This window comes from Diabrotica virgifera, chromosome 9 (assembly GCF_917563875.1).
Source record: "Diabrotica virgifera virgifera chromosome 9, PGI_DIABVI_V3a".
Taxonomy (NCBI): domain Eukaryota; kingdom Metazoa; phylum Arthropoda; class Insecta; order Coleoptera; family Chrysomelidae; genus Diabrotica; species Diabrotica virgifera.
In genome coordinates, this window is record NC_065451.1 from 83,408,190 (window position 1) to 83,480,278 (window position 72,089).

General features: G+C 33.6%; 4 protein-coding genes across 4 annotated transcripts in view; 1 reads left to right on the forward strand and 3 right to left on the reverse strand.

Moving 5' to 3' along the window:
* Positions 1-19,155: 19,155 nt before the first annotated feature.
* LOC126892144 (uncharacterized) lies at positions 19,156-21,569 on the reverse strand. Its single transcript, XM_050661606.1, has 3 exons — positions 21,448-21,569; positions 21,152-21,382; positions 19,156-20,155 (listed from the first exon to the last, which is right to left on the reverse strand). Exons 1-3 carry the CDS (start codon positions 21,510-21,512, stop codon positions 19,282-19,284), a joined length of 1,170 nt encoding a protein of 389 aa, XP_050517563.1. The 5' UTR covers positions 21,513-21,569; the 3' UTR covers positions 19,156-19,281.
* A 3,813-nt stretch (positions 21,570-25,382) lies between these two features.
* Positions 25,383-26,699, forward strand: LOC126891061 (uncharacterized). Its single transcript, XM_050660239.1, has one exon. It carries the CDS (start codon positions 25,383-25,385, stop codon positions 26,697-26,699), a length of 1,317 nt encoding a protein of 438 aa, XP_050516196.1.
* Positions 26,700-46,686: 19,987 nt separating this feature from the next.
* Positions 46,687-48,988, reverse strand: LOC126892145 (putative nuclease HARBI1). Its single transcript, XM_050661607.1, has 3 exons — positions 48,684-48,988; positions 48,089-48,625; positions 46,687-47,251 (listed from the first exon to the last, which is right to left on the reverse strand). Exons 2-3 carry the CDS (start codon positions 48,623-48,625, stop codon positions 46,733-46,735), a joined length of 1,056 nt encoding a protein of 351 aa, XP_050517564.1. The 5' UTR covers positions 48,684-48,988; the 3' UTR covers positions 46,687-46,732.
* A 13,243-nt stretch (positions 48,989-62,231) lies between these two features.
* The window catches only part of LOC126892146 (uncharacterized), a 21,088-nt gene continuing 11,230 nt past the window's right edge, over positions 62,232-72,089 (reverse strand). The window contains exon 2 of the mRNA XM_050661608.1: positions 62,232-62,549. Within this exon, the coding sequence (XP_050517565.1) occupies positions 62,442-62,549 (108 nt within the window). The 3' untranslated portion in view covers positions 62,232-62,441. The remainder of the gene's footprint in view (positions 62,550-72,089) is intronic.

Genomic DNA, 72,089 nt, shown 5'->3' on the forward strand with positions numbered 1-72,089 from the left:
TATATATATATATATATATATATATATATATATATATATATATATATATATATATATATATATATATATATCAATGTCAAAGGTAAAGTTCATTGGGTGTCCAGCTGGAAATGAAAGCCAAAGTACTCTTTTTAACGAGCTAGCAATATTTCGTTTAATTTCTTAAACATCATCAGGCCAGTTGTTGGATGAGCTTGTTAGCCTCGATATAAAAAAAGTTCCATGAAGAACGCCAAAGTGAAAAACCAACATTGGATTTAGTGTACAGTGAAGGAATAATAACTCACACAACCAAGTGTATCATTTTCCGTGTGTGCCGGAGTAGTCAAAATTACTATTAACATTTAGGACAAACAATTTTACGAATATATAGACGAAACGCTTAATAATTCAACATTTTGGTGTTGCCATGTTGAGAGGAGGGCGTGAAATCTTTCACTCCTTTGTACAAATATAAAATAGGACTGGATGAAAACACATATTGTCGGGTATGGGATGGATGCGCCTATTTTACCTGGTATAATCCAGTCTCGATAAATGGTTCTTTAAGCTGTGGGCAAGAGTGCGCCAGTGGCAGTTTTAATCCCCGGGTGTAAGACGAAAGCACGATCATTATTTACTTACTGGAATTTCTCATAATTTAGGAAAATATGTAAGTTGGGTACAGAAGGAAGTCGGTTTTATTATTATAAGTACTAAGAAGAAAGGTAGGGTGTATATTATATAGTACCTAACAGAAATTTAATTTTTCAAAAACATGCCGGATGGTTAGATTTAGTCATTATTAGCACGATTATTGTTTGGTACTTACTGGAATTTCGGCTCATCTAGGAAAATACGTAAATTAGGTAAAGAAGGTCTGTTTATTATTATAGGTAATAAGAAGAAAGGTTTTGAGAGGTAGGATGTTTATTAGTACCTTACAGAAATTAAATATTTCAAAACAAGCCAGTTGCTTAGATTCTGTCGTCTGATCTGCATTATGGAGAAAATTACAAGTCAACGAGGCAAAACTCTTGTGCTTTATCAAAACTTTAAATTTCGAAATTGCGGTCTCATTAGTAAGGGTATCAGGTGGAGGTGCACTAATAAAAAGTGTCAATCTAAGTTATACACAGATGAAGCTATAACTGTTGTTTTGGGTAAGTAACAATTCTTATAAATATTGTATGCCATTTTTTTCAATATAACAGCGGTCAATCTGGGAAAAAATCATCAAATCAGATGTGTGTAAGGTTCTAAATGTTATATCAGGTGTAGCTGATGAAGTATCCGTCAAGACGTACAGCTGATTTTGCTTTGTGTTTTTAACAATGTTAAAAAGTAAAAAAAAAAATTTTTTACTATAAAAAATTTTGTATACATTTTAGCGAAAATGGTATATCTACAAATAAAAAGTTCTTTAATTTTGAGGGTTTCCAAATTAAAATACATAAGCAATCAACCGAGATAATTACAAAAAAACCGTATTTTTCAGTAATTTATAAATGCTTATAACTTTGGTTTTTGCAAAACGACATACAATATAGCTAATCATAATTGTGGCAGTTAATGAGTTATTAAAGTGTAATAAATTGCAAACAGATCGAACTAATAGTTTGTAAGTTATTTCGTTTGTTTTTCCCAGAGAGCGATTATTTAAACAACTATACCCACCCAAATAGTCACTCTAGTCTACGGGGTATTTTGTAAATAGCAATCGATTCTTTGAGACTTCATTTTTAAGGTGCATTACAAAAATCTTAAACATTTTATTAAATATGTTATTAAAAAACAGGTTGAAATAGAGCTGAAATTTTAGCTTATAAACAGTTATAATAACTTTGACATCTTTTACGTCACACGCTTATGAGTAGTCTCGATGAGAAACTCGAGAAAAAACACACTTTCCAAAAAAAAGAGAAGTTTTTTTGGACCAAAAGGAAAGATAGAGTTTTTTTTAAATCATATAGCTGAAAATTAAGCAGATTCTAAATAAAGATCTAGAATTTATGGTCCAACTTATAGATGGCATATTATTATGTATTATAGTGAAGGAGTAAAAAGTAATAAGCCATTAAAGTGAGGGTATGTATTTGTTAATATCGCCACGGAAAGTGGAACGGATAACTGTCGGCTGCGATATCTCGGCTTGTTTCTATAACTATAATTGTAGTTTCTATAACACTATAACTAATAGTTTCTAGAACTATAACATACTTATTGGTCATAGAAGATACCGTTGTTTTGGAAATTATTTTTCACCAGCTTTTCATTGAGTCTACTTATAAGCTTGTAACATAAAAAATATCAAAGTTATTATAAATGTTTGTACGCTAAAAAGTCGGCCTTTTTTAAAACTATTTTTTAATAGCAATTTAAAAAAAAATGAAGTTTGTTTTAATCTACCTTAAAATTAAAAAGCGTATTGCGATTTACAAAATAGAGTAACTGTTTGGGCAAGTACGGTTAAAATGTTCTAACCGGTGAGGTGCCATATTAAAGTCGCAGAAATAGTACATTTGACATATCAATCAAAGCGTATTGGAAAGTCGAGCTTGAATCTTTAGTAGGTAAGTTTCAGAAAGTTTAGTAAAAATGACTCAAAATCATTGAAATCGTATTATAACAATCGACGCAAAGTTACACGAAGACTTCAAATAGATAACAACTTCCAGTTCTACTTTCGGTCATTTTGGGTGAAAACCTAGGACTTACGAAGTCCAATTATGTACTTGTTTTTAACTAATTATCTTCCTCCATTTTTGGTTGTTATGTATGTTCCATGTAAAAAACAAAGTTATGAAGCATTTGCCCGAATAGTCTTCTTCTTTTTCTCAAAATATCATTTATAAATTACTGCAAAAATAATGATGTTTTTGCAATTATTTCGGTCAATTATACATATATGCATTTTAATTTGAAACCTTTCAAAATTAGAAGATTTTATAATTTACAATATTTATTTGAATTATTTTTTCCCTAAAATGTATGGGTGATTCCATTTCAAACCACTCAAATTTGAATCCAAAAAACATTTGGATCTTCGATGTATCTAAAACTTGGTTTAAAGCTTCTGCGGAACGTAAAAATAAGCTTGAGCTGAAGCATTTAACCCCGAATGGTGTTTCTTCTTTTTCTCAAAATATCATTATTAACGATTTTACAGTAATTTGGTATTTATTTAAAAAAAGTGTGTGTTATAGTATAAAGTATCAATGAAAAATAAATTTTTTTAATAGAAGGGACTCACAAATGTGATTATAAGGCATTATAACAAGTTATTTTGGTTCAAAAACAAGTTTTTGATCAAATTTTAGTGTAGAAAACGTTAAAAAATCGTGTTATTAATTTTCCCTTATTCCCAAAATACATTATCTTAGATTTGACTGAAAATTTGGAAACATATTATAGTTAAAACACACCACAAGTGGTTAAAAGGATTTTTATAGTTTTACAATACAAAATAATATATGCAATAATATCAGAGTTAAAAATATATGCGCATACTCTAAGTACAATTAATTCGGAAAATATCGACCTCAGGACAAAAACTGTTAAAACGAAAATGTAACAACTGTAAATACGATTTATTTGGAACAATTTTAGTTCCTACCATTTTTGTAGAAAAGTTGAAAATGACGGAGATATTGAGCCAAATCAATTCTCCTTTAACATCAAGATGGCGGTTAACGTAACGGCGGAATTAATTCACGATTTTAAATTTAGACTACTACTGACCCACCTAAAGATCAGAAGAATAAAATTTTGGTCGGCTGGGAATGCAAGGTCAAATGTAATTCCGACTGGACTATATACTTTCGAGTCTGATATTATTGCATGTAACATTTTTTTTGTATTATAAAACAATTAAAAATCCTTTTAACCACTACAGTCCTATGTTTTGGTTATAATATGGTAAATTTTTAGCCAAATCGAAGATGGAAATGCAGGAAATTGTAAAACAACGGCAATTTAACGTTTTCTGTCATAAATTTGATAAAAAACTTGTTTGTGCATTAAAATAACTTGTTATAATGCCTTATAATGGCATTTGTGAGTCACTTGTATTAAAAAATTATTGTTTCATTGATAGTTTGTGATGTAACACACAAATTTGTTTAAATAAATAGATACCAAATCACCGTAAAGTCACTAAAAATTATATTTTGAGAAAAAAAGACTGTTCGTGCTTAATTGCTTCAGTTTGAGCTTATTTTTGCGTTCCGCAGGAGCTATAAACCAAGTTTCAGACAAATAGGAGATCCAAAAGTTTTTGTCTGAGTGATTTGACATGGAATGTACCGTACATAATAAACGTTTTTTAGGCGAAAAGATGATTGTTTCAGTCTTTACCATTGTTTAAAAAAAATCAAAGCAAAATTAGCTGTATGTCTTCTCGTAATTGTCATCAGCAACCCCCAAATTCCTTTTAAAACCTTGAATTACATGTATAAGATTTTTTTATGTTTTTACCTATTGACTGGCATATACCAAAGACACCAGAAATTATAAATAATTCACGCAAACGTGCATAAAAATTAATAATAAATATTGTTACAGACAAGCTGATAGATCATAACCACGCAGAAGACCCACTCATACCAATTCATGCTGTGCGAAATAGCCATCAAATTTAATTATTCAAGAAATCGCCCAGTCTCCTGATATTATGGACAAGATTAACTCGAAGGACTTGTACAACATGCGCAAGTGTATATATCGAAAACGCAGGTCCCTTTTTCCAAAGTTACCAGTCGACATTTCTGAAACCCAAGACACTCTGGACACGCTTACAATAATTAAAACATGCAAGAATGAAAATTTTTTGATGGCTAATTGCCACGAAACCAATATTGTAATATTTTCGTGTGCAAAAAATTTACAATTTTTGAGTTCTTGGTCAACATTGTACGTTGATGGTACATTTGAGTATGCACCCAAATACTTTTTGCAAATGTTTACTTTACATGGTTTAAAAAATAATCAGTACATTCCTCTGGTTTTCTGTTTGTTGCCAAACAAATGTAAAAGTAGCTATAGTCGGTTCGCTAAACTCAGACGCAACTGGCTAGATATTTTAGTCGATAATTTTTTTGCTTTTAGCCAATTTTGCAAAAATTGGCAAAATTACTAACTATTTAGTGATGATTAACTATTTAGTAATTATTTTTTGCCAATTTTACTAAAATTGGCATCCTCCCCTCGTTTCCAACATTCCAACCCCGCCTATCCTGCGTCTCTCTCATCCAGCTTTTATTTAGCTTTCTTAAGTCGTCAGTTTATCTTGTCGGCGGTCGACCGACGCTTCTCTTGTCTTCTCTTGGCCTCCATTCCAATAACCTCTTTGTCCATCGCCCATCTATCACTCTGGCTATGTGTCCTGCCCATCTCCACTTCAACCTGGCTATGCTTTCGATGACGTCAGTCACCTTTGTTCTTCTCCTGATTTCTTCGTTTTTGATCTTGTCTCGCAGAATTATTCCTAACATTGACCGCTCCATTATTCTCTGCGTGGCTCTTAGTTTAGTTAAGGTAAGTGTTTCTGATCCGTACGTCAAGACTGGGAGGACGCACTGGTCAAATACCTTTCTCTTTAGGCATGTGAGCAACTCACTTTTAAGTTTCTCTCAGTTTTCCAAATGCTGCCCACCCAAGACTCAAAACAAAAATAAATGTACATAAGACCAAATACTTATCATGTCGGGGTAGTATCTTAAGTTTTTTTCCTGGTTTTTTCCTCGTGATTTGCTATGGGATCACTAACACGAGAATTTTACTGTCATCATTGAGGAATATTCTTAATGCATGAGGATTTTTCCGGGTGAATTACTATGGAATCTCTAACACGAGAATTTTACCGTCACCGTTGCATGTGGTTGTCTTTTTAAAGACAGATCACATGCTATAATTTTTTGTGTGACGGATATTCTTGAGTTGGGGTTGATTTCATGTAATCGAATGAACTATATTTCAGTAAAGTCGTCCCAGGAACGCAACTCATAAATATTGGCAATATCATTTTAAAGTCTTCTACTTTAAAATGTATAATATATGTCTGAATTGTCGATATGAATAGTCAAAGCCCGAATTTCAGGCACTCCTAGGTTTGACTAGGCAATCCTCAGGTCTGACTGACGGTCTTAGTCAAAGCCCGAAATAAATTACAGTTTCGGCCTTTGACTAGTCAAACCTAGGAGTGACTAAGTTGGTCAGGCAAAGGCCGAAATTTAATTTTATGAAATCGGGGTTTGACTAGTCAAACCCCGATCATCTATTATAATGTTGTAATTTGTTAGAATGTTAATTATTTTTATATTGTCGTAATTAAATAAAAAAAAATAGTGTTTATTCTCACATGTTGATGCATTATGGCATTTAGAGAGTTGCACACTACGTTAGACCTTTTACACTTACATAATTTTGAAGAGCTATTTTTATTGCAGTTTTTTAGCATTTTATAAAGCCTTGTCCTCCTAATTTATAATCTTTTGTACCTACTAATTTCTCTTAGAGACAGTTTAACGTCTGGAGCATCTTCGAAATTAAGAAAATTCTCTTTGCATTCCCTTATTTGATTTCTTGAAAAAAGTGTGTTTATTGTTTCGTATTTCGTATCAACTCTATAATATAAACCGTCAATAATTATTTTATCTTGTATGATACCCAAAATATTTCGAGCATCTCCTTTGGCTCTATCAAAGCTGGGGATAAGTAGGTATTGTTACAGTTTTTCCGATCGAAATTGGAGGAAACTTTTTTCACTTAATTGTTTCATAGCATTAGCCTGGGCATGAAGATCTTCAATCGCCTTTCCTTTATTTATTTAGGTAGAACCAAAGGAGATGCTTGAAATATTGTGGGTATTTTGGGTACAAGATAAAACAATTGACGGTTTATTTAGAGTTAATACGAAATACGGAACAATACATACAACTTTTTTCAAGAAATCAAATAAGAGAATGCAAAGAAAAATTTCTTAATTTCGAAGATGTTCCAGACGTTAAGCTGTCTCTAAGAGAAATTAGTACAAAAGATCCTAAATTTCGAGGTCAAGGTTTTATAAAACGCTACTGCAATAAGAAATGCTCTTTAATATTATGTAAGTGTAAAAGGTCTAACGTATTGAGCAACTCTAAATGCCATAATGCCTCAACATGTGAGAATAAACACTAATTTTTTAATTTTAATTACAACAACATAAAAATAATAACCACTAAAATTAAAAAATGACGTTTAATTAAACCTAATCTAACAAATTACGACATTTTAATAGCTAATCGGGGTTTGACTAGTCAAACCCCGATTTCATAAAATTAAATTTCGACCTTTGCCTGACCAACTTAGTATCTCCTAGGTTTGACTAGTCAAAGGCCGAAACTGTAATTTATTTCGGGCTTTTACTAAGACCGTCAGTCAAACCTGAGGATTGCCTAGTCAAACCTAGGAGTGCCTGAAATTCGGGCTTTGACTATAACAGATATAAATGAGTCAGAATAAATTATCTATTAGAAGAATTTTTTACTAAGCAACAACATTTTTGTTTAATTTATTCATATTTTGTATTTTGACAACGACATACGATCAGGACGTCGAATCGAAACGTTAATAAAATCATTTTTTTTTTTTTAGTTAAATTGTGGCTTATTTCCAATTTAGAATAGTTGATTATAAAAATGCCACAAGGAAATAGCTTCAGAACAACAATAAGAATATTCTTAAGTTACAGTTAATTTCATATAATCGAATGAACGATCTTTCAATAATGTTCCAGGAACTCAACACGTAAATATTGGCAATATCATTTTAAAGTCATATACTTTAAAATATATATGTGCTATATTGTCTGAATAATTCTCAATATGAATGAGTCAGATAAAATTAAATTTTAGAAGATTATTTTTACCAAGCAACAAAAACACAAATTGTTTAATTTATTATTTTTTTTATTGTGATAACGTCAATAGTTTTAAACTTAAATTGTAGCCTATTCCCACCTAAAATAGTAAATTATATAAAAAATAAAAGGAAGACATTAAGATATTACAACATGACGGGTGGCGGCGCAGTCATACCCAGGGATTAGCGACTCTCTGAGTTTGTTCGGCGCACTCAGGCCCCCAGCTTAACGTAGCTCAGGTAAAATTGGCGCATTCCTCCCCTGCCCATATTGTCTATGCGGAGAAGTTGGTGATATGAACCATGTAATCCTAGAATGTTCAAGAGATAAGAAGAGCATTGAATCATTTTTCGAAGATATGGTAAATCTCAAATTCTGTTTGCCAACCAATCTAAATTGTATAATTTGTAGTAATAATATTAACTTATATCATTGTTTGTATAATCATTTAATTCGTTGCAAAATGAAATTGTAAAAAACCAACACCATTGGAAACAATTCTGCGATACAAAATATTATTGTGTGTTCACGAAAAAATTAACATAAAAAAATAAAAATAAAAAAAAGTTTAAAAAAAAGTAAAATAATGAACAAATAAAAAAACAAAAAAAATACAATAAAAAAGGAATTAAAAACTAAACAAAAGACTACATAAATAAAGAATTAAAAAAACAAAAAATATAATTAAAAAAAATTCAAAAATATACATATAAAAAATGCACTAAACAGTAACACACACATTTTACTAACATAATAACATTTATCCTACGGTGTGAGAATTTAAACAATTAATTTATTTATATTGGATCATAGAAAAATGCTCTTTTTATATTTTATAAATAAAAAATAAGTCTGGCTAATTATTTTATGCCAAAGCCAATTATAAATAAAAAAAATTATATAAGTGTACTTATAATACTATACATTAATAAAAATATTAGAACACATTTCAATCTGTTTTGTTTTTAATCCAGTTTGACACACGTAATATCATACCTTTTAAAATTTCATATAGGGTAGCAGCACCATTTTTGGCCACTTCACCGTTAGTGGCCACCTAAACCAATAATCTAATATAATAAGGTCCGAGTTTACCGCCTTTACGGAAATCGGAAGAATTTCGACTATATTCGTTGCTCTACAATTTGCGACTTATTCTGATTTACAGGTTAGTTTGTACTTATTCTTGAAGTAGGTGACACTGTGTATTAGATCTTCTGTCAACAATATACGTAAGAAAACAGGTAAGTTTATTTAAGCTGTATTTAAGCCAAATATTAAAATTTTGTGATCAACGTATGATTTTAAGTTTTGGGTATGATTTCTTTACGATTTCATCTGTTTTTAAACTCCTTATTTTATCTCGATACATTATTAAATTGGGTGGCCACAAATGGAACACTTATTTTTGTATTCACACCATTAATGGCCATTTGCTGGCTACTATTAGAACACTTCTGACCTATTTGTGGCCACAGCAACTGTTTAATAGTGGCTACTAATGGAACAGTTAAATCCAATTTTGGTCATATGACATAATTTACTGACTACTTTAAAAACACGTGTGTTCCCATAGTAGCCAGTTATACTCTACAGGGTGTTTTACTCGCAACGAACCGTTCGTTAACAAAATGATTTAAAAATATTTTGTAATAATCAAGGTATCCCAAAATGGGGTTGTAAAACAAAAATATAATTTTTTTATGGAGAACCCTGGAGTATGCATTTACTATACATTGACATTTATTTAAAACAAATAAGAAACCATACCGTTACCGGTAAAACATCATGTACATAAAAATATAACTAATAATTTATTTATAAATGTTTGTTATTATTACAGATAATGGCACGGAGTAAAAAGAAAATTGAAATCAAGAAAAAAAATAATAATGTACGACAACGACCAAAACGAACATTTTTTTCAATACGAACCTCAGCAAGTAAAGAATGCATTGGAAGCTATTCGAGGTGGAATGAAAGTAAGTACAGCATGTAATTTGTATGAAGTACCCCGTTCCACAATACGCAATAAGTTAAGTGGAAGAGCTCCAGAAACATCAGGCAAAGTCGGAAGAAGTCCAGTTTTAGGGAAGATCATAGAAGATCGGCTGGTACACTGGATCAAAACTACAGCTAAAATGGGTTTTCCTATTTGTCGAGAAGGCCTTTATTTTTCAATAAACAAATTGGTAGAAGACAGTCAACTAAAAACCCCTTTTAAAGCAAATACTCCTGGGAGGAAGTGGTTTCATCTATTTATGCGTAGATTTCCAGAACTCTCATTAAAGCAGTCTGAATACATAAATAGAGCCAGATCATTAATTACTGAAGAAAAAATCCGAAACTGGTTCAAAGAAACTTTGGATTTACTTGGAGATGATAAGCATGTTTTGGATGATCCGGCAAGAATCTGGAATATGGATGAGACGTCTTTCTATTTATGTCCAAAAGGCGGTTTAATTTTAGCGGAGAAAGGTCTTCCAGTTTACAATACTTCATCCTCCTCGGACAAAGAAAATATAACCACTTTAATAACAGCAAATGCTTTAGGGAAAATGGCACCACCCCTTACACTTTTTAAATATGATCGGCTTCCTGAGAAGATCTGCAAAAATATTCCAAGAGACTGGGGAGTTGGAAAATCACCCAAAGGATGGATGACATCAAAGTGTTTTTACGAATACTTTTCAAATGTGTTTATTCCTTTTATTCACGAAAGTAATATTGCGTTGCCGATTATAGTTTTTTTGGACGGACATTCCTCGCATTTAAGTTTGCCTTTAAGTCGATTGTGCATTGAGAATAAAATTATAGTTGTGTGTTTACATCCAAATACGACACACATCCTTCAGCCGTTGGATGTCAGTTTCTTTTTTCCGTTAAAAAGTAAGTGGAAAACTGAAGTAAAAATGTACAGATTTCACAACGGCAGAGATGTCAAAAAACATGACATTCCACAACTCCTTCAAAAAATTATGGATGAAACTGATTTTACTAAATCTCTACAAAATGGGTTTAAAACATGTGGACTTTTTCCGTTTTCTGCTAATAACGTAGATTATTCTAAAATCACATTAAAGAAAGAACCCATAGTAGTCTCTAGCAAAACGAAAACTTGTCTGACACATTTAAAATATTTGGAGTCTAAAATTCATCCCGACGTTTTAAAACAATTCAAACAGTCCAAATACGATGCTTTTGATGAATCATTGTACAATATATGGGTACAGTTTAAAAACGAAGAAGATTTATTACATGACCCTATTGAGAGTGTCAGCAAATTGTCGGCTGAGGAAATTCCTAACCATTATATGGTAGACAATTCCATTGTAATTGAAGTGGAAGATAATAATGTACTAACATCAACTCCAACAGTCTCTAATATTGTAGAATTTGACTTTCCAGAGTATAATAATCCTTCCTTTAAAGAAAGCAGTTTCATAGACAATGCTACAGAAATGTTAATAGATAAAGAGTTAGCAAAAAATTCTGATGTGGTTATGGACAATGAATCGATTGGAAGCGATTCATGGAAAAATAGCAGTGTTATTAATAAATTGACGGACTCGCCTATACCTTCAAATGTTGACTTAATGACTTCATCTGTTGGTACTACCATTGTCTATACTCCGAAAAGAAGGCCTGTAGACCTATTAAGTAACATTCTAATTTATCCCAGTGACGAAAACATTTCCAAGAAAACCAGAAAGCGTGAAATCTTACCTTCTGTGCTAACATGTAATACATGGTTGGAACTTGCGGTGGCTAAAGAAAAAGAAAAAGAACTTGAAATGGAAAAAAAAGAAAAAAAGAAGCAAGACAAAGAGGCGAAAAGAGCCTGTAAAGAAGAGAATCTAAAAAAAACTTCTAGGATAAATGGAATTAAGATAAAATCTAAAGAGACTAAAAAAAACGAACTAATAAACAAAACAGTTTCCGTGAGTAATGTAAAGGCCCCTGAAGATGTAAAACAAGTAATTGGAAACGGGTTAGAAAAGACCAATCTCACACAAGAATCAGGGGAGGAACCTGTATGTGAGGAGGCCAAAAATATACAGAATGTAGTTGAAGAGAACCCTCTTGACATATGTACTGCGGATAAAGTATCTACATACGTAATTGTACAGTACGAAAGTAAGTTTTTCCCAGGAATAATTACTGACGAAAAAAATGGCAAGGTTTTAATCAGCACAATGGAAAACTATGGGAATGATTGGAAGTGGCCACAAAAAAAGGATGAAATTTGGTATGAAAAGGATGAGGTAATGGAAGAAATTCAACCACCTTTAAAAAAAAATTCAAGGGGTTACTTTTTTGTTGAAGAGATCAATAAATATTATAAATTTTAGTAATTCGTGTTGATTAAAACTGTTGTAATAACAATTTTTTTTATTAAAACTACTATCCTTTTCATGTAATTTTATTAACATTTCTAGTAATTAAATATAATTTTTCTACCTTTAGTAAAAAAATGTGTTAACTAAAAATACTAGAAACTATCATCCTTATCTATGTAGAATTAAACAAATGGTTTCTGAATAAACCACATTAGGAGCAAAGTGGTCACAAATGGTACAAAGTTAGTTTTTATATGCTTTCTGAATTAAAAATACCTAACAAAATGTCCTTATAATTTAACTTCAAACGTAAGTGGCTATTAAATCAAACAAAGTTAACGTCATACGTTTGCTCAATTACAAGTCCGCAGCTCTAATTTTTGATTTTTAATGATTTATTAAGGCCAAGAAATTCCTTAAGATGGCCAAAAATGGTGCTGCTACCCTAATCATTCGTTTTGACAGATGAATAAACGGCCGTGATAAACCTGGTTTTCCATCACGCATGAAGGAACATATTGGTTTTTCCTTGCTGTATGTTGGAAACGACATTAGATATCAGATATATCATTTATAAGATTTTGTATGTATCAAAACAATTTTCCACTAATTTCAATTCCAATGCCAGAACCACAACCACGCACCTCAAGGAAAGCTACACGAAGCTTTTCAATTATTTTGGCTTTTTTAGTTTAGTGTTTTTGGGAACAAATTTATGGGCACTAGTATTCGATGAGGTTTTTAAAAAACGTAATTTATTGAGGATCTGTGTGCATCCATAAAAAACTTTTAAATTTATCCAAAAATTAAACCAGACATAGCTGCACAGAGAGAAACCAGATGGGAGAAGGTCTGTAGGAAGGTGTAGAAAGAGGTGGAAAGATGTAGTCAGAGAAGATTTGGAGAGAATGGGAGTAAAAAAATGGGAAATGGTGGCACAGGACCGACAAACATGGAAGGTAATAGTAAACGCGGCAAAGACTCTTGAAGAGTTATACCGCCATTGATAATGATGATGACTAAATACTTTTGACGTTAAATTTACAAAAATGAACAGGTTTTTTTGCATTATAATCAAGATTATCGTTTTCAGGACCAGCATTTATCATCACAAATAGGAAATGTTTTGAACAGGGTTATTCAAAACAGAGTGAGCAAAAGATTTAAGCGAATAATTACATGATTCCCAGAGCCTTAGCTCATTCCCCATGTTGCACGATTTTTTAAAGAACTCACAATTTTAATTCGATATTTGGTAATCGAAATTACATGTCATGCTTAATTTTAATTGCTAATCATTATTTTCGTACCGAAAAGCGGTTTAATGGCGATTGCTATAATAGCCCTATACATCTATACACTAATGGAACGCAGATAGAGCGCGTAAACAGTCTTGCTACCTAGGAACTATTATAAATGAGCAGTGGAGCAGAAAAGTTGAAAATGGTGGAAGTACTAAGCAACAACGGTTCTCCTTTGTCGAAAGACTTCCATTGAAGTCTTAAACAAGTCTTTGTCTGAAACAAGATTAAATTCAATAATTATGCTCCCTGTCCTGGAATAAGAGAGATAAAGATTTTCATAAGTATTACAATAGGTAGAAAATATCCAATATCGAACTGGGTCAAGATTGTGTAATATCGACTAACATTTACCTTGATTGTTTATTTAAATATTTAGTGTACGAATCTTTGAGCCACGGGTGCTGAATAAGCAACCCGTGTATTTGTAAAAATAACAGTTCGATTGTCAAATAATACAATGAAAAGATTAGAATAAACTTGGTGTTCGTCGAGGTAAGATGTTTCATTCTCCCTTAACTACTTAACATTGAAAAGAACCCTTAGCCACGACCTTAGTTACAAGTTATATTACATGGCGGTCCAGAAGGTCTTTGTTAAGTAGTTATTGTACTTAGGTAAGTGTAAATTTTAAGAAGAAGTTAATTAAGAAATAAGAAGATGGAAAATAAAAGAAAATTAAAATAAGGGAAACTTAAGTTAGAAAAAGTTAAGTAAATCTAAACTAAAACAATGGGAGCGACGAGAAACTGGAAGAGAAAAAGAAAATTGGGGTAAAGTATCTATCCCCCATAGATATTATTAGCTGATAGATGGAATTTGCGATGCCCACCAGACTAGACATTGGAGACACGTCGACATGGACGAAAATTGGGAATTCTGGAACCATGGAACCAGCCGACGCGGCGTCAGGAGGACGCACATCCACGAAATGGACAATGGTGGACAAGGACAAAAGTACGTGATGTGTGAGTAATTTGACTATATTGTATTTATTGCTTTAATAAATAATATATAATATATAATATATTTATTGCTTTAATAAATAATATATAATACTAAAAATACAGGAGTAAAGAAACAAACGCTCATATGGTATTCATTGATCTTGAGAAAGCATATGATAGAGTTCCTCGAGAGATTCTGTGGTGGGCACTCAATAAGAAAGGAGTCCCTGGTGAATATGTAAAGATTGTGAGGGATATGTATGAGGGAGTAACGACTAGTGTTAGGACAGGTGTGGGAGAGACTGATAAATTTCATGTGAAAGTAGGATTGCACCAAGGCTCTGTGCTTAGTCCGTATTTATTCTCATTAGTTTTGGACCAGATAACAGCGAAACTACAGGGTAACATTCCATGGTGCTTAATGTATGCTGATGATGTCGTGTTAGTAGGAAATAGTGAAAGAGACTTAGAACAAAAACTGGAACAGTGGAGACAAGCTCTGGAGGAAAAAGGTTTAAAACTTAGTAGGACAAAAACAGAGTATTTGGAATGTTCATTTAAAGATGGAGCTACTACAAATAAAATGGTATCTTTGGATGGTGAAATGATTGTGAAAAGCAATAGTTTTAAGTACCTAGGATCGGTATTACAGAGTAATGGAGAAATAGATGGAGATGCATGCAGTAGAATTAGGGCTGGATGGATGAAGTGGAAAGAAGCGAGTGGTGTGTTGTGTGACAGAAAAATTCCAATGAAGCTGAAGGGAAAATTCTATAAAACAGCCATAAGACCGGCTATGATGTACGGGACTGAATGTTGGGCAGTGAAAAAGAAAGAGGAACAACGAATGCATGTAGCGGAAATGAGAATGCTTAGATGGATGAGTGGAGTGACAAAGAAGGATAAAATTAGAAATGAGTATATTAGGGGAAGTCTAGGTGTGGCACCAATTGATGCCAAAATGAGAGAGCATAGGTTAAGATGGTTCGGTCATGTTCAACGTCGAGACGTTAATCACCCAATACGAAGAATAGCTGAAGTGCAGATTCCTGGAAGGAGTAGGAGAGGAAGACCAAAGAAGACCTGGGGGGAGGCGATAAGGCAGGACATGTTGGTAAAGGGGATTAACATTGATATGACCCAAGACAGAATTGTGTGGAGAAATGCAATTAGGGAAGCCGACCCCGCATAGGGATAAGGCAAAGAGAATGATGATGATGTATTTATTGCTTTAATATTTCTCATATATTGCATATAGCCTAACATAAGAATAATTTTTATTTTGGAATCCAATAATTATTATTAAATTAGGTCATCAATTAAATTTTCGAGTTTTTACTAAGTACATATATAAATATATTCAATAATTTAGATTTAGATGGTTTTTGATCAACTACATTGATACTTGATATTAAGTTTTATTGTTAACGAAAATAAAAGGTTATTTTGCAATTCTTTTAATAGAAAGAATGCAACTATTTGATGATACTATGATACGTAAAAATAATGATTTAATTTTCAATTTTTTTTCTATCAAGCAAAATATGCCATTTAAAGATTTTTATTTGTGCGAAGGTATATTTATATTTACATATTTTCAAATGTTGACGTTATTTGACCGTGAAAACACGGATAAAGAAATACTATGATAAGGAATTTTGCTGACAGAAGATATATACACGATTTAAAATTACGAATTGTATTATTATACACTAGAAAAAGGTGTAGAAACAGTTTTATAATAAAACAAGATACCTATTGAGAGTATAATCGAAAGAATTATTATTTGGATTATTTATAAGAAAAGGAAAGAAAATATTTTTAAGAAGTTGGAACAAAATGGAAAATCCAACATAATGGACAAGAATAATTTCGACGGAATATTGAGTTCCCGAATAAACTCAAGGATTAAGAAGCAAGATTTAGAGATTTTTTTTATTTACCGATGATATGACAAAGAAATAAAACCTAGAAAGGAAAAAATATAGCAAAGAAACTATGAAAAATTATGTAAGACTGAAATGATCGACAATTGATATGATTTTAAATGAATCGATTTTATAATTACAAAGAATATTATCCCATACAGTGACTAACGAAGATTCAAACAGCATTCATAGATGCAATCGGAATAAACTATGAATATTTTGACAAAACGAAAATTTAAGGACAAGTTAGTAAGATGTTACAAAAAAAAAATGAAATACTGAATGACAAAAGTTATTGATAAAATAATGAAGTACCTATCTAAGGAGACATTATTCTGAGACATATGCATATTATATGTAAATATACTTTAAGTTTTTATATTAGAAATATATTTAAATATTTGAATGAATAATATAATTTATGTAAGGCTTTATAACAGGTATAACTAGAGAAATAGAGATAAGACTATTGTGTTGTGACGGTATAATATAAAGTGACTAATTGCGCGAATAAGTGAGAAAAAACTATTATTTAGTAGATAGCACCAACTCATATTATTTATTTAGCGTATATTTACAAGTTTTCGTTCCTAATCCTTTTTAAGTAAATATTTTATGGGTCCGCGGCCCAGACACAGAAACATTAGGATTTAAATTTTTTAGCCCAGAACCAGACTTAGGTATTAGGTAGAACCAGTATTAGGTATTCAGCGATGGTAGCTGAGCATTTCTGGTGAATTTTTTTAACAGAATATAGTCTATTTTTATTACCACTTTCTTTCGAATTTTTTTCATTAATGAATACTGAAGTTTTTAGATACCGATAACAATCCTTTTTGTTTTGATTTAGTTTTAAAAATTTTTAGATTTCGATTTTTTAATATCGGTCGAATTTTAGTACAAATATGATGTTTAATGTTTTATGATAAATTATTGAGATAACTGATTTTTTTAATATATTAAAAGCATAATTAATTTAAGGCAATCTAGACAAACAAAAAAAAACACACTCTTGTCAAGAAAAAGGTACAAAATGAAGATCAGAAGATTTTAGCATACCCAGTTTTTGTTTTGAAGTAATCCTATTCTCAACTAAGGGGGAGCACTAGGTTCAGACAGGAATTTGGGGATGCGAGAAGTAGAAAAAGATTTTTTAAGCGCACAACTATCCATTTTGTCTTTTTGGAACTAACCTTCTCACGACTAAGGACGTGTAAAAGGACCGGAAGCAAAGTCAAGGGTATAAAGTTGCGGAAAAATACCCACCAAGTAGGTAAGGGTTAGAAAATGAAGAATTTTTAAAGTAAATGATATATAAATATATAATTATGAAAAATGATATGAATATGTATGAAGGAAGATATTATATGAAATATGAAGTAAATGATAATAAAGAAGAAATATGAATAAGAAGAAGAAGAATAGTACACTATGAAGAAAGTACTAAGTATAAAGAAAATAAAGAAAAATGTAATTAGTGTGAAGTATGTACCTGACAAGAAGAAAAAGAAGAAGTAGAAGAAAAAAGAGAGAATTTTTAAAAGAAGAATATATAAAAATTTGAGAACATCAAAAGAATTGTCTTATAAAAGTCTAGTAACAGAATAAGAATTAAGAGAGTAAATTAAATTTTAAGAGTTTAAGCTGTAATTTCTTTCTAAATCTTTGAGTTAAAGTAAAGTATAAAATATAATTTCTGAGTGTAGAATTTCGCGAGTAATAAGAACAGAAATATGTAAGAATAGACAATATTTTACATTATCGAAGTTTGTGTTTGTAAATTATGTATATGTATTTATGTTTAGGTTTAATTTTTCAAGGTAATGTTTGTGTTTTATTGGCGTATAGAAGTGAAAGTGTAAAATAAGCAAACTTGTACATAGTTTCACTTTCATTTGGATAGGTCAGTATAATATGACACAATTTTGACGAAGTATAAAATAAATTTGTTAGTAAACACACCGTAAAATTTATCCTTATACCAATTAAGATTTTTTTTCATTTCGTAAATCAGATAATAAAAAAAATCTTAAAGAGAGGAAGGATGGTGTCCTGGAATAAGAGAGATAAAGATTTTCATAAGTATTACAATAGGTAGAAAATATCCAATATCGAACTGGGTCAAGATTGTGTAATATCGACTAACATTTACCTTGATTGTTTATTTAAATATTTAGTGTACGAATCTTTGAGCCACGGGTGCTGAATAAGCAACCCGTGTATTTGTAAAAATAACATAGTTCGATTGTCAAATAATACAATGAAAAGATTAGAATAAACTTGGTGTTCGTCGAGGTAAGATGTTTCATTCTCCCTTAACTACTTAACATTGAAAAGAACCTGAAGATTAGAACCACTTTAGTTACCAGAGTATCCACGTATATTACACCACCCCTTTTTAATATATTCCCGCTTAAAGGCTCCCCCAAACCAACGCGGAAAATTCGCATTACCTGCGGAATTCCGTACCGCATACGATTCGCATTGAATTGTTTCCACTGTGGTAAGTATACAAGTTCAGACAAGTACGATTTTCGTCGTTCGGGCATGCGTTTTGTCTGCGTATTTATTCTTCCGGAATCTTAGTTCGCACTCGACAGCGTTTTTATCGGTTTCGCATGTGAAAAAATTGAAAATGGAGAGAATTATTGAGTTGGTTCGAAAGTATCCTATTCTCTATGACCTTTCTCATGAAGATTATAAAAATGTAAGGAAAAAGGACAAGATTTGGACTAGAATAGGAGAAGAAATGGGCGAAAATGGTGAGTAGTTTTACGATTTGTATTGGTTTATTTTTCTACATCTAAGACTAAAGAAAAGCAGAGGCCTAAACAATACTATATTTACTGCAAGAAGAGTCCATTATTTTCATCGTGAACAATTTATTCATAGTCCTGAATTAAAATACGTGGCAAATTTTTCTCGAACAGAAAATGCCAGTCTTGCAGCTCTCCTTGGGTCATTGTCCAAATTTTGAAATGCTCCAAGTTCAGGCTCTGGTGGATCTAAAAGTTCTATGAATCTATCATCACATTTTTTTGTCCTTAGAAAATTATGCAAAATACATGCAGTTTTCACAATGAGAATACTAGTATCAATTTTTGTTTCCATTGGTCTGTAGAATATACGCCATTTTTGTGCCAATATTCCGAAAGCGTTTTCTACTACTCTTCTCGCTTTACAGAGCCTCACATTATAATTTTCCTTGAAAATATCTGTTCTGCTTTGACTGTATGGAAAGGGCCTCAACAAGTATGGTTTTAGTGCAAAGGCTTCGTCTACAATTAAGACATGGGGGGAAAGTTCATTCTGGCCTGAGAGATTTTTCGGCTCAGGTACACCCATCTGATTTGTTTCAAATCTTCTTCCCATGTTGGAAGCTTCGAATATTCCACCGTCGCTGTTTTTACCAAAACCGCCAATATCAACTGAAATGAATCTATAATCTGGGCCAACAATAGCCATTAATACTGTAGAAAACTTATTCAAATAACACCAATAATTAGATCCTGTTTTGTCTGGACACTTGATAGTAACATGCTTGCCATAGATGCTACCAATACAATTTGGGAATCGCCAGGTATTTCTAAAACCTTCTTCAGATTTTTTCCATATTTCTGTAGTTGGTTCGGGCAAGTAAATATGTTGCAAATTTCTACATAAAGCTTCACAAACTTCTACAACTATGGCACTTACAGTCGAAAACCCGACTCTAAAACTATGGCCTATTGTATAAAATGTATCTCCGGTAGCCAGATACCTAAAAAAGAGTATTTTGTTTCAGGGGATGAGATTTAAAAAAAATGGAGGAATCTGCGCGATACGTACGCTAAGTACATAAGAACTAATAAAACTAGAACTGGACAAGCGGCAAGCGATAAAAAAAAATGGATATGGGCAGATCATATGGAATCGTTCAAACCGTTCCTAAATTTTGCTAAGACTGCATCCAATGTCACAGATGTTGATACACAAGAATCTGAAGCATTCCCAAATATAGAATCACCCGAAAATATATTAACGGATGAAAATTCCGCAGTACAGAAACCAACGTGTAGTAAAAATCTACTAACAACTCAGACAGATGATTCCCAGAATAAGATTCAACCCTCCTCATCGAAACCTACTCGAAATGAAGCTCCTAGGGTTACTCTTTCAAATGAAACTCCTTCTACAGGCAGAACAAACAGAAAACGCAATTCTGAGCCATCCACAACTGTGAAAGATATGATAAGTTATTTTGAGAGCAAAAAGAGAGTAGTGCATGATGCTACCGATCAACTGTTTTTGGCTCATGCTTCTACGGTAAAATCTTTCTCTCCTAGAAGGCAAATTGAAACAAAAATGAAGATTGCGCAAGTTATCATGGAGCAGGAGTTGCTTCAATTGGAGGAAAGTTCTTTGAATAGCCATCAATCTAGAGCTGAAAGTACAGACACCTATCAAAACCCCTCTTCCGTCGGAAGTATTTCGGTTGTATCCCTACCTTCACCAAATGACACTGCATTACATAAACAATCGAATACTTCTGGGTTCTATGAAGTGAATTGTGAAAATAATTATATTACACTACACAACTTGGCGCAGAGTTGCAACCAAGCAGCTTCTCATAATCCATCAGTTTCCAACTATGTCAATTCCTTTGACCCTTACAATACATAAAGTATATTTTAGAGTTATTTTGATCCTTATTCTCTTTTACTGTAGTAAATTAATGATATAAATAATGCCTGCAGTTTTTTTTTCATTTTCTTACCTTAATGTTATGGCCAACCGTTCTTCGGGAGAAATAGCTTCTCGGTAATTCGTGTCTGATTTTCTAATATTATTTTCTACAAGGTGCAACAGTTCATCGAAACAATCTATTGTCATTCTAAAATAAATGTAGCATCTTTTATCGTCTTTTCGTAATTGAGGCATCAGCGTGTGATATTCCCCACATTTCAGTCTTTCTAGATTGATATCATGAACCCATTTTCTTCTTTTCCTAAGATTAAATTCATAATATAGTCCATATTGTTGTTTTAGGATAACTATAGATAACAATTTTACCTTGAATTGTCGTCCTCCATTGCTAACATTACAAGAGCTTCTTCTTCATCTGATGATGTATACATTTTTGTGAAGAATTGAGATCACTGAGTAGTATTCTTTGTTTTTCGTTGTCACCAACTCTTCTCAAACTAGACACATACGAGTATAACGCGAATATATTCGCTTCAATATGAAGTTCTTTACGAATTCCGTCAGGAATTCGACTGCGAACTTTCCGTCACGAATCCGCTGCGAATAATTCGCGTTGGTTTGGGGGAGCCTTAACTCGGAAAATATTAACCGCACGAAAAAAATTGTCAAAAAGAAATTCTAGGAAATCATATTTGAAACAATTTTAAATATTCGTAAAAAAAATGAAAAGATCAAAATTATGTAAAAGTTAATTCTCTCTATTTTTGTATAGGTACCTACATTTTTGTCGTAAAACTAATAATTAACGAGATAATTCAATAGTTATGCTCTAACTGTCACTGTTTTCCCCCATAACTCGGAAAATATCGACCTCATAAAAAATTATAATATACAAAATTATAGAAAATTGCATTACATATCAACAATTTTAGTTCTCATACTTTTTTTTGTCGAAAAGTTGAAAATGGCGGATACATTGAGCAAAACCGGTTCTCGTTTAAAATCAAGCGGCGGCTAGTGCAACAGCGGAATTCAGTCGATATTTTAAATTTACACTACTATTGAACCCCCCTCAAAATTAGAAAAATTAAGTTTGGGGCACGGAAAAAACTTTTACGAGAGCTATTCCGCAGCAACTATTTCTTGGGGATTTTTTGTGGGGATATTTTCATCATCATCATCATCATCATCATCATCATCATCATCAATGGCGTTACAACTCTTCGTGAGTCTTTGCAGTGTTTACTATTGCCTTCCATGTTTGACGGTCCTGTGCCACTAATACCGATTGTCGGACTTCCATTTTCTCTAGACCTTCTTTGACTGCATCTTTCCACCTTTTTCTAGGCCGCCCTACAGACCTTCTTCCATCTGGCCTTTCCCAGAACACATTGTTTATAAAGCGAGTGTCGATACTGCGTATCACATGCCCTGTCCATCTGAGTCTATTGGCCTTTATACAGGGTATCCAGAAACTCTACCGACAAATGAAAACAGGAGATTCCTCAGATAATTTTAAGACAATTTAACCCAATTCGCCTAGTCCGAACATGCTTCCTAAGGGAGCTAGAGCTCTTTGAAGATGGCGTCATGTAATTAGTTTTTCTTAAATACCTCCAGAACGCTTCTATTTAGAAAAACAAAAATTGGTATACACATTTACTTTTCAGAGATGGATCGATTCCATCCATTGCGAATTTCTAGTACCGGTCATAGGCGTCCGTTTTGGGTAGGGCAACGGTTATTTTATCGCATAACTTTTTTGTCTTTAACTTTTAAGCATCTTTGACTCTAGATTATTAAACTATCAGGTATTCTAGTACTAAAAGGTACTCTTGCTTTAAGTCGGTATGATACACCGTTTTCTAGAAAAATCGATTTGAAAGTTTTTTGTTTTTGGAATTTGAAAAAAAAAATTGAAATAACTTTAAAAAAAGACGATGTATTTTACCAACATAAAGTAAGAGTAACTTTTAGTACTCGAATACCCCATAATTTAATAATTTAGTGTCAAAAATGCTCAAAAATTAAAGACAAAAAAGTTATGTTATTAAATAACTGTTGACCTACCCAAAACGGACGCCTATGACCAGTACTAGAAATTCGCAATTAATGAAATCGAGTTATCTCTGGAATATAAATAAATGTACCAGTTTTCGTCTTTCTAAACAGTTTTTTTTAATTTTTTTTTTTAATTCAAAAAGCAAAAAATTTTCAAATCAATTTTTCTAGAAAACGGTGTTTTCTACCTGCTTAAAGCAAGAGTACCTTTTTGTACTAGAATACCTCACAATTTAATAATCCAATGTCAAAAATGCATAAAAGTTAAAGATAAAAAAGTTATGCGATAAAATATCCGTTGCCATACCCAAAACGGACGCCTATGATCGGTACTAGAAATTCGCAATAGATGGATTAGATTTATAGCTGGAAGATAGATAAGCGTACCAATTTTTGTTTTTCTAAATAGAAGCGTTCTGGAGGTATTTAAGAAGAACTATTTACAAGACGCCATCTTCAAAGAGCTCTAGCTCCCGTAGGAAGCATTTTCGGACTAAGTGAATTGAGTTAAATTGTCTTAAAATTATCTGAAGAATCTCCTGTCTTCGGTTGTCGGTAGAGTTTCTGGACACCCTGTATATCTGACTAGATTTTCCTTTCCGAATAAACTCTAGCTCGTTATTGTATCTGCGTCTCCATTCGATTGTCACGCTGCCTCTGCAAGGGCCATATATCATTCGAAGGATTTTACGTTCCCACACCAGCAATTAATTTACTTCTCTTTTGTCTAGGTCAAATTTCTTATCTTTAGTACTATCCTTGGATTATAAGCTTTCATCTGACACCTCATGTGTCATTCTGGCAGGCATAGTGACGGAGGAGTTATAGTCGCCACCTTGGATTACCATCCTTGGATTATAAGCTTTCATTTGACATTCAACCTGGCGTAGTGACGGAGTTACATTCACGGTCGTACGGACATAAGGACAGACACCCTAGGTCAATTTTTTCATATTTAGTACCATCCTTGGATTATAAGCTTTCATTTGACACCTTATTTGTCATTCTACCTGGTACAATGACGGAGGAGTTATATTCGCGGTCGGACAGACTGACGGAAGACAGACTTGGTCAAATATATCATCTTTAGTACGATTCTTGGATTATGTTTTCATTCGACACCTTATTTCTCATTCTACCTAGTATAGTTATATTCGCGGTCGGACAGACCGACGGACAGACAGCCTTGGTCAAATTTCTCATCTTTTGTACCTTCATCATTATATATAATAAAACTAAGTTGATAAAATGTGTGTGCCGATAAAACTTAAAAAGGATTCCCGATACGATAAAGGGACTTTATCGTAGCCCTTTATCCCCCCTCGAACAAGTAAGTTCCCGTTTTAACTTAAAGGGCGTATTTTTAAAGATATAAGGGCTTTTCCAATTCCTCAACTTGAAAATTAAGTGAAGTAGTGGCGCCATCTGTTGTCGAGTAGTTGAACTCCATTCAGAACAACGATTATTTGAGTTGCGTTTCGAATGGCGCTGCGGGCAATTACAGCATGTGTAGCAATGACGCGAAATTTGAAATTCCAATTTCAACAAAGTCTTAAATTACATTTGTTTCTATAATAAAGTTATTAAATTTTGTGTATTTATACAGCATTAAGTAGCTTTTATTTTGGAGTTGAAGCGAGATAAGTTTAGTTATTCAAATTATTAATTATTAATTCTGAAAATATTTAAAAATTTAAGTTTTCAAATTTCGCGCCTTTACTACTTATGCTATAGCTGCAGAACTTATTGTTACGGCGGACGATAATGTCGAGTACATTCTAGAATGTGTAAAAGAAAATACTCTCGAACTTTTCCGAATATGCTAGAGCCTAGCTCTCTGAATATATAAGGGCCCGGTATCACCCGCCAGAGTTAGTTCGATTTGAAAAGCGATTGCGAAAGGAACTGAAAGAAGTTATCTGTGAGCATTTATTTTGAAGTATCACGTGTCAGTATTTTTAATAGTGTGTTTAATTAATTCTCGATTTTGAAGCCGAGAAGAAAAAAGTCGTCTGTGAGCCTTTATTGTGAAATATCAAATGTAAGTATTTTTAACCGACTTCAGAAAAAGGAAGTTCTCAGTTTGATTATTAATTATTTATATTAATTATTTTTGAAAAAATAATTATTTTTGAAAAGATAATTAATAGTGTCTTTAATTAATTCTAATGGTTGTTTTTCTTTTTCTTTTAATTGTTTGTCTATAAAATGTTTATTTAATTTATATTTTACAGAATACAATGCCTACACGTAAAAATGGAGGAGATCTTGCCAGTTCTGCAGCGAAACGGCGGAAACAAAAAGAACATAGAAGAAATGAAACGGAAGAAGAGCGCGAAGCACGTTTACAAAATCAACGAACTAGGATGAGAACTCTGAGAAGCACAAAAAATGAAGAAAGAAAAGAGAACGAAAGTATAGAAGAATCGAGAATTTTAAAAGATAATTTAACAAAGGAAGCATTCCACTACGAACCGACGAAAAAATATTACAATCATAAACATGTTGTGATCGGAAAAATGGATAACATTTGCCAATTTTGCCACGCGCAAAAATTCAGTAAAGAAACAGCAGGTCTCTGTTGCATGAATGGAAAAATTCGACTACCACCACTGGAAGCACCTCCACAGGAATTTCTACATTACATGACCGGGGAAACACAAGAATCAAAACACTTTCTTCAAAATATAAGATCATATAACTCCTGCTTTCAAATGACTTCTTTCGGTGTTACTTCGACCAACACTAATAGAAATAAATTTGAATATGTATTTTCAATTCAGGGGCAAATTTATCACAAAATAGGATCGTTACTGCCAATGCCTAACGAAGACTATAAATTTCTGCAAGTATATTTCATCGGAAATGAAGAACAAGAAATTGATCAACGATGCACAAATTTTAATGGATTGAGTCGCGAAATAATCCGAAATGTACAGAAGATCTTACACAGATACAATCAATTGATTTACATATTCAAAACAACATTAGACCGCATGATTTCTGATGACTATAAAATTGTAATTCGAGCCGATAAAAGACCACCTGGAGAGCACGAACGTAGATTTAATGTACCTCAGATAGATGAAGTTGCCATCGTAATTGTAGACAATGAAAATACAAGCCGTGACATAATTGTACAACGAAGAGGAAAAGGACTACAACGCATTGCAGAGACACACCGTTCCTATGATGCTCTTCAATATCCATTAATATTTCTGCACGGAGAGGACGGATACCATTTCAATATAAAACAAGTGCATCCTGAAACAGGCATAGAAACAAACAAAAAAGTCACTTCCAAGGAGTTCTATGCTTACCGCTTAATGATCAGAGACAATGAAACATACAATCACATACTCAACACTCGCCGTTTATTTCAACAATTTCTGGTAGATATGTACGCAAAAATAGAAGCAGAACGGATGCTTTACATAAGACTGAATCAGAAGAAACTACGCACAGAAGAATACATCCATCTTCGAGACGCGATCATGAATGACGGCAATATTGACGATATTGGAACAATGGTAATCTTACCCTCATCATACACATGAAGTCCAAGACATATGCATGAATATACTCAAGATGCCATGACTTACGTAAGAAAATATGGACGACCTGATCTCTTCATAACATTTACATGCAACTCATCATGGCCAGACATCAAAGAACAACTAAAATACGGACAAACCTCCATGGATCGACACGACATAATAGCCCGAGTTTTTCGACAAAAACAAAAAAGATTTATTGAAGTCATCACAAAATACCACATCTTTGGAACCGTTCGATGCTGGATGTATACAATTGATTGGCAAAAACGAGGATTACCTCACTCACACAATCTCATATGGCTACACGATAAAATTTATCCCACGGATATTGACAAAATCATCCAAGCAGAATTTCCCGATCTACAAAAAGATCCGGAACTGTACAACATAGTAGTGAAAAACATGATTCACGGACCATGTGGATCATTAAACTTCAATGCACCATGCATGAGTGATGGAAAATGTACAAAAAAATATCCAAAACCATACTTGGATGATACAAAAACTGAAGAAGACGGCTATCCGAAATATAGAAGACGATCACCGAAAAATGGTGGCTTCACAGCAAAAATAAGAATACAAGGCAAAGACGAACTGGAAATAGATAACCAATGGGTAGTACCATATAACCCACTACTTTCGAAAATGTTCCAAGCTCACATAAACGTTGAATACTGCAATTCAGTAAAATCTATTAAATACATATGTAAGTACGTAAACAAAGGTAGCGATATGGCAGTATTCCAAATAGTCCAAAATAGCGAACAAAATAACAGAAATGATGAGATTCTTATGTACCAAATGGGAAGATACATCAACAGTAACGAAGCAGTATGGAGGATTTTTAGTTTTCCCATACATGAACGCAAACCAGCTGTGCAGCATCTAGCAGTACATTTGGAGAATGGACAAAGAGTTTACTTCACAAGAGACTCGGCTAGAAAAATTGCAAGCGAACCACCTGAGAACACAACATTAACAGCTTTTTTCCAACTGTGCCAAACGGATTCATTCGCAAAGACATTACTGTATGTTGACGTCCCTATTTATTATACGTGGGACAAAACAAGGAAAATTTTTCAACGACGAAAACAAGGAATGCCAGAGGAGGGTCATCCAGAAATCATGAAAGCTGACACAATAGGTCGAGTATACACTGTACATCCAAACAATGCCGAATGTTTCTATCTCCGGATGTTGTTACACGAAATACGGGGACCAACAAGTTTCACAGATCTCAGGACTATTAACGGCTACCTATGCCAGACGTACAGAGAAGCATGCCAACGCTTAGGATTATTGGAAAACGATAACCACTGGGAATTAACACTACAAGAAGCTACACTCATAGCTTCAGCTGAACAACTTCGAGAGTTATTCGCCATAATTCTAACAACATGTAACCCATCGAACCCAAAACAACTATGGGACGCTTTCAAGAGGAGTATGAGTGATGATATATTGTACCAAATCCGACAAACTAATCCAGAACTGACTATAGAATTCAATGATGACATCTTCAATGAAACACTCATTCGCTTAGAAGATAAATGTTTAGCAATAAATAACCAGGCTTTAGTAGAACTTGGAATGCCAGCACCACAAAGAAATGCTTTCAGTGTGTTAAACTACGAAATTACAAAGGAAAAAAGCTACAACGTCAATGAACTGCTTGAATACATTGCTCACAACAAACCACTCCTCAATGACAATCAAAAAAAAGTTTACGACGTTATAATGGACCGGATAATTAACAACACTGGTGGAATTATTTACTTGGACGCACCAAGAGGCACCGGTAAAACGTTTCTACTAAATCTAATACTGGCAGAAATACGTGTTAAAAAACACATCGCACTGGCACTAGCATCATCCGGCATTGCAGCCACACTTATGGAAGGAGGACGAACTGCCCATTCTGCTTTACAACTACCGTTGAATATAGCAGAACAACAATTCCCGGTATGTAAAATCTCAGGAAAATCTGGACGGGGTCAATGTCTAAAACAAGCTAAAGTTATCTTATGGGATGAATGCACCATGGCCCATAAAAAATCACTTGAAGCAATGGACAGAACATTACAAGAATTGCGAAAAAACTCTGAAATAATGGGAGGAGCTCTACTCATACTGTCGGGAGATTTTCGACAAACACTTCCAGTTATTCCCAAGTCAACACCAGCAGACGAAATCAATGCATGCTTAAAAAAGTCACATCTCTGGTCACAAGTACAAATACTGCAATTAACAAAAAACATGAGAGTTGAATTATCAAAAGATGAAACAACAGCACATTTTGCTAAAATACTTTTACAAATAGGTGAAGACACATATCCTACTAACCAAACGACCGGCCTCATTGAACTCAATAGTGATTTCTGTAACATAGCCACTACTGAAAACGATCTAATCGACAAAATTTATCCAAATTTTGTTCAGAACTATACCAACGTAGAGTGGTTATTTCAAAGAACAATTTTGGCTACTAAAAATAATGTTGTTGACGATATCAATTTTAATATTCTAAAGAAAATACCTGGTGAAGAGAGAATATATAAATCGATGGACACGATGGTATCCAGCGAGGAAAGTGTCAACTTACCCACAGAATTTCTGAACTCTTTACAAGTACCAGGAATGCCATTACACTGCCTTCGTCTGAAAATTGGATCTCCAATCATACTACTGAGAAATCTCAGCTCTCCAAAACTATGTAATGAAACGAGGATGATCGTAAAACAGCTATCGAATAATATTATTGAAGCTGAACTTATTTCTGGAAAGAACAAAGGACAAACAGTATTTATACCTAGAATACCACTGATCTCTTCTGAATTGCCATTTCAATTTAAAAGATTGCAATTTCCAATTAAATTAGCTTTTAGTTTTACAATTAACAAAGCGCAAGGACAAACTTTAAAATATTGTGGCATTAACCTCAAAGAACCCTGCTTCTCTCACGGTCAGCTATATGTAGCTTGCTCAAGGGTAGGAAATCCGAAAAATCTATATATATATATATATATATATATATATATATATATATATATATATATATATATATATATATATATATATATATATACTCCAGACAGTAAAATGAAAAACGTTGTTTATAAGCAAATAGTGTAAAAAATGAGCGAATGTTTTCAATAAATTTTTTTACTATTACGTCATAGTTTATTTTTTTATTGCAACTACCGCGTAATCTCATATCAACTCCCGGGCGAAGCCGGGTATTATAGCTAGTTGGATTATAATATTTTATTCGACACCTCATTTGTTATTCTACCTGGTATAGTGACGGAGGAATATTCGCGGTCGGATGGGCAGACGGACAGACAGCCTAGGCCAAATTTATCATCTGTAGCACCATCCTTGGTTATAAGCTTTCATTCGACACCTCATTTGTCATTCTACCTGGCATAATGACGGAGTAGTTGAGTAGTTACATTCGCGGTCGGACTAACAGATGGACAGACAGCCTAGGTCAAATTTCTCATCTTTAGTACTATCATTGGATTAAAAGCTTTCATCTGACACCTCAAGTGTCATTCTAACAGGAATAGTGACGAAGGAGTTATATTTGCGGTCGGAGGGACCGACGGACAGACAGTCTAAGTCAATTTTCGCATCTCTAGTACCATCCTTGGATTATAAGCTTTCATTCGACACCTCATTTGATATTCTACCTGATATAGTGACGTAGGAATATTCGCGGTTGGATGGACAGCCGGACAGACAGCGTAGGCCAAATTTCTCATCTTTAGTACCATCCTTGGATTATAAGCCTTTATTCGACACCTCATTCGCTATTCTACCTGGTATAGTGACGGAGGAATATTCGAGGTCGGACGGACAGACAGCCTAAGCCAAATTTATCATCTTTATTGCCATCCTTGGTTATAGGCTTTCATTCGACCCCTTATTTATCGTTCTACCTGGTACAGTGACGGAGGAGTTATATTCGCGGTCGGAAAGACCGCTGACGGACAAACAGCCTTGGTCAAATTTCTCATCTTTAGTACTATCATTGGATTAAAAGCTTTCATCTGACACCTCAAGTGTCATTCTAACAGGAATAGTGACGAAGGAGTTATATTTGCGGTCGGAGGGACCGACGGACAGACAGTCTAAGTCAATTTTCTCATCTCTAGTACCATCCTTGGATTATAAGCTTTCATTCGACACCTCATTTGATATTCTACCTGATATAGTGACGTAGGAATATTCGCGGTCGGATGGACAGCCGGACAGACAGCATAGGCCAAATTTCTCATCTTTAGTACCATCCTTGGATTATAAGCCTTTATTCGACACCTCATTCGCTATTCTACCTGGTATAGTGACGGAGGAATATTCGAGGTCGGACGGACAGACAGCTTAAGCCAAATTTATCATCTTTATTACCATCCTTGGTTATAGGCTTTCATTCGACCCCTTATTTATCGTTCTACCTGGTACAGTGACGGAGGAGTTATATTCGCGTCGGAAAGACCGCCGAGGGACAAACAGCCTTGGTCAAATTTCTCATCTTTACTACCATCCTTGGATTATAAGCTTTCATTCGGCACCTCCTTTGTCATTCTACCTGGTATAGTGACGGAGGAATATTCGCGGTCGGACGGACAGACAGCCTAGGCCAAATTTATCATCTTTAGTACCATCCTTGGTTATAAGCTTTCATTCGACACCTCATTTGTTATTCTACCTGGTATAGTGACGAAGGAATATTCGCGGTCGGATGGACAGACACAGACAGCCTAGGCCAGATTTATCATCTTTAGTACGATCCTTGGATTATAAGTTTTCATTCGACACCTTATTTGTCATTCTATTTGGTATAGTGACGGAGGAATTATATTCGCGGTCGGACGGACCGACGCGACGGACAGACAGCCTAGGTAAAATTTCTCATCTTTAGTACTATCCTTGGATTATAAGCTTTCATCTGACACCTCATGTATCATTCTAGCAGGCGTAGTGACATAGGAGTTATATCCGCGGTCGGACGGACCGACGTACAGACAGTCTAGGTCAATTTTCTCATCTTTAGTACTATTCTTGGATTATAAGCCTTTATTCTACACCTCATTTGTTATTCTACCTGGTATAGTGACGGAGGAATATTCGCGGTCGGACGGACAGACAGCCTAGGCCAAATTTCTCATATTTAGTACCATCCTTGGATTATAAACATTCATTTGACAACTTTATTCGGCAAAAATATTTCTTGGAGATTTTTTGTCCGGGATTTTTTGTGGGGATATTTTGTCCAAAAATGTGTGGGGATTATCTGTCCGGGATTTTTTGTCCGAGGATTATTTGTCCGGGAATTATTTGTGGGAATTTTTTGTCCGGGGATAATTTCTGGGGATTTTTTGTCCGGGATTATCTGTCCGGACCCCAGGAAAGTGTCAATAATGTTAATGAATCCTAATTTTTAGAAGCAGTATCGGTGTATCCATAACACATGGCCAGAGACACATAAGGTTAAGGCCCCTCATTCCAAACATACTGGTTGTAATGCAAAAATTATAATAATTGTTAAGCAACAAAATATGAAAAGGTATATTGACACAAATAATTTGTGTAAATTATTATATTTCATTTTATTATAGGGGTAAGGATATATATTTGTCAGAATACCCAACAGAGATATTTTTGAAGTATACCCACAACCACCTAATACTAGTTGCACTGCTTTATGACGTAGGACTCCCTCAGATAATGTTATAGAAAAATTTACAAAGCTCTTTTCGAAAGGAAATATTTATAAGTCTGAATTGCAAGAGAAGTATGAAAAGGAATATTATAAAATTGTGGCAGATGGGTCAAAATGTCACACACATAGATGGTGCTATGAACTTTATTATAAAATATTTAATAAACAATATGTTGATCCTTCAGGCAGTGAAGTGGTTGCTTCTTTAAAATTGTTTATTGAACAATATAATGCAAAATGTGGAGTGCAATGTGCAATAATGTCAGAAGATGTAGAAAATTTAGTTGCGTGTATATGCTCACCGCTAATGAAAAGAGTTCATAAATATGAAAGATCATCAGGTGAAATTATGTTTATAGACTCATCTGGTAACATGGACAGGCATAACAGCAGAGTTTTTAATGTTATGTCCCACAGTTGTTGGTGATTTACCTGTAGGAATTATTATGATGTACAGTGAGTGTGAAAATGTTATTACAAAAGGGATAAATCTTTTTAAAACTATTTTAAATAGTGATAGTTTTTGAAATTCATTTCCCAGTATTATCATGACAGATGACAGTGCTGCAGAAAGAGCTGCATAAAAAACATATTTTCCTAATTCCACTCTTTTATTATGTAAGTTTCATGTGCTTCAGGCAATAATGCGTTATCTATGGGATAATAAACATAAAATTCATGCAGACGATAGGCTTCCAATTTATAAATATTTTAATAGTCTGTTACATTCACCTTCTGAAGATGATTTTCATGACAAAGTAATGAGTTTTATGGAATGTGATACTGTCAAAAAATATCCCAATTTGATGAAATATTTCGAAAACTTTGTTAAAAGGTCTCAAGAATGAGCATTATATCATTTTAAGGTAATAACTAGGGGAAATAATACAAATAATTTTTGTGAACCAGGTTTTAGAATTATAAAAGATAAAATCTTAAATCGAGTAAAAGCTTTCGATTTTTTAACAAGCAGTTTAGAAAGTTATTATGAAAGGAAAATAAGCGATATAATAAACGGGACGAAAATAAAGTTTGCTCCCAAAATATGAATATTACCTGACTCCGTAAAAGGTAATGTTTGAATTCACTCCCAGGCGATTTTAAGCCTTCATTAGTATAAGGTGGTATAAGTAATTATTATACCTTAAAATCTTGACACTGTTGACAAATCATTCGTTTAAAAGTATATTTCTTATTGGACGTTCTTGCAGATCTACATCTAATTGGGATGATTTTTAAAAATGTAACTTTGTGTTAATTCAAGAAAACAAAGTTTCATTGTTATGTCCTTGTTAATATTTGGTCACTAAGTTTCATTGAATACATACATTAGAGTAAAGATGAAATTGTTATAACTGCCACGCTTACTTTTTTTACAACATGCATATTTGATATTATTTTTTCATCAAATAGGTTTATCTTAATTTCTAAAATAAAACAGTAATTACTCGTGAATATTTTTATTTTAAGAAATTCTGAAAAAATTTTGTATAAATATTTAAATAAATGATAAAACATGATATAATAATTAAAAAAAAATTAATTTAAATGAAACAAATTTATGAAAATAATTACATTTATACCTACACTTACTATTTCACTTATTTTTAGAAGAAAAGTCCCCCGCCCCTATTATTTTTTATTTCTTCAGAATTTAATAACGTAATAGTAAAATAAATTTTAGTACTATATGGCAACAATGTTTAAATAAAACAATATCCTTTAATCATCCTTAATTGTAAAATCGCTCGGGGGTGAATTCAAATAGTGTCGTGAGTGAACTCGACTAATAAAATAGCTACCTGCTCAAGACGGGAGTGAACTCAAAGGTGCCCTAATAAACAACCGATCAGAGGGAGTTAAGAAATCGAAGTATGTATTTTCGAAATGATGAAAAAATCGAAAATCTTAACTGTATCCAAATTGACCTGAATATATTTGAAGTAATGTCAGGTGATAAAAAATATTTCGTCAATTATAGTGATGAACTATGTTCATGTACTGTAGGCAGTCAAGGCGCTCCTTGCAAGCATTAGCTTGCAGTTGTAAAACAGTTCAATTTGACATCATCGCAATTTATACCTTTTGCAGATCCCACAGCAAAAATAATCTTGTTTAAAATTCTTTATGGAAAATCACCCAAAAATGAAGAATGGTTTGCCTTCTTGACTAGTTCAGCAGCAAACAAATCTTCTTCTGATTTTTCCCTTATCAATAAGTCCCGTTCATTACAAATTCCCTTAAACAATAGTGAGATAGAGTTCCCACAACCTAATTGTAATGTAAATGTTGCTAATGTTGATGAAGGCTGTCAAATGATTCAGGAAGTATCAGAATTATTTAAAGATAAGTCTATGAAAAATCCCGAGCTGTATTTCGATGCTATTAAGAAATTTCATGAACTTGCAACTATTGCTGCTAAAACAGATTTAGCTTTAATCTTAGGATTACACACATTTGGAAAATATACGGGAGCTGGTAATCCTCTGATATTAAAAAAAATCTGCAAGGAGACAACCGTATATGAGTCCAGCCGACATCCATTTCCCGCAGGAAAATAAAAATATGTGGGCGATCGCTTTCTAATAGTGGTCGACCCCATAAAAGGCAAAGGCTGGAGGATCTTGCATATCCAAAAATACAAACTTCTTCAAATGTGTCATTAAGGGAGAAATCAAATTGTAAAAGAACAAGAGCTCCGCATTCTTTACAATTTCGTGTAGAAAATAATATCAATTTGGGCAAATAATTTGTCATGGTATTTCTTCTTCTTTCTTTTTATGACATTATAATCTTGGATGCATCTTGGCCTGTTTGACTATTTCCCTTCATTATGTTCATGGTGGATGGAGTCACCGTTCGTATTGACATAAATGCACGTCAAAATCCGGCATAGCAAGCATTATTGGAGTTCATACAAAAAAACTACTTTTTGAAGGAAATTGCAATAAGTTTCGTGGTGTATGTGCACTTATCGAAAGAAAACAAACTATGAAACCTACTCATATTTGTCAAAAATTGTACAGATTATCACCAGCAATGGAGGCTGATATACTTACTGAAGGTTTTTTAAGTTTTAAGTGAAAGTATGCACAACCTTCATTGGTGATGGTGATTCCAGTGTCCACTTAAAAATTCTTTAAGAGGTTTATTATTGCCGTAAAATAAGAAAAATCGGATGTGCCAATCATTTAACAAAAAATATTACCAAACATTTTCATGAAATGGCTAAAGAATCAGCTAGTAATAAAAAATTATTATCAAGCACTCGTATAAATCGAAAATTCTGTAGAAAACTAATCTCCATCACGCTGTATCAGTGGTATACTGTAACATCACAAAATTTGTATATTTTTAGATAAAATTAAATTCCTGTGAGTGAATGATGGTTCTTTTCAGATTAACACTGTACTATCTTAAAATATTTTTTTTTCAATTTATAATTCCATCATATGTTACTATGATTCTGTGCTTAACACATTCGCTACCAAGCGGCTCATACATGAGCCACACGGATTTTTCGCACAGACCAGCGTCACACATTTGAGCCGGAGATCCCACCGCTCGAAATGTCGAATAAAACAGTTACGTTCGCAGATAGCGTATTGCGTTTTGGACGTAGTCTATAGAAAAGTGCGGCGCATATATGAGTCAGATGGTCTGTGTGCAGCTCCTACCGTTTAGTAGAAATTTAGCGAGCACGTGTGCAACATTGTCTCTGAATTGTGCTGTGTTTTTTTGTTGTTTTTAGCCCATGTAAGTATGTTTGTTTTACCTAGTATTATGTATGATATTTTGTATGATATTCCACTACAATACAACGATTATTACTACAAATAAAACAAAACGCTGTCGGTCTAAACTTGAAAAGTGAGGTTATGTTACGAAATATTTCTTATTTCAGGTGCATGGTCTATTTCAAAGAAAGAAAATCATAAAAGGCTGTGTTTACTAAAATAAAATACTACACCAGCTTATTATTTTATTGCCAATTCTAAATAGTAGTAATAAGCCTAAAAACAGTCGTCATATATATGAAACGCATAGTCTCTAAATAAAGATTTTGTACATATGCTGTTGCGATTACTAGATTTCGTAGGTAAGAAGGTTCGTATTGTTATTTCATATTTACACGTAACATACGTAGTAAAACCCCTTTGAATGTTGCTAGAGAATAACTTTTTCAGGGTTTTGCTGTGATGTATAAAAGAACTATTCTAACAGAAAAGGAGCTTCTAGAAGAGGCGGCCCGAATTATGAACTCAGAAAATGATGACAGTCTTTCTGATATACTAGAACCTGATGAAATTCCTGAAATGTTTTTAGATTACGGCAGTAGCTACAAGCCTTCATCAGAATCGGGTTCTAGTGTAGAACAAAATCCAGTTAGTGACTCGGAACATACCAGTGATGAAGCAGTTAGTGATCTTGATGAAAATGTTCCTGAAATGGACAGTGCACCAGTAAATAATCAAGATGACAGCGACTGGCTCGAAATCGACGATGAACCGGAGGTGTTCGATTTTTCAGAAATTGAATGTTTGAAAATAGATATATCAAAAGAATGTACTCCCAAAGATATATTTGAACTATTGTTTGATGACGAGTTGTTTCAAAAAATTTGCGAGTGGATTAATTTACGTGCACTGTCAGTTATTGGCAATGTAACACCGAAGCATTCTACAATGAATAAATGGAAACCAACTACTCCCCATGAATTCCGCCGTTTTCTCGCATTATGCATGCTAATGGGAAACATAAAAATGCCAAACATTAAGTGCTACTGGAGTACGAATCCACTATATTCCCACCCAATATTTGGAAATATCATGTCGAGGAATAGATTCGAACAGATTCTACGGTGTTTGTGTTTTACCAAGAAAGATGATATAAAAACTTCCCGTTTGCACAAAATTGAAAAAGTTGCAGACCATGTTTTTGAAAACATGCGTAAAGTTTTATATCCTGGAAGAGATCTCTCCTTAGACGAAGCCTTGCTGCTTTGGCGTGGACGATTAATATTTCGCCAATATATTCCCAATAAGAGTGCGAAATACGGAATAAAGCTGTATGAACTTTGCACCCCAGAGGGCTTTGTTTTGGAGTGTCTAGTGTATACCGGAAAGGACACAGTGAACAATAAGATTGGCCATGCACAAGCTGTAGTTACAAAACTTGCGGAGCAATATTTTGGAAAAGGTCACACATTGTACTTAGATAATTATTACAATAGTGTAAAACTTGCAGAATTCCTTTATAAAAACAAGACTCGTGTGGTAGGAACATTGAGAAAAAACCGGAAAGGAAACCCAAAAGTGGTAATTGACTACAAATTACGCAAAGGAGAGAGCACTTTCAGAAAAAAGAAAAATTTGATGGTTTTGAAGTGGAAGGACAAGCGCGATGTGCTTATGATATAACATTGCATGGACCTGGATCTCAAAAAACAACTAATAAACGAGGAGTAGAACACGAAAAACCCAGTGTAGTAGTCGACTATAACAAACGTATGTCCGGTGTTGATAGAAGCGACCAAATGCTCTCATATTATACGACACCCAGAAAAACTATTAGATGGTACCTAAAATTATTTTTTCATTTTGTCGATGTATGCTTATGGAATGGTACCTATTTGCATAATGTTGCTAAGGAAAAAAAAAATTAAGTACTTAGAATTCAGGGAGCAGCTGATACTTGACTATCTGACTGACTATAAGAAGGTGTCGGATTTGTTCCTCAAAAAAGAAAAGGACCCTGACATTCTTTGTTTGCGAGAAATGTAAAGACAAATCTGGACAATTGATTGGGTTGTGCGTAATCCATGTTTTCAAGAGTATCAATCACGAAGGCAACCACCAAATGCTTTTTTTTACCACACACATCAGATTTGGTTTTTTTTAGTTTCTTGTTTTTTTTTGTTTTTTTTTTTACCAGAATACCTTATTTTATTTCTGTTGTGACATAAAAATAATTAAATTTATTTAAAGTTGTAAGTTTTTTTATGTCTCATATATGAGACATATGGTCTATAATATTACCGGTTATGCTATAGACCAGCGTCTCATATATGAGCCGCATCAAAAAATCCCACAGGAATTGCATATTTTTATCTCAGATTAGGTAAGTTACAATCAGAAAAGGTTTTTCTTAGTGAATTTGTCATAATCTATGTTAGGTCCAGCAGGACGAAACCTAAATACACCCCTGGTAGCGAACGTGTTAAAGACCTTATATTACAGGGTAATAGAACAATAACTAAAAATGTTACGCTGTTGCTCTAGAATAATTGTATAATACTCAGAGCAATACAGTAATATAATCAAATGTTACAGTATTGCCTGGACTATATTGTAGGAATATTTGGATTGCTGCGAGTACAGCATAAGCATACAGTCAGTATTTTGCAGTATCTACAAGACACTGCTGTTTTTTATTATTTTTATTGTTAAACAATAATTGCTTGTATGATTAACATGGATGAATTTGTAAATAAGTTAAACGAAGGAATAGGAAACATTTACTGTCCCTCGTTACAGCTAATAGAAGGTTAAGAGTTGACAACTTACTTTTTAGTTTAACCTCAAATTGATACTTGTTTAAATCGTTTATAACGTTCATAAATACAGGCCTATCGTTAGAATAAAAACCTGCTGAAAATAATTAACAGACCAGTTCACCTTTTTATTTTTACAGGTTGTTATTCTTTTTCAGATAACGTCTGGCTCAGTTTTTGAGAATATTGTTCCAAATCAAGTTTCATTTGACACTACTGAAGAGCCAAATTATATCTGACGTGAGCACAATGGAAATGGGGCGCCTGCTAGCGAAAAAAACATCGCCAGATAGGAAGGAACTTCAGCCTAATGTTCAATTAGGTAATGACAAAAATGTTACTTTACCAATCGAAAATTCCACTTTAGCACTACATAAGCTAGGTGGTAGAGAAATACTTACTTTCCATTTGGATAATAGACCTAGTGATTTTGCTTATTGAACTCAGACTTGCATTCAGAAAACAGTTTTGAACCAGATGAGCCTAATCCTAAAAGGCACAAAATAAATGAGCAAACGTTTAATAGGCCTACTGAAGAAGTTTCTGAGGAAAGTGGAGAAACAAAACAAAACCATCTTTAGGTCTCTAGCCAACTAGTCGCTGTAGTTCAAGTGGCGAACAAAGAAAAACAAACAATTTCAGGTAAAAGAGATAGACACATCAGATGTATACGACTGGACTGCAATGGAAAATTCTGTTACGGGTAAATATTTCCAATACTCCATATCAGGTGAGAAAGCAGTATGGGCGAACGTTAAAGTTCTTTCATGTTCTTTCTCAAAGTTCTTTCTATGGGCCATCAATGGCGTTATAACTCTTCGTGAGTCTTTGCCGCTTTTACTATTGCCTTCCATGTTTGGCGGTCCTGTGTCACTAATTCTCATCGTCGCACTCCCATTTTCTCTAGATCTTCTTTGACTGCATCTTTCCACCTTTTTCTAGGCAGCCCCACAGACCTTCTTCCATCTGGCCTTTGCCAGAACACATTATTTATAAGCCGATTGTCGTTACTGCGTATCACATGCTCTGTCCACCGAGTCTATTGGCATTTATATATCTGACTAGATTTTCTTTTCCGAATAGACTCTAGCTCGTTATTGTATCTGCGTTTCCATTCGTTTGTCACGCTGTCTCTGGAAGGGTCATATATCATTCGAATGATTTTACGTTCCCACACCAGCAATTTATTGACTTCTCTTTTGTCTAGGTCAAATTTAGTACCATCTTTGGATTATAAGCTTTCATTCGACACCTCATTTGTTATTCTACCTGGTATAGTGACAGGAGTTACATTCGCGGTGGTGCGAACAGACAGCCTAGGTCAATTTTCTCATCTTTAGTACCATCCTGGGATTATTAAGCTTTAATTTGACACCTCATTTGCCATTCTAGCTGGCGTAGTAACGGAGTTACATTCGCGGTCGTGCGGACAGACAGCCTAGGTCCAATTTCTCATCTTTAGTACCATCCGTAGATTACAAGCTTTCATTTGACACCTCATTTGTCATTCTACCTGGCGTAGTGACAGAGTTATATTTGCGGTCGGATGGACAGACAGTCTAGGTAAATTTTCTTATCTTTAGTACAATCCTTGGATTATAAGCTTTCATTTGAAACCTTATTTGTCATTCTACCTCTTGTAGAGACTGAGTTACATTCGCGGTCGTACGGACAGAAAGCCTAGGTCAATTTTCTCATCTTTAGTACCATCCTTGGATTATAAGCTTTCATTTGACACCTCATTTGTATTCTACCTGGTATAATGACGGAGAAGTTGAGTTCACGGACAGACAGACTGACGGGCAGACGAACGTGGATAATTCAACGATTTCACTATTTCAAATCTAATTTTCTTAGGAAACCCGTGGACTTTTCCACAAATTGTAAGTACCTTCTCTAACCTTCCAGTATTGCAAAGGGTAGGACTCAGAAAATCGTGGCTGAACTTCTGTCTGATAGCCCCCCGTCTATAACTGTCATGCACTGAGCTTGAAAAACATTTGCGTCGATAGCAATCACGGGAAAACTTAGAGAAAGAAAAATTTCTCTGGAAAAATACAATCATGTTCAAGCTTTAAAAACAAGTTTGCTCCCTAGCTATCACTCAGTTTATGATGAGTTACCGCAAAAATAAACACTTAGAAAAAAGGTTTGTTTATTTTAGTTTATTTACTTTTATCCTCAAATAAACCTAATTTGTCAGACATTGTTTGTATTTCTTTTTCATACGATGGTGTCAATCAAGTAGAACCAGAAACCCAACTTTTTGGTTTTGAATTTAACCTTTACTTATGAAAATATTAACATTTTTAAGTTTTTCAGTAAACTTTCTGATGTTTCGTATGTACTTTTTAATTTACATGAAAAATTCGTATCTCCAAGTTCATTACTAAGAAAACTGCATATTCCAAAAAAATAAACAAGATATCGTCGTGGTACATGCAAAAGGTCGAATGTCAATAAAATATATTTTTTCTTTTTTGACATGTAAGTATCCAAAACACGCTTCTCCAACGTTTCCAAAAACTCCTATGTGTAGGGTTACCATACGTCCGGATTTCGTCCGGACAGTCCGGATTTGAAAGAGATGTCCGGATTGGCGTCCGGATATGAGAAATGTCCGGATTTTTTCTTTCCTAAAAAAGAATGGAAAATACTAGGCCCAACGGTGGGAAATTTCATTCTGCGCAGCACCTTAGGTCTAAAGTATGTTAAAACATATGTGTATATGTATTTTATAGGTGTATTTCATATGTGTATATGTATTTTAAACCGGCAGAGATTTTCGATGTTAGTTGCATATTGTAGCGAAACAGCTGTACTTTTAATTGTGCCATTCAGAAAATGTGTCAAATTCACCTTTTACATTTTCTATAACCCCTTGGACTACCCCTGTCCGGATTTGGCCTTAATAAATTATGGTAACCCTACCTACGTGTATCGACCAATCAGAATTAGTTGCAATAAGGCCAATGTCAGAGGTCTCTGTTTTGGTTAATGCAAATGGTCGTATGTCATTATATTGCCGTGGCGTGAGACTTATTTTGTATTGTTTTTATTCAAGCATCATTATTGTGTCGTGTACCCAGTTGTGTAAGTATTTAACTCTTTTTCTTTAATATAATTTAACCTCACAAATAATAATAATAATACTTTGTATTTGTAATGATAACTGTTAAATAATTTACTTCAAACAAAATACTAACCTCACTTTTGCTATGTTTTTCAAGTTCAAACTTTAATGATCATAGTTTTATAATGTTTTACAATAAGATTTATTTAAAGTTTAAATCACTTATAATAATTAACTTTTCTGTATAAAATAATTGAAATTTTTGAATATTTTTGTTGAGAAAACAGATTTTGCAAGAATCATAGTTCGATAATATAATATTGACATAGGAGCTATTGCATTTGACAAATTATTAACTCGTTATTTGTTGCAGGAATAACAGAAAAAGACTTTTCCTAATATGGTTGGAGCTAGAAGCCGCATCTTGGTGAAGCTGGCTCTTAGCTCTAGTATTGGTGAATTCAGCGAATATCAAGCCAGCTCTGTTAGTCAGCCCAGCTCAAGTCAAGGGAACTCTTCGAAATTCGAAATTAGTCGTTGAAGTGATAGGTGCTCAGGTACTATCAACGACATCAAAACCCGTCGTAGCATGCCCCGCGCACTCTTATAAAAAAATGTAATCGTATTTAGTTTACTTCAAATTTGTCAGAGGGTGTGCGAGGCGCTGATTTCGGCATCGTGATTGGTGGAACATGACTTTTGACAAATCCTGCGCTGTCTGTGTTCAGTCATTATGGTCGGTATTAGTTTGTGTTTGTTTGTGTCACCATAAAAAGAATAATATTATTCAGTCGTGTTTTTTGATATTTTTGTTATTTTGTAATCGAGTACCTTTTTAAAGTTAAAGTTAAGTTTTTCTGATTGTAAGGTAGAGATTTTCTGATTGTACTGTTTATCCAACGGGTCTAAAATGCACATTTTATTTCGCGTTTTGTTGTTAGGTATAATGGCTCCGATCAGCTGTTGTGTGCAGACAGGGACGTATTTAGGGGTTGGCGAAAGAGGCGCCCGCCAAGGGCGCAAGAGTGAGGGGGCGCAAAATTAGCGGAAGAAAACTTTTAGGAAATCCAAGATTTTAATTTTATAAACTAAGCATTTTTTCTACTTTCGATGAAAAAATATGATGCCGTATTCTAGCAAAGTTAAAAAGATAAGAGAATACATAAATAAATACCGGTACGGTATCAGTAACATTATAAAAAAATTGTAATATATAAAGAATTTTAAATTTTGTTAACTGGATGGTTTGCAGCGTTGCAAGCTAATACTAATACGGCAGCGTAATACAGGTGGCACAAGAAGAGCAGTGCGTCGAGCGGCAGAAGATAGAACTGATCATGCTCTCAGCGAAGCGAAGCTGCACACAACGTCAAGTTCAGTTCAGGCTATGAATCACGGCTCGTGAGTTGTGAAGATGACGTAGACTGGCGACTGCTAGTTCTCTTGCTCGAAATATTTGTGAGATATTTAGAAGAAGTCGCTATTAGGTGTTTTCGTGGAGCACATCCTGAATGTATTCTGAACTTAACCCGGATACAAATATATGCGCAAGCGTGTCTCCGAATATATTCTGAATTTGTTTCTGCACGAACAATTTCCGGATGTTTTTTGGGTTGCCTATGCCAATTGCCTAACCTTATTATTTTATCTTTATCGACGCTACGACAAACATCGACACTCCAAAACAGGAAAATTATTTTTACATAATATTGTAAAATATTATTTTAAAATGTGCGACAAAGGTAATTATAATTTAATTTAATATACCTGATATAAAAGTTTAAAGCTAATAAAATTTATAACTTTCCAAGTATTATAATTTTGAGTTTTATATTGTAAATTTGTGAGGTTAAATTTATGTTTGTAAGGAATTTTCCATAACCTTCTCAAATGTTTTTAGGTAAAAATATAATAATTATTATTGCTATTAATAGTGGCTTAATCCCATACAAACATAACATTTAACTATATTTCTTACATAATATCATAAATGAAAAAGAGTGACTTGCTTTATAATATATTTGACTAAATTAACAGTTTTGTAAAATTGACTTGTTAAATTACTTACCTGATTATCTCTTATTGTTACAGAAATATCTGAATATCTAATAATTCACCAAGCATCCTCAACAAGCCGTTCTGAGGATGAATCCTACAAGTGGAATCGCAACACCACTTTAGCCCTCATACAGTTGTATAAAAAATATAGAGGACAGGTGGGCAGTTTAAGAATTAAAAACTTGAGGAGAATGTTTGAAGAAATTGCCAAGGAGTTACGGTATGCAACCAAACAAAACATAAGCCCTGCTCATTGCGAGAATAGGTGGAAACACCTTGAGCGTTCATACAAAAAAGTGATAGACAATAACAATCAAACTGGTAGGGGCAGAAAGGACCATGAATATAAAGATGAAATGGATGAAATATTCGAAAAAAAAAAGAATGTTCACCCACAAAGATTATTGTCATCCACAACGGTCCATGTGCCCAAATCAATGTCAGCAGTTCAAACTGAGGTAGAAATACCGCAAAAAGTGGTGGTTCCAAATGAGGAACTTAAAATTGGTTCCAAGCAAAGCAAAAATCAGTTGCAATCAAAGCGCAAGCAAAAGTTGGACACCTTACTGGCAATCAAACAAGATCGCAAAGATTTTTATAAAGACCTTCTTCAAGAAAAAAAAAGGAAGAATGAACTGTATGAAAGAAGAACAAAAGTTCTTGAACAGTTGTTAGAGAAGAACTATAACATACCCAGTGATCTAACAGATTAAATTTTTTGTTTTGTTTAATTTAAACATTGTAGTCTTAAGGAATTTTTGATATGTTTAGTAGATTTAATTAGGTTAAGTATTCTATATATAGTTTTAAGAAATTTTTCTACAGTTCTTTTAATTGTTCATATATTTTGAAAGGTAGTTTTATCTTAATAAAATTGTTTTGTGTCCCAATTTCAGTTTCTTATTTCATTAAAATTTAAAAGGGAAATCCCAGTGGTTGGCTGTATACCATAGTTATAAATGACTTACTATGAAGTAAAACTTCTGTAGTATAATGGTATATAAAATTTTTTTAAATACTCAAATGGATTATGAAAAGTCAGAACGTTTTTAGTCCTATCAAACTATCCTCAGTAAGTAACCGTCAGTGTAATATTTGAAAGTAACCACAAAGTGCAGTCAAATGACCCTTATGCTACATGATTAAATTAATAGTTTATATAAAAATTAAGACACTAGGTCGATGTTAAAATATAACATTTTTAAGGATACGTAAAAAAACCCTTGCTTGAAAATGGACCTACATACTCCGAACAAGTAGTAATAGACCACTCAACATAGCATATGGGTCATTTGATCACACTGCAGCTACTTTCAAATATTACACTGACATTTATTCACTGAGGATGGTCCGATAGGATAACAAATGTTCTGAAATTTTGTAATCCATTTGTATATTTTTAATAAAAATTTTATTTACTATTATAGTAAAAAAGTTCTCACTCCCATCATCATCACCCCCAAATAGACTATTTCATGATAAGGAAAGAAGATATAAGTGAATGGAAGGACTGCAAGGTAATAGTTAGTGAGACAGTAAGCCAACAACATAAGCTGCTTGTTCTGGACATTGAAGTAAAAAGCAAAACTAAACCACAAAAAATCAAGTGGTGGATGCTAAAAAATGAGAAAGAAGGTCTATTCAGGGAAAAAATAGTAGAGAAAATATGTTGGAATATAAAAGAAAGCCCTAATACAGTTTGGAGAAAAGTGGCCAGTAGAGAGACTGCTATTGAAATACTTGGGAAAACGTCGGGAAATAAGTTTGAGCATAAAGAGACTTGGTGGTGGTCAAACGAAGTACAAGGAAAAATAAAAGAGAAGGGAAAATTATATAGACAGTGGCAAAAAACTAGATCGGACACAGATTTTCAAAACTATATGGTCGCTAAACAGGAATGAAAGTACAAAAGCTAAAGCAGAAGCGTAGTCGAACCTATACGATCAACTTGATACCAGGGAAGGTGAAACAAAGATATATAAAATAGTCAAACAGAGAGCAAAGAAAGCAAAAGATTTTAATCAGATTACATGTATCCTAGAAGAAAATAATAAAATACTAATTCATGAAAACAATGTCAAAAATAGATGGAGAAAGTACTGACAGTTTATTAAATAAAGAATTTGACAGACAGCCTGTGGAGTTAACGGAGACAGTAACAGCAATGGTCACCAAAATAACAAACGAGGAAGTGGCTCAACGCTTAGAAAAATAAAGAAAGGAAAAGCTGTCTGACCAGATTATATTCCTGGGGAAGTATGGAGAAGTATAGACAGGAACAAGTTGACTAGCAGGTTTATTTAATAGAATTATGGAAGTTGGACAAGTGCCAGACGAATGGAGAAGCAGTATACTAGTACCTGCCTACAAAAACAAGGGAGATATACAACAATGTGCAAACTACAGGGCTATAAAACTACTTAGTCACACCATGAAAATATGGGAGAGAGTAATTGATAGACGGATACATGAAGAAACTGAAATATCTGAAAATCAATTTGGCTTTATGCAGGCAGATCAACAACAGATGCAACTGTGAAGAAGCTCTGAAGCAAAAAATATCAATAAACGATTTTGTTAATCACTAATTTTTATTTTGTAACAAACATTCAATAATTATTTTTCTAAATTTGGAAACGCAAAGAATTCATAATTTCATTTCTTCTCATCACTCCATCTCTTTCATCTTGAGGTTCATTATTTACCTCTTGTATTACAGGTGCTTCCTCTTGTTCTACCTGTTCAAGCAGTTCCAAATTGTCATCTACTGAAATATTATGTAACACACACATTGCCCGAATAAAATGTGTAGCAATATCAATATTTCTCATCTGTAGATGATACAATTGCCTAAATTTCTGTTTTAACAATCCAAAACAATGCTCAATCAAATATCTATTTTTCGATAATAGGTAATTGTAATTCCTTTGGCGCCTGGTTAAATTACCTCTATCTTGAAAAGGTGTTAAACAATGTCTTAGACAAGGGTAACCACTATCCCCAATAATAAAATATTCACCACATTTTTCCTCTAGGCTATCAAACAAAGTAGATGTTCTGAATACTCTACTATCGTGGACAGATCCAGGGTAACCAACAAAAATGTCCCTTATTTTTTTCTTATTATCACAGACTACTTGTGCCTAAAATAAAAAAGAGGAAATTTAATATTAAAATGATGAAAAGGATGCTGGAACATACATATTACATTTAAAGTAAAATAGGGTGACCGGTTTTGCTATTTATAAGTTATACAGCATTGTCAGGCCCACAAGAAACTGAAGCTAAACACATATTATTGTGTGTATAAATAACAATGATAACAGAAAGTGTGTATAACGATAAAAACAGTTATTAGTTATTAAGGTAGTACAGATGTATAGTACAAGACGTAGTAGTACAGAGTATAGAGGTAGTACAAAAAAAACTCATCAATTTGATACGGATGTGTATGGAACGGTTACGATGTGAGGTGAGAGTTGGACAACAATACTCAGAGGCATTCAAAATAAACAATGGACTAAAACAGGGAGATACACTTTCACCACAACTATTCAACTTAGCTCTGGAACACATAATCGGAAGTGCAAGATCGAAAAACCAACTACAGTATTTCATCAAGAAGGACCAAACTTACTGTTGGCATTCGCAGACGATGTCGATTTAATAGGAAACACCAGATTAGTAAACATCAGAGAGGATCTGGTCAACACTTAAATTTGTAAGTTTCTTTTGAGATCTAATTTAACTTAGAGTACACCTATTATTGTTAAGTAACAAAACCCTCTGTACTACCTTAATAACTAATAATATGCTGTATAACTTGTAAACAGTGAAACTGGTCGCCCTATTTTACTTTAAATGTAATATAACCAATTTAAAGGATTGTGAGTAGAGGACTTTTTCCCCTGACATACATTAATATATTAAAAGTTTCCGTTGATTGAGATAATGTGCATTTTAAATTTATAAGTACTTACTTGAATGGAATAAAAATGCTTTCTATTTAGATAGGAATCAGGATCCTCCTGCGGTTTGTTTATTTTGATATGTGTTCCATCTATTATACCAATGACTCCTGGAAATTCCTTCTGTCTAAAATGTCTTTCAATTTCCACTTTTTCCTCATTAGTAGGCCATTTTATTACATCTCTAGACATGTTTGACAAAAAATATGTCACATTTGTCACAATTTTGTGGAGAGAGCTAATGCTGATACCAAACCGATCTGACACATCTCTATACCCAGCAGCTTCATTGCTTGAAAACCATAAAAATGTTACAATTACTTTCAATGGGCTTATTTTCTCAGAATCTCCCTTTTGGTAGTGGAAATGAGATCTTTCATACTTATTTGCCAAATCTACAGCTAAGTCTCTACTTAATCTAAAATGCTGTATAAATTGTTGGTCATTAAATTGTTGCACAGTTTCCTCAAAAAAATTTGCATTTTTTGGAACATTTAAAAGTCCTACAATCTCTTCCAAATCTTCATCACTCGAACTGAGGTTCATCATCTAAAAAGTTTTTAAAAATAAGAAACTGAAATACATAATACAATTTAAAAAACCTTACCTTTTACAAAATTTGTATGATAACACAACAATTCAAAATTTTAAATTTGTTAGGTTAGAAATACAATCTCGAATCTCTAACAAAATAAATAAATTCGTCAAATCAACTTCTGCACATGTGCGGACAATAAATCCTCTCTTTAATCCCAGAACTTGTTGAACGCATTCCGAATACGTTCAGGACAAGTTGTTGCGCTCCGCGAACAGAGAACTTTTTATTCAGAGGAGGATTTTTCAACACCGCGAACAGCCAAAATTCTAATGCGCAAGCGTTCTTCCTCTGAACACGTTCAGGACGTGCTCCACGAAAACACTTATTGTATTTGTACTCTATCTGTGCTAGTTTTGACTGTACTCCAGACGTTTTGCATTCGGAACAAATGAGTAGTCATAATTAAGATACATTGATTTCTCTAGTGATCAGGCTCAAATCGTGGAGTTTTGTTGATTTTATTGTTAGCCACAAGAAAACTGGTGAAGGAATCTCAAATGAAATTCTAACAAAATTGAAAGAAGATGGACTGGACGTAAATGATTGTCGTTGCCAAGGCTTCAGTAACGGATCGAACATGGCAGGAATTTACAACAGCGTACAAGCTCACATTGACAACATCAATGACTTAGCTAGATTTGTGCCATGTGCCGCGCACAGCTTGAATTTGGTTGGTGTTTATGCAACAGAAGTATCCCCAATGATAATCACTTTTTATGGTATTGCACGGAGTATATTCTGTTTTGTCAGTGGTTCAACGATACGATGGGAATGTTTTAACAAGTATTTGGGTAGCACTCTGAAGGCACACAGTTACACACAATGGTCTTCAAAAAGACAGGCCATCACTTCTATTGAGAAAAACATTAAGGGATTATACACTGCTTTAAAGGAGATGACCAACAATCATGAATGGAATAATGAAATTGTTTTTGGGACTTCAAGCACAATCAAAAACATTGATTTTAAGTTTATCTGCCTGCTCTATTTGTGGTCTGAAATATTAATATCAATTGATTGTACAAACAAGTCATTACAAGCTAAAGACACGTCTCTTGACATTGCATCAAAACTGTTGAATGGCCTGTCCAAGAAGATTAAGAAACGAGAAACGGCGTGATGATGATGTGGATGATATAATTTCCAAAGCTTTATCAACATGTGATGAAATTGGCATTGAGAGTTCATTTCCAAATAAACGAACTAAGAGAGTTAAAGCCTTATCATCAGAAATGGCCATGGATGAGAGCTGCCTCATACCTCAAAGACAAGGGTTCCAACGAAAATGTTTTTTGGTTTATGACAAATTAATAACCGAAATGAGTAAAAGATCAGAGGCCTACATACAAGTTTCAAACGATTTTGTATTCTTATTTTTCTTATCAGGGTCATCACTGCAAAAAACAACAGACTCTGATTTGGAAAACTGTGCAAAAGATTCTGGCCTCAAATACAGCATGTTGAAATAGTAATACAGACGCTGTTGAAATAGTAAGAGAAATTGGAAGTTTCAAATTCCATATGAATGAGCTGTTTAAACAGTTGGGTTCGGCATCCCACTTAAAAATTTTGCAGGTAATTCATAAGTACCAGCTAAGAGATGCTTACCCAAATATTGAAATTGCTTACAAAATTTACCTTTAGTAAACTAAAAACTCTGAAAGGACATTTAGTAAACTTAAATTTATTAAGAACTATTTACGGTCGAGAACTGGCCAAACACGCATGAGCAATCTGGCAATCTTATCAATTGAATACGAAACAGCTTCAAAACTTAAGGGGGCGGTAGCATTGAATTTCGCCAAGGGCGCAGGAATGGCAAGATACGTCCCTGTGTGCAGACGGTGGAAAAGTTCAACAAGTAAACATATATTTAATCCAAATTAAATACTCACATTTCTATGTAAAATGTCAGATTATATAAATAAATAAGTACGAAACAAAAGTTGTTTGTGTTTTACCTTTATTGTCCACTTGAATAAAATATTAAATATTGGAAGTACCGTATGGAGGCTATGTACCTAGCGTGGAGGCTAGATTGTAGTACACTTCCAATTAATCAGGTGGCGCTGAAATAAGTGACATATTTTTTGAAGGTGAGATCGCATTCTACCCAATCCTACTAAAACTTTTATCTAGGAGTCATAGAACTGCATGATATTAGAGACCAAGAACTGCTTTTACATTCATCCGAACCAACCGCTTCGATTGGGGCGATTACACCCTTCATTGAGTGTCATGGTGTAATGGAGTACACAACACAGATCTTACTTACTCTGTGTCGTTACAACCCTTCGTGGGTTTTACCCGACTCAACAACATGCCTCCACTGTTTTCTGTCTTGAGCAAGCTCCATCCAATTCTCCACGCCCATAGTGCTTAGGTCTCCTGCTATATTATCTCGCCACCGGAGTCGAGGGCGTCCGCGTGGTCTCCTTTCAGTTGGGACTTCCTCCCACACTAGTCTTACTGTTCTTTGGTCAGAATGTCTTTTGAGGTGTCCTGCCACAACACAGATCCATCCTATAGAAAAGCTCGATGAAGTCATGCAGGAGCAATCAGACACAGATTTTAGTTAAGGATCAGATGAATTTTATGCTTCATCCGAAAGTTAAACTGATACAGATGTAACAGCAGATGATGTCACTAATATACACTTGGTCACTAATATACCAACACGACAACAGCCGCAATCAACGTCGGATACAGACCAAAATATTATTACAGATCAAGAACAACAAAAACCAAGAAAACGTAAAGGTCAAGTTAACCAAAATGAGTGGAAGAGATTAAAAAATGCCAAGTTAAGATTAGAGGGGAAGTCTTATGTTGGATTTGAAAAACAAGAAAATGGAAAATATAAGCAAACTAAAATTAAGGAATCTAGATGCCTAGGGTCAAGATGTAATGAGCATCCTCAGCCGAAAAAAGGTAAAGTAGGTCCAAGACAAGATTTCAAATTTAATACGATTAGTGAGGATGATCGAAAGTCAATACATTCGTACTTTTGGAATCTGTCATCTTGGGAAACTAAAAAAGTTTACGTCACTGGGTCTGTATTGCACGTACGTCCAAAATACAGAAGAAAAACTACTACTACTTCAAGAAAAAACACCGGATTTTCTTTTTACTTGACTGTAAACGAAAATGGAGATATGAAGAAACGTGTTTGCCGAAATGTTTATCAACACATTAAACGTGAAAAGACTGTGCGCTCTTGGATTTTATCAGATCAACCCAGTACAAGCCAGGAAAACGGAGAACAGGAAAATCAGGCACCACGACAAAGACCAAATAGAGTTAACAATAATGTAGAAGAATTTCTGAATTTACTGCCTAAAGTAGAAAGACATTATTGTCAAGCGTCTTCCACTAAACTTTACGTTGAACCCTTATGGTCTAGTCTGCGAGAGATGTACCGCTTTTATAAAGAGGATTGTCAAACACAAAACAAAACTGCATCGTCCTGGAAAACCTTTTATATTACTTTAAAAACCATGAACACAGATCTTTATACTCCAAAAACGAAAGGAACGTGCGATGAAGAAACATTCCAGAAACATCAGCAAAAGAAACAATTAGCAATAGAAGAGAAAACAAGAGACAAAGAACAATCCAACAATAATGCTAACACTGAAACCTATACTGTAGATTTACAGGCTGTTCTTTTAGCTCCAAGACTAAATGCAAGTGCAAATTACTACAAGACTAAGTTAAAAGTCCACAGTGAGACTTTCCTTAACTTAAGTACTAAAGATGCCGTCTGCTAAGCTTGGCACGAAGCTGTGGCAGGGATCAAAAGTGATGTATTTACATCAATTTACACAGACTTTTTAACAAAAGTGATAGAAAAACGACACCCAAAAAAAAATACGATTTGGAGTGATGGATGTGGTTACCAGAACCGAAAGACCAAGCCTTCTAATGCACTTCTTAAATTGTGAGTATTAAAACAAAAGTAATTATTGAACAAAAATACTTGGAAGTTGGACAAACCTTCATGGAAGTACACTCTATTTATTCTAGTATTGAAAAAAAATTGCGCAATCGTAGAGAGGTCTATACACCAGCAGACTACATTCCAATAATTCAATCTGCGAGACAACGACCGAATCCCTATGAAACAATTTATTGTAGTAATAATGATTTTTATGCATTTGAACCAGTATACTACAAAACTATTCGCCCTGGCAACAAAGCACGCGATCCCTGTGTTAACGATGTGGTTGGTTTTCAGTATACCCCTAATTATTCGTTACAAACTGTGCTTCCAAGACCAATGGGCTGATTTACCTGTAAGATCAAAGCGGCTGGAGTCACTACCACACCATCTCAAACTGTACACAGGGCCAATTCCAATCGAAGCGTCGAAATATGCACTTACAAGCACTAAAACAATCAATTTCACAAGATTATCGTCAATTCTACGAGACATTACCTCACAAATAAATTTGTTCTTCGCTCTTATATAATAAATAAAAACTTTAATGACTACACGATTTTATTTCCGTACTTCTATTCTGAAATTAATTTTACCTATGTCATCAAAATGGTTTGATTTTAAGTCGCAATACAGTATAAATTAAAGAAATATGGAACATAGCTTTTTAAGACACAGTGTTTGAACTGCATTTGAGATAGTGGACCAATATAAAAGTTCCAGACATTAAAACCAGAAATCATAGCAACATTAACATTGGCATGTAGAAAATATCTTTGAACTAGAACCTCCTACTTCTATCTCTCTCTTTGGGAGTTTACTAAAATAGCGAGCCCAGCCGAATGAGCCGAAAGTACATAATCGGACTTAAGGGTCCGCACCGCGCCAAGGAATAGAACCGAACCGAACCCACTACCTACATGCACAGACAAGGCGATTGCAGATACGCAGTACGAATGGGTTATTATTTTTATAAGTTTTTGGATATGTATTTAAAACATATAATTTAACCTAAAATATTTATTTTAATATTTATAGTGCTAAATATTTCATGTGTATCTATTTATGGATAATGATTATTGGCATTATACATAATATTATGTATATTGTTCTAAAGCTATTTTTTTGTGGCGTTTGTGTAATTTATTTTTCTAAATGGGAAATAAGCCACAATTTAACTTAAAAAATGATTTTGTTAACGTTTCGACCTCCACTTCGGACGTCGTTGTCAAAATACACAGTATTAATAAATTAAACAAAAATGTTGTTGCTTAGTAAAAAAAAATTTCTTCTAATAATATAAGTTGTTCTAACTCATTCATATCGGCAATTATTAGAAGATTTTTTTTACTAAGCAACAACATTTTTGTTTAAATTATTAATATTTTGTATTTTGACAACGACGTTCGAAATAAAAGTTAACAAAATAATTTTTTAAGTTAAATTGTGGCTTATTTCGTATTTAGAATAATAAATTACATAAACGCCACAAAGAAATAGCTTCAGACAATATTTTAGGTGAAAAAATATGTTTTAAATAGGTACGTATCCATAAACTTAAACTTATAAAAATAAAATAATCTATTCGTACCGCGTATGCACAAAAAGCTAGAAGGATCTGCAAATTCTGCAATCGAATTCTGCATGTAGTCAGGTCGCCGGTCGGTTCGGTTTTATTCCTTGGCGCGATCGCGAGGCGGACCCTTAAATAAGAACCGGTCGTATAATAATTCTTATACCTGATTCTGACCTAGAGGTGGGCTAGAAGTATTTGCAATCATGTAACGGTAACCCATCGTAATTTTTACCTGTGATTGTGATTTAACAGAGCAACAAAATAGTCGTATTTAAAACTCCTAATTAAAAATGTTCAAAAAAATTCAACAGGTGTTAGGTCAAATTTTGTCTAGGTAGGAAACAATTTTATTCAAAAAGTAGTTTTTGTAATGAAAATAATATTGCATTAATAAATAATTTCATGTTTTTTTCATTGTCTTAATTGTTATTAGAAAATCTAACAAGAGCATAGGCGCCAAATTTCGGGCCAATGCATTCATTTTTTTCGAATTTTAAAAAAATAATAAGTATTTTTGAAAAATATAAACGCGGAATGAAAGATTACATTATTATCGAGGGCCGAAAGTCCATTAGAATAAAAAAGTGTCATTTAAATGAGATATTTGAAATTAAAAATCACACTCAATTTTCTCTTCTTTTTACCGCTGTAACTTATTAAAATACACATTATAGAAGTTTTCAGGGACTTTTAGCACTCGGTAATTATGTAATTTTTTATTCTGCTTTTAAATTTTTCAAAAATACTTACTAGTTTTCTTAGGATTCGAAAGAAATAAATGCATTTAAATAGCATTGTCCCGAAATTTTGCGCCTACCCTCTTAAAAACGAAATACAAAGTAAACTTTAAATACCAGTATTTGCTACAAATACTTATTAGTTACTATTTGGTACTTTTAAATTAAAATTTCAGAATAGCAGCCTTTTAGCCTTTTTATAATTAACTCGAGTTCTTCAATCAGAAATAATTAGACCAGCTTTGGAAATAACCGTTCGCAAGGCACTGATGTTCCAATGACACTAATTCGTTCTTGAGCTACTTGTGCATGATAAGGAAAAATATATTTATTTTCTCTCCGCCATTTTAACGAATCTTCATTTCGCGGCAACCGATCGCATTCCCTAAATCTTTGCATTTCTATTATTGCCCTGCTTGTCGTAGTGCCTCGTGGCTGATCTTGCGATCCCATAATATCATCCGGATCTGCAGATGTTTTCTCATGTTCTAATAAAATTTGAGTCGTAAATCCTTTATCTTTTTGTTCCATTCCAAGTTTTTCTGCAATAAGAGCGATTCTATTTTCTGTGCTATTTCCGCATTTGTTGGATCCTTAAAAGGAATTAGTCGAAACCTTATTCTGCCAAGAAAAGTTGAAATCGACAGTTATCGACAGTTTAATAAAATACTCATACATTGTTGAACTAGTGTTTACGTACATATTTGTTATGCTTATAATAGCCTTAACAATTTCTTCTAGCTGAATAAATCTTTCCAACATATAAAATGTCGAATTACAACATGTGGAAACATCTTGCAGTAATTTGAGAGGATTCCCGTTTCCTGGATTTTTTCAAAATCTAAAAGTTTAGCAGTTGCTTGTAGAACTCTTTTTAAAGTGGCTAATGGTATTTTTTATTTTGGTTAAATTTTTAATGATTTTCTTATATCACTTTTGATAACAACATCTGAGGTATCTGAGGTAGCCCACCTAGAGGTGGGCTAGAAGTATTTGCAATCATGTAACGGTAACCCATCGTAATTTTTACCTGTGATTGTGATTTAACAGAGCAACAAAATAGTCGTATTTAAAACTCCTAATTAAAAATGTTCAAAAAAATTCAACAGGTGTTAGGTCAAATTTTGTCTAGGTAGGAAACAATTTTATTCAAAAAGTAGTTTTTGTAATGAAAATAATATTGCATTAATAAATAATTTCATGTTTTTTTCATTGTCTTAATTGTTATTAGAAAATCTAACAAGAGCATAGGCGCCAAATTTCGGGCCAATGCATTCATTTTTTTCGAATTTTAAAAAAATAATAAGTATTTTTGAAAAATATAAACGCGGAATGAAAGATTACATTATTATCGAGGGCCGAAAGTCCATTAGAATAAAAAAGTGTCATTTAAATGAGATATTTGAAATTAAAAATCACACTCAATTTTCTCTTCTTTTTACCGCTGTAACTTATTAAAATACACATTATAGAAGTTTTCAGGGACTTTTAGCACTCGGTAATTATGTAATTTTTTATTCTGCTTTTAAATTTTTCAAAAATACTTACTAGTTTTCTTAGGATTCGAAAGAAATAAATGCATTTAAATAGCATTGTCCCGAAATTTTGCGCCTACCCTCTTAAAAACGAAATACAAAGTAAACTTTAAATACCAGTATTTGCTACAAATACTTATTAGTTACTATTTGGTACTTTTAAATTAAAATTTCAGAATAGCAGCCTTTTAGCCTTTTTATAATTAACTCGAGTTCTTCAATCAGAAATAATTAGACCAGCTTTGGAAATAACCGTTCGCAAGGCACTGATGTTCCAATGACACTAATTCGTTCTTGAGCTACTTGTGCATGATAAGGAAAAATATATTTATTTTCTCTCCGCCATTTTAACGAATCTTCATTTCGCGGCAACCGATCGCATTCCCTAAATCTTTGCATTTCTATTATTGCCCTGCTTGTCGTAGTGCCTCGTGGCTGATCTTGCGATCCCATAATATCATCCGGATCTGCAGATGTTTTCTCATGTTCTAATAAAATTTGAGTCGTAAATCCTTTATCTTTTTGTTCCATTCCAAGTTTTTCTGCAATAAGAGCGATTCTATTTTCTGTGCTATTTCCGCATTTGTTGGATCCTTAAAAGGAATTAGTCGAAACCTTATTCTGCCAAGAAAAGTTGAAATCGACAGTTATCGACAGTTTAATAAAATACTCATACATTGTTGAACTAGTGTTTACGTACATATTTGTTATGCTTATAATAGCCTTAACAATTTCTTCTAGCTGAATAAATCTTTCCAACATATAAAATGTCGAATTACAACATGTGGAAACATCTTGCAGTAATTTGAGAGGATTCCCGTTTCCTGGATTTTTTCAAAATCTAAAAGTTTAGCAGTTGCTTGTAGAACTCTTTTTAAAGTGGCTAATGGTATTTTTTATTTTGGTTAAATTTTTAATGATTTTCTTATATCACTTTTGATAACAACATCTGAGGTAGAAGTTGAAACGTCAATAAAATCATTTTTTTAAGTTAAATTGTGGCTGATTTCCTCATCCTTTAAGCCATCGTTCACAATAAAGTTTATTTATTGTGTGTGCAAAGCATCCAAAATGTTTCATTTTCACATCATTTTGTACCACCTTTAACATTTTGTGCATTATAGGAAACAATGTATTAAAATTTTGTTTTCTACGTTCTCTAAGTCTGATAAGACAGCTTTATCTTACAAATATTGCATGATGCATAATTATCATCCACTTATATAAAAACGTTCCATAAACTACTAAATTTTTCTATTTTTGTTTGGCACTAATGGCATGGTATGCGTTCTAATAGCAAACCCAATTTTGTAATAGTGACCTAAACAAAATAATAATACGTGTAGAATTTTACGATGGTCCACAGTGGTAACACTTTTTATTAGGAGTTTAATATACGAATATTTCGTTGCTCTGTTAAATCACAATTGAATCGGTCATTGCGAAAACAATCTAAGACCATATTTTGGGTAAAATGACGACGCTTTTCAACGTAATTAAATTTACATATAAATATATACATAAACATTTAAACTTGTTTTGCCTTTCAGAAAGATTCATTTATAACCCATAATACTTATACAGAGAGCACGTAAAGGTTGGAATAAATTAATTTTCTCGAGAATGGACAATTTTGGAAAAAAATCCCGAAAGAGGTCAATTTTTATTTTTAAATTACGACTTTTTGTCATATATATCATACTAGTGAAGTCACCCATCTGGGCGTGATGACGTCATCGATTATTTTTTTAAATGGGAATAGGGGTCGTGTGATAGCTCATTTGAAAGGTAATTTAATTCTCTATGCAGTAATATAAACATTTACATAATCATTTATATAGGGTCTCCAAAAGAAATTGTTTTGAATTAAATTTATTGACATAAAAAAAAGGATGAATGTAATTTATTTAGTTCAAAATACATTTTACTGTTCTCAGAAAACAGAAAAAATGTTTATTTGGAAAATAATCATTCCTTTTCGCTTAAATCAAATGTTCAAACTGTTAAGAGGAAGGTGGGTGGCGGCTTTAATATTGAGTTTATTCAAAAAACAATATTTATTTGTCAAATAAACATTATTTCCTGTTTTTTCTGACAGCAGTAAAATGTATTTTAAGTTAAATATATTACACAAATTCTTCTTTTTGTCAATAAATTTACATAATTCAAAAAAAATTTTTTTTGGACACCCTGTACAAATAATTAGTTAATGTTTATATTACTGAATAGAGAATTGAATTACCTTGCAAATAAGCTATCATACGACCCCTATTCTCATTTAAACAAATTATAGATGACGTCATCACGTACAGATGGGTGATGTCACCAGTATGATACATATGTCAAAAAGTCGCAATTTGAAAATAAAAATTGACCTGTTTTGGGATTTTTTACCAAAATCGTCCATTCTCGAGAAAATGAATTTATTACAACCTTTACGTGCTCACTTTTAAAATATTGTATTATCTCGGAATATCCAACTATTAATGAAAATATTTTTACGTTTCCTTAAAAGTTTACACATTGTAACATGTATTGTTTTCACAATGACTGATTCAGTTACAGACAAAAATCACAATGAATAAAATATCACTATCGTAAATTAGCCCACCTCTAGACTCGTCCGGTTGATTTAAAACAGAATGAAAAGGTAAATGTAGGCGGGCTTTTGCATTTACGTAGCTTAGTTCAGAATCCAGCAGTCGACTGAGGTATTGTACTTGTATAATATAATTATTTGAAAATATTTTGTTGGCCAACCGCCTAGAGCCGAAATACATGTATTGGCTATGATACGTTTAAATATCGCTGGACCTGTATATCCTGTTTTGACTTAATTTGATTGAAAATGAATCGTACCGTATGGGAAAAGTTATAGCGGACGGACTATATCTAACTAAAAAACGAAAAATCAGTTTTTAGTCCTTCTAGTCCAAGTAATGAAGCATAAAATAGGACAAAACCTCGCAATTTTTACAGAATGGATCGATTTGCTTGAGAATTTGAGAATAAGTAGTGGATAGTCCAAGGATCAAAATCTATATGATGCCAAAAGGCGCTTTTACCATGGGGGTGGTTGCCACCCCATCTCGGAGGTGGAAATTTTTTATTATATTTTGACCACAAAAATTGGTACATTTATTATAAGCAAAAAACATTCTATACATTTTTTTTGATAAAATTAATAGTTTTCAATTTATTCGCTATCGAAAGTGTTTAGTTTTATATCGAAAAAATAAATGTTTTTAACCAGTTTTCTGCTAATAACTCAAAAAATTTTAGTTAAGAACTTAGTTTGCAAAAAATTTTTCTACGACAAAAATTGAGTGAGCTATTGACAAGTAAAACTTGAAATAATATGCAAAAACCACCTTTAGCAACCCTTTCAAAGTCACCTCTTTTTGTGACTGAGAATTTTAAAAGGATTTAATTTTAATAGTCTTATAGATCTTGTAAAATCCTACAAAATTATTTTTCACCAAACTTTCTAAGATAAAAAATGAAAAAGTTATGGCTAAAAAATCAATATATTTTTTTGAAAATAAAAGGAGAAATCCAATTGGAAGCATAATAATGTAAGTTAGCGGTGTTTTTAGTCATTGACCTTATTTATTCTTCTTTATTTATGTATTATTAATAGATTCTAGAAGTTTGACTAGCTTAGAATGATTAGTTTTTAAAAAACTGAAGTTTAAAGCGGATATCGAATTTTTGTAATTTGGTAAAAAAGCCATTCTGTTCAGAATAGAAAGATTAGCATCAGAGATACGAAAAAATGTTTAAATATGAAATTGTAAGTTATTTAATTCCCAAGAACTTGCTTCGAAAAAATTTTTTCTACGACAAAAATTGAGTGCATCGTAAATGAGTATACATCAAAAAACATTGATTTTTTAGATATACATAAAACTAACACTTTCAATTGCGAATAAATCGAAAATTTTATCAAAAAAAATGTATAGAACGTGTTTTGCTTAGAATGAATGTTTTTACCAACTTTTGCGGTCAAAATATAATAAAAAATTTGCACCCCCGAGATGGCGTGGCAACCACCCCCATGGTAAAAGCGCCTGTCGGCAAGATATAGATTTTGATCCTTGGACTATCCAGTACTTATTCTCAAATTTTCAAGCAAATCGATCCATTCTGTAAAAATTGCGAGGTGAAAAGCTTGGGTTCCTTGACTATTCCTGTAAAATTGCACCTAATTGACACTCATCCTATTGCATGTACCACGACGATATACTATAATTTGACTAGCAGTTATAAAAGAGGAACAATCTAGTACCAGTACAAAAAAATTGGACGAAAATAACACATTTACGTTGCTGGAAGACGATATATAAATGTATATTGCGTGTAATAAATGCATATTTGGTTACTTTTTAAGTGTATATTGTATGCATATTTTAACCATTTCTTAGTGCATATTCAATATATAAGTTCATGGGTAAGGAATTGGATAAAGGATTTGTAGAATCAAGCATAAGATGTACAATCATAAACCTAACCCTGAATTGAGTGAGGCGTATAAGTATAAATAGTTTTCATAAGAATCCATCATAAGTATTTCACAGAAAAAAACACGCAGCAACACCATAAAAACTTTTCTGTCAAAATTATAACCAATCTGCCTGACATATGAAATAACTTTCGTCACTTTCTTGTATAATGTACGTCTGTAGATGACTAAATGCTGTGAATTTGCATATTATTGATATAATTCATTAACGATATAATTTCTCGTTTTATAATAATCGCAAATTGAATTTTTTTCTCGGTCGCATAGATCGAGACATCAGGCAACGTGTTAAAAAACTGGAACACATGGACCAGATAAGTAGTTCGCAGAGATCAGAAATAAGCTACTCTTTACTTACATCTCATTGAATAAGCACGAAATATCCATTCTTTCGCCTGATGATGAAGATGATCACTTTAGAATTGGTTGAAAGATACCTATTTTGTTAAAAAATTTTCTGCAACGTAATGATTATTATAAATAAATCTACTTCAGACATCTTTTTTTTTAATGGTGTAGAGTAGGTGTCAATCAGCCAGTCACAGCATGACTAATACATCAAGCATAGAAGTAAATTATTTTTAACATAATATGTGCTCAACAAACGATCTGCATATTATAATATACTTCAAAATACGTATCTTTGTATTATTTGCTTTTTTGTCATTTATTTATTTTTAATTCATATTTGTATAAAAAGAAAACAATGAGGTCCTCAGAGTTCCATAGCAAGCAGCCCTCTACTCAGTTCAAAAGCTGGTTTACTGCAAACTGTCTCAAGTTGCTCACCATATTTCTATAATATATATCGACAACGAAACAATCGGCCTCTAGAATATTCTTCTTAATACGATTCCAATTTTTTTCTTTTATAATAATCATAAATTGACTTTTCAAATGTGAAGTCAATGCTAAGCTAATGATTATTATAAATAAATATGTATACAGAAAAAGTCATCCTTGGTGATGAAAATCCTTGATGTTGATCGGCCATTTTTCACGTCATAAAAATTCAATAAATAGCTTTTCGTTGGTACTGGCAACGTTGTTTGAATTTCACTTATTTTTATACTCCTTATTGCATGATTATTGTTCGATTGTTTAAACATAAAGCAGATACTAACGTAATATTATTTAAAAAAAGTTGATTGGTTCCTTGAACGTTTTGAACAAAACTTGATAAAACCTGAAACTGCTCACAAAAAGAAATACAAAAACAACATAAACAACATTTAATATTAACAATACTTTAGGGAGTACATTATTATATTTATATATTAGATCAAGATTTTGAATACTATTCGTCAGTGTCTCTTTGTTTATTCTAAACACACGAGGCTATTTCTGCTTTTGAATCCTGTTGTCTTAAATTGTATATTCATCAGTGTTGATCCGATAAAAAAGACCAAACTTAAAATTGCATCTTCGGCAGAAAAGCTTTGGTGGCAAGCTGAAAATCAAACCCATGAGGTGTTTATAATCATGAGGTGTTTGTAAGCTCTCCTTAATAACCAAAAATCCATGTATATATCAGACATTGTGATGGCACTGCGTCTGCTCGTAACCTAAAAAAATAGAATTAGAGTAAATCAGCATAATATAATAAAATAATATTTAAATATCAAATAGTACCTATTAAAAAATAAATATTAGTGTAAACATGATCTGACTAAATGTTAATGTTGATTTATCAGCAGATTTTTGGAATAACATTTCATAATTTTAATAACCCTTAAACTTCGCCAATGGTTGAAGAAGTGACGAATGTGTGGATTGAGAAGCTTGAGCCATTTCCAAGATCATTCCCTATATCAAGCCAATATAAAGCAGGAGAGTTTTATAAAGATTCTGAAATGCTTTCTTTATGAGTTTTATGTTGCAACCAGTAGAATAAAGAGTTAACCCGGCATTGGTCACTATATGAGATTTTCTCTCACAATTTCAGAATATTGCACATAACTTTTTTCCTGGTAAATTACACATGCTGTCGTTTCTTCTAGTCTCTTAATTATCCCTTCTCCACAATCTAATAGACTCGACACGTGAGATATTCTCTCATCGTGCGACCACCGTGTAAAATATTATTTAGCATAATATTAGGCATAGATCATATTACCCGTGTGCGCGCCAATGGGGAATATAAAATCCTTAATTGTGTATTAAAAAATGCGCAATAACTACTTCTTAAAACCCACCAAATTTCATTTGCATATCTCAACCGGTTTTAGGGCAATAAATAAATCGTCAGTTTGTAAGAAAAATGTCAACACCCCTTATCTATCTATAAACGAAGCATTTGCGGACATACGTTTATGAAGCAAACTGTCATTATATTTTCATGCAGAATTACCCCTTAAAGTTTTCCATACTTGTTTAAAAAACCCTGCATTGATGAAAAACTTGGCTAGTTGTTAAAGTATCTAACCTTTGTATTACCCAACATAAACGAATGAATTAACCAGAATATTAAGAAAACATGGGGCTATAGTTGCCTTTTAATTTCAGAATCTTACAAATGCTAGAATATTCCATGGTGTGATGCAAACGTTGAGAAAAAACAGTTTTATTGGTAGTTGGTACACCCGGTATATGACACAAATACCTATCTAGCAATAATATTATTACAGCGATAGTGTTAAAGACACTATCACATTGTAACATATTAAAAAAATCACTTAAATCGGACAACACGCTTAGGAAATTCGAGACATCGAAAATTGCCCATTTTTAAGGTGGTCTTCTTCTTCTTGTTCTTCTACGGCACTACAGCCCAAATTGAGCCTTGGCCTCCTTTATTTTTTGCCTCCACCCTTGCTTGTCTGTGGCTGCTCTTCTCCATACACGGACTCCTAAAAGGGCTTGTGCGTCGCTGTTTACTGTGTCTTTCCAGGGCTTTCTTGGCTTTCCAACCGGTCTCTTTCCCTGCATTCTAGCATTCAGTGCTCTTTTTGGTAGCCTATCCTCTCCCATTCTTATCACATGTCCGGCCCATTGCAATCTTTGTATTCTAATGCAGTCTGACAGGGGTGCTTCCTTATAAAGTTGATAAAGTTTGTTATATCGACTTCTGAAGATTCCGTTTTTCCTCACAGGTCCTAGTATTCTCCTCAATACTTTCCTTTCAAATGTGTCGAGTTTGTTTTTGGATGTTTCTTTCAGGACTCAGGCTTGACTGCCATAGCATGTTTATATTTCTACTCACAGTATATTTCTACTCACAGTATATTTCTACTCCCAGGTATGTAAACTTTCCAACCGCTTCAATGTCATCTTTATGTATAATGTTTTGTGGGACTATATTTCTTCTCGTCCGAGTCATTATTTTTGTTTTTTCTGTGTTAATTTTTCCAGACTTAGCATTTTTGTTTGTGTTTTTAACTCTGCGTATGTTTCCTGTGCTCCTGTTGATGTTCTACTCCCATCTCCCTGCTTTGGTCCCTGCGAAATTTTGAAAAAGTCTGTCCGGCGGTTTTGTATTCGTTCCTACACATGCCTGAGTTTCATCCATTGTGGCTTGTGAGTCTTATTAGCTTGTGTGGTATTGCCAATTCAGCCAATATATGTAGTTTGTTCCTTTTGACTGAGTCGTATGCCTGTTTGAAGTCTACAAACACGTTGTGAACATCAATATCGTGTTCCCATGATTTGCTTAAGATCTGTTTGACTATAAATATTTGATCCAGTGTCGATCTTCCCCGTCGGAAGTCCGTCTGATACTCTGCAATAATATTTTCTGCTAGTGGTTGGAGCCGCTTGTTTATAATATACGTGAGGACTTTATATGCTGTACATAGTAGAGATTCCACGGTAGTTTTTGCACGGGAGTTTGTCTCCTTTTTATTAGATCAGGCATACTATACTTTTCTTCCAGTTGTCGGGTATTTTATCTTCTTGCCATATGTCTTTGATGAGCTCGTGGATGTGACTTGCTAGGTGATCGCCACCTACTTTATACAGTTCTGCTTGTATTTCGTCAACTCCCGGAGCTTTATTGTTTTTCTGGGTCTTAATAGCTTCGAGAACTTCCTCTATAGTTGGAGCTTCTACTCCATTACCTACTTCATTCTCTTCTACGTAGTTCACACCCATTTCATCTTCCATGTCTACTTGTATTCCAAGTACGGTCTTAAAATAATGCTTCCAGGTTTCTGTGACCTGTTTGTCACTGATTATTTGCCCACTTTCATCTTTTCATAGACTTGTTTGAGGTTTATACCCACTTCTCACCTTTTACATATCTTGTCTGCTTTCCGTCTTGCAACTTCAAATAATGTTCGTCTTTCCTGTGTTCTTCTTGTTATGTACATTTTGTGTGCTTCATTTCTGTCCTCTATTGCTTGTCTGCACTCGTTGTCAAACCATCCTGCTCTTCTCTCCTTTTTCTTGTTTGTACCATTGTAAATCATGGTTCGTGAGTGCTCCTCGTAACATTCAACGCTTGGTTCGTTTATTGCTAATGCATCTGTATTTTGACTTTAGTATAATTTTGTTTAATTACAACACATCAGTGCTCAAGTAGTAAGTTTTATGTATGTATATACGTATATACTACTGGTGAAATAGCTGCAGAAGGGTTAGTGAAGTTATAGCAACTCACAAAGAAACAGCGGACAAAAAGATGAATACATATTAATTAATCTGATGAGCCACACATTGAAAATTATTCTTCATATTATTCATTGGAAGAATACTAAATCATTGCGAAAGAGACATACATGAAAACCAGTTTGGATTTAGGAATGTGCTGCGTGTCCATGAGGCACTCTTTGACTAGAGATTGGTATATTATACAAAACTTATATTGGAAGCAGTCATAAGAGTTGATGGGAGATTAACCAACAAGTGTTACGCTCAAAAACAGGCAGAGAAATGGGTCTACAAATGAATGTTTCGAAGACAAAATTTATGATATTCAGTCGCCAACTTAACGGCAATGCTTCTCTATAGATAGGTCAAGAAAACATTGAGACAGTTACTTACTTCAATTATCTGGGATGCTACATTACAGAGCAAATAGACCCAAGTAAAGAGATCAAGTGCAAAATTAAAGTAGTAGTTTATACATTTTCTATAAATGAAATACTTCTGTGACCACAGCTTAAACCTAAAATTGGGTCAAAGAATGATCAAATGCTATATACATAATCAATTTTCATAAAATCCTTTATAAAAGGTATATTTGTTAAAATCCCTATACAGGACAAGACATAACTAGTTTTCAATCGGTTGACCGATCATCATCAGTGTAATCTTAGAATCTAACATGCTAACCACCAAAATAAAAAATATTTGGGTATAAACCCTTTATAATTGATCCGTCATAGGAACATATGAAAAAGATGTGTTTTATAACATGGATGTATAAAATATCCAATGTTTTACGCCCGAGGTACCAATGAGCTCAATTTGACTAGTTCACATCATGGCTGTATGGAAGCAAGCCATGATGTGAACTAGTCAAATTGAGCTCATTGGTACTTCGGGCGTAAAACATTGGATATTTTATACATCCATGTTATAAATCACATCTTTTTCATATGTTCCTATGACGGATCAATTATAAAGGGTTTATACCCAAATATTTTTTACTTTGATGATTAGCATGTTAGATTCTAAGATTACACTGATGACGAGCGGTCAACCGATTGAAAACTAGTTATGTCTTTGATGTAGCCCTGTATAGGGATTTTAACAAATATACCTTTTATAAAGGATTTTGTTTTTGTAATGGTATACAGCCAACTACAGGAAATTTTTCCTCGTGGATTTATAATCAATTTTGCATTGGCAGCGTTTACATTCCTCTTGGCTCTGGGACGGAGGTATATGAAGCTCATTGTTTATCACTGGAATATGTATGTGACACGTTTCCTGATAATATTATATACTGTGTGGGTGACTACAACTTGCCTGGCATTTCCTGCACCAATGAGATTGATGGAGTGACCATTGTTGGTGGTGGTTCATCGGCCAATGTAATTGTTGACTATTTTGCACTATTTAATTTGTATCAATTAAACACACAATCTTGATACCGAATTTTTATAATAAAATGTTAGACTTAGTTTTCAGTAACAGCGTTGATTGATAAATACGGAAAGATACGAAAGCCTATGCATTATTTTGTTGTCTTTAAAACCTGCCCGTATAGTGGCGCGCCTAGCTTAAATTTGTTGGAACTAGCCTTAGAGGGAAGTGTAAAATTCTCCGTACTCAAGGAACCAGCCAAGAACACGCGGTTATTTCACGTGGCCCGTATTCAAAATTTTAACGAAGCAGTCACTATCATATTAATCTGTATTATTTTTTTTTGTTTTTGTTTCTGCAAAAATGTTGAAAATATAAATTGACTATAGAGTTTTTTTCACTAGTCTTGACCTCACAAGTAAATACTTGTCGAGTTATTTGCGAGTGAATATATTCATTTCTCAAAAAATAGTACGTTTTAGACGGATTTTCGCAAATAACTTAAAAAGGAAGTATTTCACCAAAAAAACATTCATAGCAAAAATACAGCTTATCAAAAAGTGAAAAAAATGTTTTATTTATATAAATATGACATATGAAGTCGTAGACCCAGTAAAAGCAGAGTTGTAGCTAATGAAAAGTAGGTTCTTATTATTTGTCAAATTCAAAATTTAATATTTCTACATGAAATAACCAAAAAATTAAGAACTTTTCGGGGAAAACTTATCATAACTTTTTTAAAAAGTTTAAAAACAGCTTTATTTTTTTTTGAGTTTCTAGTACCAGAAGTAAACAAGTTGCGCACAAAATAAAGTTGATCCCTTTTTTGTAAAAAAATCTAAAAATCACCTCCTAATTAGCATCTCAAATGAAATTAATCAGTAGCGCTTCATAAGTTACTTTACGTATGTATGCTTATAGAGGATCTGTAAGTTTCATCGGTTCAAAGTGCTTATTTTTGAAAGGCTGTAGTTAAAAGGGCTTCAATGAGTCACTAATCACGAGTATATGTAAATTCTGAACAGCCATATCTTAACCAATTTTTGTATTACAGAAAAACAAAATATTCAGAAAAGCAAAACCTTACAACTTTGGGATATTTCGTATCACTGATAATTAGAAAGTTATTTAAAAAAAAGGCATTTTTTTCAAAATAAAAAAATACTGTAAAACTAAATTTACGATGAAACTTACAGACCATATTGTCAACAATACATAAGTAAAGTCACTTGTGAAGCGGTAACAATAATTTCATTTTATTCGTCTTGAGGGGCCAAACGAAAAACACAAACAACTTGTTTTCTTTTTAAATAGTGTTCTGTTGTGATTTATAACAAATTTATAGCATCTCTTTCGAAATAAAAATTTTATGCAAGTTCCCTTTTAGAGGGTGATTTTCACGCTTTTTTAAAACTATCTTTTACAAAAAAGGACCAACTTTATTTTCAGCGTAACGTGCTTACTTTAATGCTAGAAACTGTTTTAAAAACAAAAACAAAGCTTTTTTAAACACTTTAAAAAAGTTGTGATGAGTTTTCCCAGAAATGTGCTTTATTTTTTGGTTATTTCACGTTGAAATATTCGATTTGGAATTTGACGAATAAGAAATTACTTCATTAGCTACAACTCTGCTTCTACTGAGTATAACGATTTTATACAGACATTTATTTTTAAAAAGACTAAGTTTTCACTCTAATGGCATATAACATATCCCACCAGAATGAAAACAATGGGAACCTTCTCTGGTTACACCTCCGAGGCTTCTACAATTTGCAAGCCATACGGATGCTGAGACTAAGGAAGATGAGGGAATTCTACAATTTACAATTCACGTCACATCTGCTCAGCGCGGTAAAGTTCCAACGAGACTGGTTCCCTTCATACTCCACACAGAGTAAATGTAAATCAAAAATGAATAACCATTTTCAATTTCGTTGCAAAACGAAAATACAGCCGAACCATATTCCAGTCCAATCAGAGAGTGCTGCAAGCACCTCTACCGGTTTCGAAACTTATTAGTCTCTCATCAGGAGGCACATATGCTGCTCTCCCTGATCCAACCAAAACAAACTCCAGCGTGCAGTCCCGAATTGCAACGAACGAAATGGCATAGATGCCCTAGCGGCAACTGCTAGCAAAAGACTAAGTTTTCACTCTAATGGCATATAACATATCCCACCAGAATGAAAACAATGGGAACCTTCTCTGGTTACACCTCCGAGGCTTCTACAATTTGCAAGCCATACGGATGCTGAGACTAAGGAAGATGAGGGAATTCTACAATTTACAATTCACGTCACATCTGCTCAGCGCGGTAAAGTTCCAACGAGACTGGTTCCCTTCATACTCCACACAGAGTTGTGGTTCGGCTGTATTTTCGTTTTGCAACGAAATTGAAAATGGTTATTCATTTTTGATTTACATTTACTCTGTGTGGAGTATGAAGGGAACCAGTCTCGTTGGAACTTTACCGCGCTGAGCAGATGTGACGTGAATTGTAAATTGTAGAATTCCCTCATCTTCCTTAGTCTCAGCATCCGTATGGCTTGCAAATTGTAGAAGCCTCGGAGGTGTAACCAGAGAAGGTTCCCATTGTTTTCATTCTGGTGGGATATGTTATATGCCATTAGAGTGAAAACTTAGTCTTTTGCTAGCAGTTGCCGCTAGGGCATCTATGCCATTTCGTTCGTTGCAATTCGGGACTGCACGCTGGAGTTTGTTTTGGTTGGATCAGGGAGAGCAGCATATGTGCCTCCTGATGAGAGACTAATAAGTTTCGAAACCGGTAGAGGTGCTTGCAGCACTCTCTGATTGGACTGGAATATGGTTCGGCTGTATTTTCGTTTTGCAACGAAATTGAAAATGGTTATTCATTTTTGATTTATTTTTAAATTTTTTATAAACTATATTTTTATTAATACTTTTTTCGATAAAATAGTTACTGTGTTATTTGCGTAAAACCGTCTAAAAACGTTTTTTGTTTTTTATTAAAAAACGAACATATTCACTCGCAAATAACTCGAAAAGTATTCATCATCATCATAGTCATTAACATCTTAGTAGATGTGTTGTGGTTCATAATTGGGCTTCAGCAGCTCGGACAGTTTGATTGATAATATTTCTCCACTGGTCGCGGTCATCAGTTACATGTATTGCCTCAGTATACTGTTTGTTGAGAAGCTTTTTAGTAATGTCCGCCCATCGCTGTGGAGATCTTCCGCGTTGGCGTTGGGTCTGAGGCCTTCCTTGGACCACCAACCGCTCCATTTTGTGATCACTCCGATGGATATGACCAAAGAACTTTAAAATTCTAGAGTAAACGGTACTGGAGAGACGCTGATCCGGTTTAATTTCATCCAGAACCGAGACATTTGTACGGCGAGCCGTCCATGGAATTCGAAGCAGGCGTCTCCATGTCCACATTTCAAAGGCGTCTATACGTCGTCTATATGATTCTTTGACTGTCCATGTCTCGCGTGCATAGTAAAATATGGAAAAGACCAGAGTTGAAACGAGTCTCTTTTTGTTTGTCACAGTAATGTGACGATCACGCCAGACCCCGTTTAGTTCACTCATTGCTGCTCTTGCTAGTTGAATGCGTCTTCTAATTTCGGGTTCACAACTGCCTGTGTTGTTAACTAGAGCTCCAAGATATATCATAGATGAGACTACCTCGCATCCCGCAATAGTTTGGGTTTCAGGAAACTGTTGTTGGCGATCAATAACCATGATTTTGGTTTTGTTGTAGTTAACAATGAGTCCAAATTTAGCACTTTCTTCCTCGAGTTTTTTTAATAATTCAATAATTTCTTCTGGAGTAGAGGCTAGAAGTGTAGTGTCGTCTGCGAAACGCAAGTTAGATATCTTAACACCACCTAGGTTTACTCCTCCGAAAAGTATTAGCTTAGTGAAAAAACTCAATAGAACAAAACTTGCTACAATTAATCAGTTTATCCACTTGATAGATAATAGATAGTATTAACTTATTGATATTATAGCATAAAAGACATGGACTACATGTTTAGAAAACTAAAGAAAGAATATGAAAAATGGGGCCTCAATATGAATATGTCAAAGACAGAGTATCTTAAAATAGGGGATGATGAAGAAGATCCAGAGTTAGAAATTAGAACCACGAAAAGATGTAATGAATATAAATATCTCGGATCTATAATATCTAAAGAAGGCACTACCAAAAGAGACATCGAAAAGAGAACGCAGCAGGGCAAGAAAGCGGTAAACATTCTGAGCTCTCTACTGTGGTCTAAAGATATAAGGCAAGAAACGAAATTGACAATCTATCGTACCTTGGTAGAGCCTATTATGACTTATGGGGCAGAAGTTTGGCAGATGACAAAAAAAGATAGGAAAAGAATAGAAGTAGTAGAAATGGATTATCTAAGGAGAGCGTGTGGTATATCTAAAAAAGATCATCAGGAATGAAGATATTAGAAGGAGGACACATACTGTATATTCCAGTGTAGATAAAATTGAAACTAGACAACTAGTGTGGTATGGTCACGTGAAACGAATGAATGAAGATAGATGGCCAAAGAAAGCTTTAAATTACATACCACACCAAAGAAGAAGAAGGGGAAGACCTTCAGTTGCCTGGGAAGAAAATGTACGGCACATCATGAAAGATAGAGCCAACAAAGAAGACGAATGGATGGACAGAAAACGATGGCGGTCGAAATGCGAGAAGCAGCAGAGGCTGTAGGAACCTCGCTGATATATAGATAGAGATATTATAGCTACCTAGCCTTATACAAAGTGGATTTAGAAAGTTCACATCTACATTAGACAACCTAGTGGATATTGAATCTGTAATTCATGGGTCATTTGGATGTGATAAAGTAGGTATGTTTGGCTTATGGCTATCTTTTATTATATTTTATAACGCGTGACATTTGGGGATTAGATATAAGAATTCTATTAAGTTGGTCAATTCCAGGAAATATAAAATTTATTAGTAATTTCCTATATAGACGAAACTTATTCGAATAGATAACGTTCTTTTAGACTCAAAAATCAAATTAAACGACATTCCTCAATGGTCTACTCGTTGCACTTTTCCTTATTGACATCAATGACATCGCTAAATCACTTAACCCACTAGTCATTTAGAAATTAGAGAA

Coding starts and splice junctions, on each gene's coding strand:
- LOC126891061 (XM_050660239.1), top strand. CDS start 25,383: ATGCCTACACGTAAAAATGGAGGAGATCTTGCCAGTTCTGCAGCGAAA.
- LOC126892144 (XM_050661606.1), bottom strand. CDS start 21,512: ATGTATACATCATCAGATGAAGAAGAAGCTCTTGTAATGTTAGCAATG. Junction 21,383..21,447: donor ATGGAGGACGACAATTCAAG/GTAAAATTGTTA, acceptor ATTTAATCTTAG/GAAAAGAAGAAAATGGGTTC. Junction 20,156..21,151: donor CGGTTGGCCATAACATTAAG/GTAAGAAAATGA, acceptor ACTCTTTTTTAG/GTATCTGGCTACCGGAGATA.
- LOC126892145 (XM_050661607.1), bottom strand. CDS start 48,625: ATGATGAACCTCAGTTCGAGTGATGAAGATTTGGAAGAGATTGTAGGA. Junction 47,252..48,088: donor AGCATTTTTATTCCATTCAA/GTAAGTACTTAT, acceptor TTTTTATTTTAG/GCACAAGTAGTCTGTGATAA.